The 72089-nt window shown below is 38.6% G+C and overlaps 1 protein-coding gene across 1 annotated transcript; it reads left to right on the top strand.

Annotated features, from left to right (window-relative positions):
- The first annotated feature begins 32564 nt into the window (after positions 1-32564).
- Positions 32565-48850, top strand: AREG (amphiregulin). The gene is made up of 6 exons (XM_003414217.3): positions 32565-32910; positions 33965-34201; positions 36979-37177; positions 37936-38091; positions 39996-40104; positions 41889-48850. Exons 1-5 carry the CDS (start codon positions 32844-32846, stop codon positions 40084-40086), a joined length of 750 nt encoding a protein of 249 aa, XP_003414265.1. The 5' UTR covers positions 32565-32843; the 3' UTR covers positions 40087-40104; positions 41889-48850.
- The last annotated feature ends 23239 nt before the right edge of the window (positions 48851-72089 follow it).

The raw sequence follows: 72089 nt of genomic DNA, 5'->3' as shown, positions 1-72089 counted from the left end.
TTGCCGGTGTTGATTCTTTCCTTGTAGGTAGTCCCAGATGTTCCTTGGCTCTTTGGTTTATAGATAATTCTCACATGGAGTCTATTTTCATGTGTATGTGTGTCTGTGTCTGCATCTGGGCCTGCGCTACCTTTATGTAACTCAGAAGTGATTAGGTTTAGGATCCACCTTCTACTGGTAAAACTTCAACTGACTGATTGGCTACATTACATTAGACCACATTATAGAGATCACTGTATCCCATTACATTAACCAACCAAAAACCAGTTGCCATTGAGTTAACTCTGACTCATGGCAACCCCATCTGAGTTAGATGTAAGGGAGTTACATTAGATTGCATTTGTAGGTCAAAGGTTTAGGATTCCAGCACATACTTTGGAGGAGACACAATTTGATCTACAACAGTATGCTTATTAGGATTATTTTAAAATCTTATCTGCACTAACACTCTAAATTCTATTTCACAGAATTTTTTTTTTTTTGCATCCCTAGTCATGAACACGGTCCCTGGTGGTGCAGTGGTTAAGCACTCAGCTGCTAACCAAAAGGTTGGCTCTTCAAACCCACCAGTTACTCTGTGGGAGAAAGATATGGCAGTCTGCTTCCATAAAGATTTACAACCTTGGGAGCCTATAGGGCAGTTTTACTCTGTCCTATAGGATCACTACAAGTCGGAATTAACTCAATGGCAGCAGATTTTTTGTCATGAGCACCATGCAATGTGGACTCCCAATCAATCCGTGTTGAACAAATGAACTGTTCAAAGCTAACCTTTGGTAAAGAGAGGTGTCAGAAACAGCTATTTACAAAATAAAGAGATCTACTGAAGTTTGCAGAAGGCTTAATGCCTTTTTAATAGTTTCGCCAATTCTATTGTCCACTTCTTATTGTTAATAACAACTCTTGCACAATCTGATTATCTGATTTAATCCCTTAAAACCCTCTTGAGGTCACTATTATTCTTATTCATATTTGAGGCTCCGTAGTAATGATGGGAACCAGAATTTGAGACCAGTTCTTTTACCTCCAAAGCCTCTGCCTTGATCTCTGCACAGCACTGCCTCTGCAATCCAGAGCCTCCCATGTGTCCCTTTTTTCTTCCTGAAACCTCGGACACTTCTTTCATACTTGGGGAGAGCTCTGAATTTACATTCATTGAAACTTAGTTCTTTGTTTATTTGCTTATTTACAGAATTTAATGAAAGTAAGCTAAAGCATCCTCCTTCATTATTAGATACTGTAACCAAGTATTGAATTACATAGCCCATACACAGTCTTTTGTCTTCAGGTTCTGGGTTTAGGGCCTTATAAATCAAATTAAAGGCTTACCTTATTTTTTCAATTAAAAACAAAAAACTAAAAAACTCCGCTGCCAAGTTGATTCTGACTCATAGCAACCCTACGGGACAGAGTAGAACTGCTCCACAGGGTTTCCAGGGAGCAGCTGGTGAATTCAAACAGCTGAACTTCTGGTTAGCAGATGAGCTCTTAACCACTATGCCATCATTTTCTCAATGGTATGGGCCAAAAAGTTTTAAACAAAAAATTATCTATTTATGTACATAATTTTATATACATGAAAGACACAGGTCATATTTTGATTTTGTCCACTTGTTTGTTTCATATGGGTACATAAAATACATACAATTTTATATATATTATAAATTTATAATTAAATACACGCACACTCATATATTTAGGTAATGTCTAATATGCAAGACTTGTATTTGGCAGCTACTTAGCATGCTAAATGCTGAGCTCAAACATGCCTTGGCATGTACAACTAAGTTTGTTCTCTCTGCCTTCTTTGTGGCATTCAGGCTGGTAAAGAAGGCTCTGGAGTCAATGAGAATGCCAGATCAGCTATAGAATTTACAGTATTATTTGCTCTGAATTAAAGTTCATTTGATCGCCTCTGGCATTCCAGATACTGACCTGAGTCCTACTAAATTGTCCTTTTTTATTGATTAACTCCATTGAAGTAAGTAAAAGGCAAAAATTCTCTATGCGTGAAAGTCCACTGAGTCTCTGAAGACAGGCATAAATGACGTGTGAGTCACCACTGTGAATGATTTCGTTGTGTATCACTGTGATTTTACCTTTAATCACTAATATTTTATTAACAAGGACAATTATACTCTTTTAAAACCATTGTAGAATTGCAATGCTCTGTGTACCTTTGGAACCCTGGTGGCGCAGTGGTTAAGAGGTACGGCTCCAAACCAAAAGGTCAGCAGTTTGAATCCACCAGCTGCTCCTTGGAAACCCTGTGGGGCTGTTCTACTGTCTATAGGGTCACTATGAGTCGGAATTGACTTGACAGCAATGGGTTTTTTTTTAATATACCTTTATGGTTTAAGTGTTTTACTGCTAACCAAAAGGTCGGCAGTTCAAATTCACCAACTGCTCCTTGGAAACCCTATGGGGCAGCTCTACTTTGCCCTATAGGGTCACTATGAGTCAGAATCGACTCAATGGCAACAGAGTTTTAGTTTTAGGAGTCCTGGCTGCTCAGTGGTTAAACATTCGGCAGCTAACCTCCAGCCTTTTAGATCCACCAGCTGCTCCTTGGAAACCCTATGGGGCAGTTCTACTCTGTCCTATAGGGTTGGTATGAGTCGGAATCTACTCGACAGCAATGCGTTTTTTTTTTTTTCTTTTTCTATGTACTTTTATGTTTATTTTAGATTAGACCCCAAATCTGATTATTTTTGCTTAGAATAAGTCAACATGCCAAGACAGGAGCTCAGAAACTTTATGACTAACAGAATTATCTATTTTGCTATACGATGTAGAAGAAAGACCAGGGTTTGATAGTACTTGAGAAGTTTACAATAATTGGCAAATCCCCAACATTTTATCAATCACATTTACAATAGTAATTGGTCTACTTGGTAGGCCATTTGCTTAAACATGAAAAGAGTGTGAGAAGTCACTTAGCATATTTTTTAGGTTTGTTAGATGACTATAAGTCAGTGCTTTTAGACTTAAATGTGCAATTGGGATCACATGGGGTTCTTGTTAAAATGCAGGTTGTGATTAAATAGGTTTGGACCTAGGATCCAGCCTTTCTATCAGTTTCCCAAATGATGCTCATACTATGGGCCTTTGTACCACTCCTTGCATGCCTTACACAGGGTAAGAGTTCAAGAAAGGCTGCATTAATTGTATTTTGAAACATTGATTCTATGTGTGTATTCTATGGCTTCGATCATTCTCTAGTTTATTGGAGAAGTGTATTGAGTGCCTCTTATGTTCCAGGCACTGTGGTAGGCATGGGACATCTATGGTATATAAAATACGTGCACAGTAATCTCCTATACGCTATAGCCATGAGAACCAGCTGAATACCAGTCTTGTTTCTGTCTCAGAGTCTTGTGGAGAAGACGAATATTAAAGAAACAAACATATACATAAATGCATAATTTTAAATCATACCTTGTGCAATGAAGAGCGCAATGAAAGAGACTAATGGATTTATGCTGGGGTGTGCAGAAGTGAGTTTCAACTTGAAAGGTGCACCTAAATGTTAGCTGGATGAACCAAAAAAGAAAAGAAAAAAAAACCCAGTGCCATCGAGTCGATTCTGACTCATAGCGACCCTATAGAACAGAGTAGAACTGCCCCATAGAGTTTCCAAGGAGCACCTGGCGGATTCAAACTGCCGACCCTTTGGTTAGCAGCTGTAGCATTTAAACACTATGCCACCAAGGTTTCCAGCTGGATGAAGACAGAGAGAAATGTGTTCCAGGCACAAGTGATGTCTTGGGTAGGGATCCTAAGACATGAAAGAGTTTGGCCCCTTCCTGAAACTTAAAGATGGTCAGTGTAGCTCAAATATAATGAAAGGGTAGAAGAGGGCAAGAAATGAAATTGGAGTTGAGTGATCATCTAATTTATTATTCAAACTGAGCACTTCTGAGACTAAAAGAATTCATTACTGATAATTATATTAAGACAGTAAGTATAAATGAAGATGTATAGTCACACTAGCACAGAGAGGTAGGCAGAGGCCAAATCATGCAGGAGGTTTTAGCTGTAATGAAGCTTTTTTCCCACATGGGAAGAACTCCTAATTGTTAAGAGAAACATTATTCAACTCTGTTACCTGTAGGGGTTCAATGATGAAATCAGTCTTTTCTAAATTTTATTTTCAAGCCTTTTTGGTTTGCATCAGAACAAGCAGTGTCAAAAGGACAGAATATCAATTTGAGGAAGACTCAGGTCATATTTTTATTTTGTCCATTTGTTTCATGTGGGTACCTCAGTTTTAATAACTGTGTATAAATTTGCATAGTGTTTCCTTTTGTTTAATTAAAGGGCATAAGCATTAAGTAAGGAATTCCTGTAAAGAATTTTGAGATCTTTGGAATAACAGTTACATAAATTCAACGAATTTTTAATGTTGGGAATGTAAACATGATGAATAAGATATGATAAAGGACTTGAACAAATGTCAGGTATATATGCTAGAGGCCTGAGGTGCACAAGTATATATTCATGAAGACAATGGTCCTTCTACCATCTGTGTCCCTGGGAAATTAAAACATCTCACACAGATGATACAGAAAGAACTGGGATACCTTAGAGCAAAGAATTAAGATTGCCTTTTAGAATTATTTCAAGCACCTTCTTTTGCTACAACTAGCAGCCACTAACTTCTTTGCATCTCTCCTCTTCAGGAAGTGCATTCTCCCTTCCTTCCCAACCTGTCTATATAGAAGAGCATTATGCTGACAATTTACAAAGACCTTCTATTGCAGTGGTTCTACTTTCATCGTCTCCTCACCTTAGTGTGTCAGACTCTTCCCTAGAGCCAAGCCGGTTTCTGGCAATGATGTGGCTTCTTGGGGATCCCTGTCACTCTCTCGGGACACTAAGGGCTCTTCATGTACTCCAGGAGCCTGGTGTGTTCGTGTACTCCAGAAGCCTGGTGTGTGGGAGTGAGGGGGTTTAAAGACCCTACTGCTTCCTTTCTTTCCTCTTCACCAGCCCCTCGCTGCACGCCCTCTCATGCTAGTTGACTCATGCATTCTCCATAAACCATCATCTCCTCTGGAACTGGTCCATGTTTTCCCCACCTTCCCATTTCCTCTCATCTAGAGCTCTAAGACAGAGAAATGCTTTCCTAAAGAGATGAGTGATATCACATCCTTTTTCAAATTGTTTATCTTTTTCCTAACCCGTGCTACACCCAGCAAGTTTAATTCCCTTTATGCAAGAGATATCCTCATTAACATCTGCGATTGAATCATATTTATTTTAATGCACTAGGGCATCTTGCTACTAAAAACAGCTCTCTGAAGAAAGTGTTAAAATAAAGAAAATGAAGGATAATTTTTGACCACTACCACCCATTTATGTCTTTCATAAGTGATTTTTATTTATGCTATTTGCCAAAATAGGGTACACCTGCAGAAAACAAGGCTATCTCAAATAATAGACATCCTCATTTTAGCATGTAACAACTACGGACTGATATAGCCACTGGAAAAATTAAATGTGTTTTTTTTTTTTTTATATTATCTAGTTCTATGGGGCAGCATATCTTTAAAAAAATAAGAAGGATAACTAACGTGACAACTAACAACAACAATATAACTTTTTTGTATTCATTGCAAATGTGTGTGCACACACACACTACTGGACATATTTAAATACAGTGAGTAAAGACTATTCACCCTAAATTTAACCACCCACGGAGAAGTAAGATTAATTTTGGGTACCACTTAGGTCAAATTTCCCATAATGAGCTTCCATGTTTGCACACTGTGTTTCATTTCTACTTACAAAAGATAAAAGGAGAGAGAAGCCAACAGGGATAGGGACCTGACTACCAACAAGAAAGAAGAGCCGAGAGAGAAGCCAGGGTCCCTGTGCTGAGAACCTCCTAGACCCAGGGGAATATTGATACCAAGGCGCATGTAGGGCTCCAAGACCCACAGATGTTGAAAGGAGACAAGGACTTTCCCCCCAGAGCTCAAAGAGACAGAAAGCCTTCCCCTAGAGCTGAAGCCCTGAATTCAGACTTCTAGCCTCCTAAAATGTGAGAGAATTAACTCCTGTTTGTTAAAGCCATGACTTGTGGTATTTCTGTTATAGCAGCACTAGATAACTAAGACAGAATTATCTGTTGGAGGTGAGGATGAGAGAAAAACCGATTGTGGCTAATGGCATCAAAGTATTTCCAAGTGGGTGGTAGAAGATGGATATCAGAGCTGCCTTTCTAGAGAGTAAGGAAGGAAGTGGGAGGGTGAAAGCAGAGAGAGGGTATGTGAACAAAACTCCTCTATCTCTGTGCCTGTGGGCACTTCCTCCCATGTACGAAAACCAAAAAATAAAATTGAACAGGATTTGCTATATTAAATAAATCACCAAGTCTCTTTTGGGGATATGTAAATGTGATTCTTCTTGTGGATGTGAGGCAGTTAGAAATTGTAACTTGGATACTGAAACGATTTTAATTTACTCCACTCAATTGGTGCAGTAATTAAGAGCTCAGGCTGCTAACCGAAAGGTCAGCAGTTGGAATCCACCAGCCACTCCTTGGAAACCTTATGGAGCAGTTCTACCCTGTCCTATAGGGTTGCTATGAGTCGGAATCAAACTGACTGGACAGCAACGGGCCACTCAGTTAGAACAGGGTAGCTAGACATGTTTGTAAAACTATCTCCTTCATAAATTGCATAATTCTATTTGCCCATGAGTCCACCACATGCAAGTTGTTCTTGAGGATTCCTAGGGTAGGAAAATACGCTTTAAAATAATTCTGACCTCAGGGCCTTTGCACTTGTTATTCCCTCTGCCTTGAACATTGTCTCCCTAAATCGTTGTATGGTTGTCCCCTTGTCATTTATTCAAGCTCAAGTGCCAACTCAAAGAGGACTTTTCTGACTGTCAATGTATAGTAGTCATCATCACTCTAGCTCTAACTCATTTTATTTTCCTCATAATCTTATCACTATTTCAAATTATAGTTTTATTCATTCACTTAATCGTTCACTGTCTGTGTCCTTCCACCATAATGAGAGCAGGAGCCTAATCTGTGTACTTCACTGCTTATCTCCAATGTCTAGACAAGTACCTGACACATGATACCTGTTCAATAAATACTTACTGTAATAATAAATGAGCGAAACCAACAGGTGATATAAAGTATACTGATAAATAAAATAATTTTATTTGGGGAAAACAAAAAACCAAACCAGTTGTCATCAAGTCAATTCCAATTCGTAGCAACCCTATAGAAGAGAGTAAAACTGTCCCATAGGGTTTCCAAGGAGTGGCTGGTGGATTCAAACTGCTGACTTTTTGGTTAACAGCCGAGCTCTTAACCACTGTGCCACCAGGGCTCCAATTTTACCGAAAGCAATGAATAAACCTTAGATATTGCCACTATCTAGTTAGTCATTTGGAAGCTGAAGCAAACAGAAGCAGAAAATTCTGAGTGAGATGACATGCAGATTGGTCCTTCTATAAGCCAAAACTCAGAAGATGAGTAGGCTCTGAGGATTTTCTTTTATCTGCATACTCATTTTTCTTCCTCAACTGCTCTTAATTTATGCATGTAAAAACACATATGCACTGTGAAGTACACATATGCACTGTGAAGTACGTTATAAGCATAAAATGTTTTTGTTTTTATTGCCAAGAGTCATCTTACATTCACCTTGCTTCTTTGTTTAAGATGAGAACAATGGTTACACAGTTGAGAGCTGATGGTCATAAACTCTCCAAAGGCACTGCACATAGGAGGCAATCTCACTGCGTGTCTACAATAAATGAGGTGCAATTACAACCCTCAAAACAATCCTACAAAATACTTTGTCATTTTCACTTCTCAGATGAGAAAACTGAGATTAAAAGAATTAAATAGGATCGAGAAGAAGCAAGATGGTAGCATAAGTAACTGCATGCTTCTGTCTCCCCATGACAGTTGTAGAAAACACCAAGAACTCTGGAAATCAGTCTAAGAATTACACCACCTAAGTAAACACTGAATTAAGAAAAAGCCTACACTCATACGTGGTGATTTCTAGAGATCTGGTGCTCATCAACCACCTTTCCCTGAATGAAAAAGCCCTTGGTGAAACTTCATTGCCAATAACTTCAGGATATTTCTTGGAAAGGAAGGGAGACAGTGCAATAAAAGGAGGCAGTCTCAACTTCCATCTTCCTGAGGAGAGCTGAGATTTGAAGGTTCTGAAAAACAAAGGCTGAGACTTGCTGATGGCAAACAACCCTGAAGCTTAGAGAGTCCATTGAACTACTGCTGATACCTGATGAAAGTGAGAAAAATTGCAAAGAACATGGAACAAATAAAAGTGTATGCTCGATCTGAAGAAGCATTTTGGTTCAGTTTGCGCAGGACAGAACCAGATATGTCACGAGTCACATGATTCTAGTGCCGCTGTCGATTTCTTATGTCTTCGATCGACAGGAGAAAACTGAAATTGAGGTTATACCGGATTGGCCCAAAATGAAAAGGAAAATATGATTGTTATCATATAAAAATTTATAAAATGTACATTATTTCTTTGTGAAATTGTTCAACTCCCACATTCAGAGATAAGTACACAATTGATGTAACCATAGCACTACTTCTCCAAAAGCAAGTTTGTTTTGCAAGCCATAATAATATCAATTTCTTAAAAGAAAGTTAGTCCAAAGGGAGATGGAAGATAAAATACATTTATATAATGCTAAAAAACAAGCAAAAAATTTGAATAGTCTGCTCAAGGTCACAAAATTTATAATTAAATCTGCTTTTGATTCCAAAGGTAATGTTTCTGCTGTACCATAATGCCCCAGAAGGGTAATAAAAGGTGAAAAGAGAAGCCACCACTGTCCCAGATCCTTACCCCACAGCATGTACTGAACATGCTGGTTTGTGGCAATAGATAGAATACCTTGAAATAGGGAGGAAGATGTGGATTATCTACCTCTTCTGCCACCTCCTAAACATGCTTCTCTCCCTGAGATCATTTCCATCATAACCCTGACTTATTTTACCATCACTACTTTTTTTTTTTTTACTATGAAGAAGAAGAAGCAGGGGAAAGAAGATAAGAAAGAGGAGGAGAATGAGAAGAAAACAGAGAAGGAGGAAGAGGAGGAGAACAGAAGAAGGAGGAGCAGAAAGTTAATAACAAAAGAAGGTAGAGAGAAAACAAATATATTTCTGAGGTGCCATGACTCTTGTCTTTTTTTTTTTTTCTTTTTTGGTCTAGTCTACATTTTCATTGCTTAAAATGAAGCTAAACAGAGAGCCATCTTTTTTCCATTTATATCTTGCACCAAAATACGTGGCTCAACGTGAATATAGATTTTGTGTTTCTCTCCTACCATAGAAACTGCTCTTTTTTTCACACAATTATTGGCCATCATTTTGATCTTGCTGGTTCTTTTTATCTTTTCTGAACAACTGTGATGGTTAAGGTTGTGTGTCAACTGGGCGGGGCCATGATTCTCAGTGGTTTGGTAGTTATGATGTAGTTTGGCAGTTATATGATGATATAATTTGGCAGTTACGTAATAATGTAATCGTTCTCCATTTTGTGATCTGATGCAATCACATCCGTAATGTAATCTGATGTGGTCAGCCAATCAGTTGTAAGAGGAGTTTTACTCAGGGGCACAGCATGCATCCAATATACATGGCTCCAATATGTATGGATATATTTATATATGTATAATTAATACATGTAAAGCTCGCTGGTTTTTGCTCTGGATCCTATATCCGGCTCATCATCATCTGACCCCTATTTCTTGGGATTTGAGCCAGCAGCCTGCCGTCTTACCTGTCGAACTTGGATTCATCAGCCCGTGCAGCTACCTGAGTCAGGAGAAGCGTCCAGCCTGATGCCTGACCCATGGTCTTGGGACTTGCCAGCTTCAATCGTTCTCTCTCTCTCTCTCTCTCTCTCTCTCTACCCACTTCACTGGTTTTGCTTCTCTTGAGAACCTAGCCTAAGGAAACAACTTTCAACAATGAGTGTTTTTTGGCTATTACTATAACATTTGTCACAACAACAACAAAACTTTGCCATCAAGTCAATTCTGACTCACAGTGACCCTATCGATTTTTTCTCATTCATAGCAAACTTACAGCAACATCATAATAAATGGAGGAAATATTGAAGTTGTCAAGGATTTCATTTTACTTGGATTCACAATCAGTGCCCATGGAAGCAGCAGTCAAGAAATCAAATGACGTATTGCATTGAACAAATCTGCTGCAAAATATCTCTTTAAAGCGTTACAAAGCAACGATGTCACTTTGAGGACTAAGGTGCACCTGATCCAAGCCATAGTATTTTCAATTGTCTTGTATTCATGCGAAAGCTGGACAATGAATAAGGAAGACTGAAGAAGAATTGATGCTTTTGAATTATGGTGTTGGCAAAGAATACTGAATAAATCATGGACTGCCAGAAGAACAAACAAGCCTGTCTTGGAAGAAGTACCACCAGAGTGTTACTTAGAAATGAGAATGGCAAGACTTTGTCTTGTGTATTTTGGACATGCTGTCAGAAGGGACCACTGCCTGGAGAAGGACATCATGCTTAGTGAAGTGGAGGATCAGCAAAAAAGGGAAAGACCCTCAATGACATTGACTGGCACAGTGACTACAACAATGGGCTTAAACATGGCAAAGATTGTGAGAATGGTTCGGGACTGGGCAGTGCTTTGTTCTGTTGTACATAGGGTCACTATGAGTTGGAATTGACCTGATAGCACTAAACAACAATAGTGACCCTATAAGACAGGGTAGAGCTTCCCAATTCAGTTTCCAATGCTTTAATCTTTATGGAACCAGACTGCCATGTCTTTCTCCTGCTGACTGGCTGGTGGGTTTGAACCACTGACCTTCCAGTTAGCAGCTGAGCAATTAACCACTGTGCCACCAGGGCTCCTTATAATGTTTATAAGACATACTCATATCTTTAAGAAAAGCTAGGGAAAAGTTGGAGGGAATGATACGGGAGGGGAAAAGAAGGTGATATACTTAGTTTTTAATGGGAAAATCTGGGAAGGAGTAGATTGAGTGGCTGACCCTCCACTCCTTATGACTCAGCTCTCAAGAAATGAATAGGCAGAGCAAGATTAACAGTTACTTAAACTGGGCAGGGCCATCTAATGTAATGGTGGCCCTTTTGGTTAGAATCTAAGCTTCAAGTCCCAACTGAACCGACCAGCTCTTGGCACCCATATCTGCTCCGCCTAGTAGCCCCACCACTGTCCCAGGTTCTAGGACCAGTTGTGTTTCTGTTAAGGTTGAGGGGATTTAAAGTCTCCCTGGCTAACTGGTGGTGGTTCAATATCAAGCCATGTCTGTCTTTGGTCCTGCTTTGAATGGTGCCTCCTCTAGCCCTGCTGATTATGATAGCCGTATGCTAACCAAAGGGTCGGCAGTTCGAATCCGTCAGGCGCTCTTTGGAAACTCTATGGGGCAGTTGTACTCTGTCCTATAGGGTCACTATGAGTCGGAATCGACTCGACAGCAGTGGGTGTTTTGGTTGATGCTTATGTAATTGGATGCCATTGATTTTTATCTAGTTCATCTTACTTAGCCACTGAATTTGTGTCCTTTTAGTATTCTCTTTTCAGTACCCCCAATCCCAGTTTGATGAGTTTTGTCAGTTGTATACATTCGTGTAACCACTACCCAAAACCGGATATAAAATGTTTCCATCGCCTCAGAAAGTTCTGACGTCCCCTTCCCAATCAGTTGTATCTTTTTACTCTGCCCCTAGAGCAGTTGCTTTCTGATTTCCATCACTGTAAATTCATTGGACTTAATATAATGGAAACAACACAATATTTACACTTCTGTGTCTGGCTGATTTCACTTAATGCTTTTGGGATGTAGCCATGTTGTTACATATATCATTCTTCTTTTTTCTGAGCAGTACTCCACTATACAAATATACCACATTTTTTTTATTGTTGATGAACACTTGGATGGTTTTGAGTTTGGGGCTATTATGAATAAGTCTCCTATGAATAGTCTTTTATATTATCTTTGGTAAATATGGAGGAGTGGAATTGCTGTGTCATATATTAGATGTGTATTTAACTTTATCAGAAACTACCAGTTCTCCAAAGTAGTTGCACCATCTTATACTCCCACCAACAATGTGTAAGAAATCTAGTTGTTTACATCATTGCCAACATTTAGTATTGTCAGTCTTTTTAATTTAGTCATTCTCATGGGTGTGGAATGATATCTCATTGTGGTTTTAATTTTCATTTTCTTGATTATCGTTGGTATTGACAGCCTTTTCTCACACTTATTGTGTATTTGTATATTCTTTTGTGCAGTGCTGTTTCAAATCTTTGTCCATTACTGATTTTTTCATTTTTATACTGCCAATTTAAAAATTCTTTGTATATTTTAGATACAAATTCTTTGTCAGATATATGCACTGTAAATAGTCTGTGGCTTGTCTATTCATTTTCTCAATGGCGATGTGACTTTGGAGACACAGAAACTTTGAAGAAATCTAGAATATCATTTGTTTTTCTTTTGTGGTTAGTGCCTTTTTTGTCCTCTCCAGAAAATCTTTGCCGACCCCAAGGTCCTAAGAATATTTTCCTCTGTTTTCTTCTACTAGAGCACAATCCAATAGAACTTTCTTTGATGATGGACTTTTCTATTATGGCTACAAGGCCCAATATGGTATCCGCTAGCCACATATGGAGCCCTAGTGGCACAGTGGTTAAGAGCTCAGCTAACCAAAAGGCTGGTAGTTTGAAATATACCAGCTGTTCCTTGGAAACCCTGTGGGGTTGTTCTACTCTGTCCTATAGGGTTGCTATGACTAGGAATCTACTTAGTGGCAATGGGTTTTTTAGCCACATATTAAGCACATATTTAGCCACATATTAAGCACTTAAAATGTGGCTAGTATGACTGAGGAACTAAATTTTTAATTTAACTTAATTTAAATTTGAATAGGCACCCTCCTCCCCCCCCCACCCAAACACCCTTTCAACTCAGTAATGAGGTCACCTCTGAGGTTCACTCTTCAGCTAAAGATTGGACAGGCCCATGGAACAAAATAAGACTAAAGGGACACACCAGGCCTGGGACAGGGACTGGAAGGCAGAAGGGAACAGGAGGGCTAGTAATAAGGAACCCCGGTTTGAGAAGGGAGAGTGTTGACATGTCATGGGGTTGTTAACCAATGTCATAGAACAATGTGTGTACTATTTGATGAGAAACTAATCTGCTCTGTAAACCTTCATCTAAAGTACAATAAAAAAAATTTTTTTTTGAATAGGCACATGTTGCTAGTGGGTACTGGATAGAGCAATTCTGGAAGTTTTATGGTTCTGTGTTTTAATTTAGGTCTAGGATATATCTTGAATTATTTTTCATGTATGGTATGAGAAGAGTGTCACAGTTCATTTATTCCCATACGGATATTCAGTTGTTTCAGCAAGATTTGTTAAACAAGACTTGCCATGGATTGCCTTGTCACCTTGGTCAAAAATCAACTGATTGTATAAGTGTAGATGAAAAAGATTTTAAATGAATTATTTAAATATTTATTGAGAAAGTATTCATTTAGCACCTTATGTGCCAGGAAATGTGCTAAGCACTGGGGAAATGAAGAGTCCTCCATTTAAATTTTAGTCAAGATACTACTAACCCTGCTCACGCTTAGTTCACAGCATAGTTGGGAGAATATGCCATAGCTCATTGTTGTTGTTGGGTGCTGTTGAGTAGATTGAGACTCATAGCTTCATAGGGAATTGTAATACAGTGCAATATGGTGGGGAAAATACGGGTGGCTTGGGCATACGTGTAAAGGACATGAAATGTGGATTTGGGCGTAAAAGACATGGAAGGCTTCCTAGAGCAAAAAGTGCCTAACAGAATGCTGAGTACAAGGTAGTCAGTCAAGCAGAGGAAAAAAACTGTTCCAGGAAAAAAGATGATGAAAAGCATTTAAGGAAAAAAAAATATTTTTGAGAACCTACAATTAGCTAAACATAGTGCTTTGCATGTGCTTTTTTATTTATCTTCACAACAAACTACTGAGGCACAATGACAACCCCATTTTGCAGACAAGTAAACTGAGATAAGAAAAGATTAAGTAACTTCTCAAAGTCACAAACAAAATAAGTAGAAAAATCAAGATTTGAATCCAGCCTGTCTTAATTTAGGCTCTTCTTTACCACTCAGTAATGCTCACATTATTTTAGATAAATGTATTATTCTAGATAAATGTTTATGCTAAAGAGAAATAAATAGCGCGAGCCTTTCTAATCATTAGATCCTCCTAAGCAAGAATGAAGTTTTTTTTTCTTGACTAGTGATTATTAACAGCACTTTCACCAAAAGTTTAAGCTTCCTCTCTATTAATATCAAATAAGAGCTAGAAAACACCATAATTGTCACAGAATCTGTGCCCATCTGATGACAACTGACCCAAATTTTAAACCTGAGTTAAGTAAGTATAACACTTGTGGTCTGAATTTTATCTTTTCGCATTCCTTTTATTCACACTTGGAGAGTGTGATAAAAGTTCTGTTTTTAAGGGACTAAAGCTCTGGCACAAGGCTACATCTGAGGCCACAGTAGGAAAGAGAAAACATGAGGACATGAAGCTCCAAGTAATCAAGACTCAGTTGTAATAAACTAAGAATAGAGTGTAGCTCATTTCCAAGTAGTTGGTGTTAGCTCCAGAGTGCTGACAACAGGGAAAATAAACAGTCAACAAAATGATTATGACTCAGACATAGGACATGGTATGTTTATAGAAAGCAAAGTCTGGCTCTTTGTAAGCCACATAGTTCCTCCTTATGCTGAGTTCCTTTTGAAATCAATTAAAGCTTTGTGACGACATGCATGAAGAAACGTGTAGAAGAAAACAGTAAATGTAGTGGTAAGTGGTTTAAGTAACAGTGGCTTAAGTAAGATTTGGAGAAAAAAAATTATTACATCTAATTAGGAACTTATCTCCAGTGATTTCCTAGCATCATATAGGTGACAGCTGACTACACTGAAGCTAGAAAGTGATCTTTCTTTTATAATATTTCCCTTTTATTATACATACAGGTATTGTTTTATTAGTATTTTTAATTTTTATTTTTACATATAAGTTATAAATATTCTTTTGTTCACATAGAGTATTTGATAATAAAAAACAGAAAATAGGCATCATAACACATTTCCCACTTAAAGGTATATCAAGAACTTCTAATTCTGCCCTTCTGCATTTCACTGTCTTCATTATTAAGCTTTTCTAATCATTGCAATAAAATATCATTTAAAATCATTTACCACCAAAATACTTAAATTTACTTCCATCTGAAAGCATTAATAGTTCATATTAGGATAGAGTGCAGGTCTTCTACTTGATTTTAAAATAATATCTTAAATTCATAACCATATGCCTTAAAAAAAATCCCTAAAAACTTTCAAGGAGATAAATTAAAAGTTCCTTTAAAGGCATGAGAGTCACACTGATACTGAACTTCACAGCAGAGTGCCTAACAGTGAACATTAGGAGGCAATGCAGCAATGGCTATAACGTTCTGAGTGAAGCTATTTTGGAACTAGAATTGATACACAGTTAAACTATCAATCAAATGTGAGAGAAAATAAAGAGATGTTAAGATGTATAAGAACTCCAACAACTAACCGCTCACACACTCTATGTAAAAAGCTTATTTAAGGGGATACTTCTAGGCAAAGAAAAAAAGGGGAGAGGGAAAACGTGAAGTGGGATGACAACTGGTATAAGAAACAATAGATGAATATGACCCACAAAAAGTAAAGGAAACTACTCAGAAAGATACTTTGAGATGAACTGATAGACTAAGACACTTGGAAGATTTTGCCTTTGAGCAGCAAAGTGTAAATGACTTTTCCTTCTCTACAGGTTCAATATGCTGTTTGGTTCTACACCATCATAATGTTGCAAATACTATTTCTTAATTTTTTAATGTTTAAATCACAAAAGACACAAATTATAATTGACAATAGAATGTCAGAGTTATAAACTAGGATAATGTTAATGTAATAAAATAAACATTGAAGGAGATTTGGAAGTGAAAAAGTAAACAATTGAAAAGTGAATATGTGAAAAAAAGAATAAAATGCTCTAATTTCTATATTTTATTTGGAGGAAGTCAATATTTTCTACTTAAAATTGATAAATTCAAAAACCATGTTTTAAGTATATTGTTTAAAGTCATAAAGACAACTGAAAAAAGAAAAAACTTGCAAAAAATTGGGAACTGATCACAACAGCAAAAAGATGGAAACAAACTAGAAGCCCATCAACAGATTAATGGATAAACAAAGTACGGTACTTATACACAATGGAGTACTACGCAACAATAAAGAACAAGGATGAATCTGGGAAGCATCTCACAACATGGATGAATCTGGAGGGTATCAAGCTGAGTGAAATATGTCAATCACAAAAGGACAAATACTGTATGAGACCATTACTGCAAAAAGTCATAAAAAATTTTACACACAAAAAGAAACAATCTTTGATGGTTATGAGGGAGGAGAGGGTTGGGGATGGAAAAACACTAAATAGACAATAGATAAGTGGTAACCTTGGTGAAGGGTAAGACAGTACACAGTACAGGGGAAACCTGCACAACTTGTTCAAGGCAAGGTCATGGCAGCTTCACAGACACATCCAAACTTCCTGAGGGACCGAATTGCTGGGCTGAGGGCTGTGGTGACCACAGTCTTGGGAGCATCTAGCTCAATTGGTGTAACACGTTTTTAAAGAAAATGTTCTACATTCTACTTTGGTGAGTAGTGTCTGGGGTCTTAAAAGCCTGTGAGCGGCCATCTAAGATACTCCATTGGTCTCACCCCTTCGGGAACAAGAGAGAATGAAGAAAACTAAAGACATAAGGGAAAGATTAGTCCAGAGGGCTAATGGACTGCAACTACCACGGCCTCCACCAGACCAAATCCAGTACAACTAGATGGTACTCAGCTACCATTGACTGTTCTGGCAGGGATCATAATACAGGGCCCCAGAAAAAGGTGGAGAAAAATGTAAAACAAAATTCTAAGTCACAAAAAAAGACCAAACTTACTGGCCTGACAGACACTGAAGAAACCCTGAGAATATGGTCCCTGGACACCCTTTTATCTCAGTGAAGAAGCCACTCCTGAGGTTCACCTTTCATCCAAGAATTTGACAAGTCCGTAAAACGAAAAGAGACTAAAAGGGCACGCCAGCCAAGGGCCAAGGATTGGAAGGCAGGAGGGGACAGGAAAGCTGGTAATAGGGAACCCAAGGATGAGAAAGGAGAGTCTTGATATGTTTTGGGGTTGTTAACCAAGGTCATAAAACAATATGTGTGCTAACTGTTTAATGAGAAGCTAGTTCATTCTGTACGCCTTCATCCAAAGTACAATAAAAAAAAAAGAGGATGGAAGATAGTATTAGGTATTACATTTCTTTTCCTTCAAGTGGGAACCTAATGATGTCTAAAATTGGTAAGTCAAGAAATATAGCTACTGTTGTATTATTCAAAGTTGTAGTAACAACCAAGAGAAGCACCAAAAACAAATGGATACCAATGATTACATACGGGGAATATCACTAGGGCAAAGTGGAAGTAGGGACAAGAAACATTTATGAATTATTTTATATACATTTTTACTCTTGATTTTTTTTTTAAATCACATACAAAAATTATTTAGAAAATTTAACAGTGGAAATTAATAAAACTAATTATTTTAAATTCTGTGATTTAGTCAGCTATTCTTATTCGTTGACATTTCAGAAAAAATTTGAGGGGCTCAGTTCTATGAGAGGTTTTTGTTTTATATTTATACATATTTTTTATCTTGTACACAAAGCATTTTAAATTTGTTTTTTTCAAAATATACTTTGGCCATCCTGAGTATATCAGAAGCTAAAGAGAGAATGTCCTAAAAGACACATGGTTGCTGCAAGGTAACATGTTGAGGATTTAGAAGATGTCAGGGAGTCTTCCCTTCGAATTATACCCTCATTATCCCACTCCACCACTGAACTTCCTCGTGTTGAGCAGAAAGTAAGCCCACATTTGAAGATGACACACAATTACACTTTCATATGCAGGGTATGCAGTCACTGTTCCCAACAGCTTAGATAACCTTTTTATTCTATACTAAGATTGGTCTTTTTCACGTTGAAATGCTCAAGAACGTTCTTTTCAGCTTGTGTTGGGAATGCCATTCTTTGATTCCTTCTACAGAATTCAATGAAATAACATTAGAGGCTTCCAACAGCAGACTCCAAGTCCCTGAACTAAGTGCGATTTGCAAGCAGTACACATGTTGAGAACTCTTGAATTCATGAAGGGTGCTACATGTATTAAGGACTCCAGAATGACTCACGTTTAATAGCACTGCCACAGCAACAGGTCTTGGTAGGTAACAGTCTTGCTCAAAACATGAAGAAACAAAGCAAGATGATGTCATAGAGGTCCAAGTCCACCAGATGAACACCACTGCCTTCCTGGGCTTTGGCTTGCTGTCTGTTTACGTGGCTTGTGACAGAGAAAAGAGGTCAAAGAAGAGTATTTGTTGTTACAAGATGAGAAATCCAATACGTCTTAAGAGTCAGATCTATTTCATCATAACTTTGTAAGGCTGCTCTGCAAACAGAGATCCAGCCAGTCGATAAACAGAGAGCTGCTAGTAGCAAGTCCCCGGCTCCCAATTACTTCTTCAGCGTCTTGTGTCCGGTATCTTGCTACCACCCATTGCCATACCAGTTCTTCAAATGCTGTTTTGACCCCAGTTTTTCTTTTTTATTGTACTTTAGATGAAGGTATACAGAACAAGCTAGTTTCTCATTAAACAGTACACATATTGTTTTATGACATCGGTTAACAACCCCAAAACATGTCAACACTCTCCCTTCTCAACCCTGGATTCCCTATTACCAGCTTTTCTGCTCCCTCCTGCCTTCCAGTCCCTGCCCCAGAGCTGCTGTGCCCCGTTAGTCTTGTTTTGTTTTATGGAACTGTTGGATCTTCGGCTGAAGGGTGAACCTCAGGAGCAACTTCATTACTGAGCTGAAAGGATGTCCGGGGGCCATACTCTCAAGGTTTCTGCAGTCTCTGTCAGGCCAGCAAGTCTGGTCTTTCTTTTTCAGTTAGAATTTTGTTCTACATTTTTCTCCAGCTCTGTCCAGGACCGTCTATTCTGATCCCTGTCAGAGCAGTCAGTGGTGGTAGCCTTGCACCATCTAGTTGGACTAGACTCAGTCTGGTGGAGGCCGTGGTAGATGTGGTCCATTAGTCCTTTGGACAAATCTTTCCCTTGTATCTTTAGTTTTCTGCATTCTTCCTTGCTCCCTAAGGAGTGAGAAAGTGGAGTAGCTTAGATGGCTGCTCACAGGCTTTTAAAGCCCCAGGCGCTACTCACCAAAGTAGAATGTAGAACATTTTCTTTATAAGCTGTGTTATACCAATTGAGCTAAATGTTCCCCAAGACCATGGTCACCACAGCCATCAACCCAGGAATTCGGTCCCTCAGGGAGTTTGGATGTGTCTATGGAGCTTCCATGACCTTGCCTTGTATAAGTTGTGCAGGCTTCCCCTGTATTGTGTACTGTCTTACCCTTTACCAAAGTTACCACTTACCTATTGTCTATTTAGTGTTTTTCCATCCCCAACCCTCCCCTCCCTCATAACCACCAAAGATTGTTTCTTTTTGTGTGTAAAACTTTTCATGACTTTTTACAGTAATGATCTCATACAATATTTGTTCTTTTGTGATTGACTTATTTCACTCAGCATAATGTCCTCCAGATTCATCCATGTTACGAGATTTCTCACAGATTCGTTGTTGTTCTTTATCGTTGAGTAATACTCCATTGTGTGTATGTACCACAGTTTGATTATCCACTCAACTGTTGATAGGCATCTAGGTTGTCTCCATCTTTTTGCTACTGTGAACAATGCTGCAATGAACATGGGTGTGCATGTGTCTATTGGCGTGACAACACTTATTTCTCTGGAATACGTTCCTAGGAATGGGATTGCTGGATCATGTGGTATTTCTATTTCTAACTTTCTAAGTAAGCACCATATCGTTTTCCAAAATGGTTGTATCATTTTGCATTTCCACCAGCAGTGCATATGAATTCCGATCTCCTCTCAGCCTCTCCAACATTTGTTATTTCTCATTTTTTTGATTCGTGCCAGTAATGCCAGGGTGAGATGGTATCTCATTGTGGTTTTAATTTGCATTTCTCTAATGGCTAGTAATCAGGAGCATTTCCTCATGTGCTTTTCGGCTGCTTGAATGTCATCTTTCTTGAACTGTCTGTTCATTTCCTTTGCCCAGTATTTGTCTTTTTGTTGTAGAGATGTCAGATTTTCTTGCAGATTTTAGAGATTAGACCTCTGTCTGATTTGTAATAGCCAAACATTTTTTCCTAGTCTGTAGGTTCTCTTTTTACTCTTTTGTTTTTTTTTTTTTGATGAGCATAAGTGTTTAATTTTTAGAAGATCCAGTTATCTAGCTTATCTTCTGGAGTTTCTGTGTTGTTGGTTGTGGTTTGTATATTGTTAATGTTGTGTATTAGGGCTTCTATGAACTTCATAGTTTTGGACTTTATATTTAGGTCTTTGATCCATTTTGCGTTAGTTTTTGTATATGGTGTGAGGTATGGGTCCTGTTTCCTTGTTTTGCAGATGGGTATCCAGTTTTGCCAGCACAATTTATTTAAAAAAAACTGTCTTTTCCCCATCTGATGGACTTTGAGCCCTTGTCTAAGATCATGGATTTACATCTGGGTTCTCAATTCTGTTGTTTTGACCCAGTTTTGAGACCCTTTCTGAAAGCTGGTCCATTTCCCTTCTTGAGCAGCTCATTAAGTCCAATCTCCAACCATTCCCCTTAACAGGTTCTCACACTCCTGGGCCACTATGCATCTATCCTAATTACCCCAAGGCCAGGTATTCAGAAACTAGGGACAGCCCCTATGCCCCTTGAGCCTACAGAGTTATTCAAAATGCCCAATTCCCAGGAACTCTGAGAAACCTACCTGATTCCACCCTACTTGCCTTACATAAACCCTCTCCTACAATTCACTTGTTATTACCTTGCCCTTGGGTATAACCCCTGTGCCTCCCTGTTCTGGGATCTGTGATTATAGTAAACGTAGTTACTTTTTATGGCCTCCCTGACTGCGCTCTCCCTCCTTGTACCTGACTTACCACTCCATGAATTTGTTAGAGCACTCATTGCTAATGCCCCTGTTGTTCCATATGCATGTGAGTCAGCTTCAAATCATGGTGACCTTATGTATAACAGACAGAAATGTTGCCTGGTCCTGCACCATCTTCTACCTTACCAAAAAACAAAAAAACCAAACTCATTGCCATCAAGTTGATTCCAACTCATAGCAACCCTACAGGACAGAGTAGAATTGCCCCATAGGGTTTCCAAGGAGCACCTGATAGATTTGAACTGCCAACCTTTTGGTTAGCAGCCGTAGCTCTTAACCACTAAGCCACCAGGGTATCCTCTTCTACCTTAGCCTTCCTAAATCTCCCTTCTTATCGGCACATTTGTCTTTCAGCTTTGTAAAAACCGTCAACATCTTATAGGCCTCTGAGCCATTTTAACCTTTTATAGTTATTTTACATATATTTACTCTGCAGTATTAGTTATTATACATTTCAGAGGTCAATTTTACTAGCAGGTTCTTGGGAAAGAGATTGTAGGAAGGGGGAGAGGAAGCAGAGGTAACTTTTCAGTTTTTACACTATAATATTACAAGTATTTCAGTTTATTAAGCAATTTGTTTCCATTTTAAAAACACCTGCTGAGCACCTACTCCATGCCTAGTCATCATATGCAAGCATCTAAGCATAGTGATTAAATGCATGAACATTGGGCTAAAGAGACATGGGTTTAAATCCTACCTCTATTCAACAAATGTGTGACCTCCAGCAAATTATTCGAAACCTCATATTCCCTAATACATGGGGACGATAATACCTACCTTACAGGGTTTTATGAGTATCAAATCTACAAAATGCTTAGCACACAGTAAAACCTCAATAAATATTATCTAAATTACATGAGAACGTTTACAATTTAAGGGAACTTGTTTTCCAGTCAGAGGTACCTCTTATTATAATTGGAACATATACTCAAACTAATAGTTTCCGAATTAATAGCAAATTATGAGTGTGTTTTAATATTTTTTAATTAACAGGCTTTATTTTTTTAGAAGAGGCTTCGATTTGCAGGAAAAAATGAGCATTTAGTACAGAGAATTTCCATATACTTCTTCTCCCCTCCCTTGCCACAGTTTCCTCTATTATTAACATCTTGCATTAATTTGGTACATTTGTTACAATAGATGAACCACTACTGATACATTATTATTAACTAAATCCCACCAACAAGGACTTAGAGCATCTGTTGTTCCACATCCTTGCCAACTTTTGGTATTCTCAGGGTTTTGGATTTTAGCCATTCTAATAGGCATATAAGGGTATTTCATTGTTGTTTTAATTTGAAATTCTCTAGTGATGTACGATGTTGATCATCTTTTCATATGCTTATGTGTCATCTCTGTATTTTTTATGAAGAGTCTGTTCAGATATTTTTCCCTTTTTTAGAAAAATTGGTTTGTTTTTTGTTATTGAGTTTAAAGAGTTCTTTATACATTTTGTATGCAAGTCCTTAATCAGGTATGTGTTTTGCTGTATATATCGGAAAAGCTAAAGTATCAGTGGTTTAAACAAGATAGAAGTTTTTCTCTGTTCTGTAAAAGAAGCCTGGACACAGAGAGTACAGGGCTGGTGTGGCAGCTCCAAATCAGGGGTTAGGGCTCTTTCTTTCTTTTTAATTGTACTTTAGATGAAGGTATACAGAAAAACTAGCTTCTCATTAAACAGTTGGTACACATATTGTTTTATGACATTGGTTAACAATCCCAAAACATGTCAACACTCTCCCTTCTTGACCTTGGGTTCCCTATTACCAGCTTTCTTGTCCCCTCCTGCCTTCTAGTCCTTGTCCCTGGGCTGGTGTGCCCCTTTAGTCTCTTTTCGTTTTACGGACTTGTCAAAGGGGCCTGTCTAATCTTTGGATGCACGGTGAACTTCAGGAGTGACTTCACTACTAAGCTAAAAGAGTGTCCAGGGGCCATACTCTCGGGGTTTCTTCAGTGTCTGTCAGGCCAGTAAGTCTGGTCTTTTTTTGTGAACTAGAATTTTGTTCTACGTTTTTCTCCATCTCTGTCCGGGACCGTCTATCGTAATCCCTGTCAACGCAGTCAGTGGTGATAGCAGGGCACCTTCTAGTTGGACTGGACTCAAGTCTGGCAGAAGCTGTGGCAGTTGTGGTCCACTAGTCCTTTGAACTAATCTTTCCTTTGTATCTTTAATTTTTGTGTTAGGGCTCTTTCTCTTTTATCAACTTAGCACATGTCTTTTGGACCCAGGGTCAATTCTGGGTCCACTATAAGTTCTGGAGATATTGCCAAGTGTCCATATTCCAGGGAACTGGAGTGAGTAAAGGGAGAAGGACAATAGGAGTATGTCTCCCACCGTCATTAGTTCCCTTCAAGAAGCCTTCCAGGAAATCTCACACATCATTATTGCTTACAACTCACTGGACCTCACTGGCAGAATTTAGTCACATGACCAGCCTTAGCTTCAAGGAGGACTGGGGAATGTTATCTTTTAGCTGGGCACACTGCCAGCCTGAATAAAATCAGGCTTTTCTTACTAAGGATAGAGCCGAGAATACATATTACCAAACCAACCAAACCCACTGCCGTTGAGTCGATTCCGACTTATAGCGACCCTATCGGACAGAGTAGAACTGCCCCGTAGAGTTTCCAAGGAGCGCCTCGTGGGTTTGAACTGCAACCTCTTGGTTAAGAGCCGTAGCACTTAACCACTACGCCGCCAGGGTTTCCGAGAATAGATATCGGGTAGAGTTTATGGCATAATTATTGATATGTAATTAATATTGGAAGGTCCCTGGTGGTGCAACTCGTGTGCACTGAGTACTAACCCAAAGGTTGGCACTTCCAACCCACCCAGCAACACCACAGAATAGAGTACTGGTGATGTGCCTTGTAAAGATTATAGCCAAGAAAACCCTGTGGGGCAGTTCTACTTTTTTAACACATGGGGTCTCCATGAATCCGAAGCGGCTTGACAGTAACAAATTTGTTTTTTTGTTTTGGAATTAGTATTTCAAAAAATAGCTCTCATTTTTATTTTGGTGTCAATCGAACTAGTTTATGGTGAAAAAGAAATTTCACTATCGAACAATGTATTCATAGCCAAAGGGTGTGATTTTGTATCAAATTATGGTATGGTGACATCATAAAAAAAAAAAAAAATACACTAGGGAAATATCACACAGCTGCAAAAAAGGTAAGAAGGTGAGACAGGAATCTTCTGTATAGAGTTTAAGATATTTTAAAAATGTAATATTCTGAAACTGTCATGTCTTTCTAGTCAGAAATGCATGTTTTTCAAAACAAAACCTTAATGACAGGGCTTACTCTTGTTACCTTCATCATTCTGAAAAAGTTTTGAATTTTTACACTTATCTACAAAGTTATGGAATCAGCTATAACAGTATTCACTTATTTATCTCATTCTACAAATAAGAATTGGAAAAATTTTAATTGGAACATCTACTGCTTCCTCCACCGATCTCAATATCAATAATAACAAAAAACTTAAGATATTTGGAGTAATTCTGTAAGGCCAGAGCCTGTTCTAAGTATTTTACATGTATTATCAGAGTTGAACTTCACTAGAACCTTATGATTTAGATATTGTTATTATTATCTTTGGACACATATTAGGAAATACAGATAATGAATTTCTCACCCCCCCAAAAATTGTTAACATTTTTGTATATATTCTGTAGAATTTTTTTGATTCGTGTATATCTACCTACCTGTATAGATATAGGAAACCCTGGTGGTGCAGTGGTTAAGAGTCTGGCTGCTAACCAAAAGGTTGGAAGTTCGAACCCACCAGGTGCTCTTTGGAAACAGTTCTACTCTGTCTTATCGCGTTGCTATGAGTTGGGATCGACTCGATGGCAATGAGTTTGGTTTTTTGGATACAAAAAAAAAAAAAAAAATTATTTTATTTTTTTATTTTTTATATGCACACAAATATTTGTAAATATATTACTAAAAGAACTTCATTTTTACATAACAAGTACCCTAAATTTCCTTAATGTCAATAAATATACATCTGTTTAACTTTCACTTTTTTACTCTTAAAAATACCTGATTTTTTATACCCTAAAGAAATGAGCCTTCACACGAACATGTATATGCACACCCATGTTCATTGCAACGCCGTTTACAATAGCAAAAAGATGGAAGCAACCAAGGTGTCCATCAATGCATGAATGGACAAATAAATTACGGTACATTCACACAACGGAATACTGCACAATGATTGAGAACAACGATGAATCTGTGAAACATTTTATAACATGGAGGAATCTGGAAGGCATTATGCTGAGTGAAATTAGTCAGCTGCAAAAGGACAAATACTGTATGAGACCACTATTATAAGAGATCTAGATAAAGTTTAAACACAAAAGAAAATATTCTTTGATGGTTACAGGGGTGGGGAGGTAGTGAGAGGGATATTCACTAACTAGATAGTAGGCAAGGATTTTTTTTTTTTTTTGGTCAAGGGAAGGGCAACACATAATGCAGGAATAGTCAGTACAACTGGACTAAACTGAAAGCAAAGAAGTTTCCTGAACAAAACCAAAAGCTTTGAAGGCCAGAGTAGCAGGGACGGGAGTCTGGGAACCATGGTTTCAGGGGACGTCTAGGTCAACTGGCATAACAAAATGTATTAAGAAAACTTTCTGCATTCCACTTTCATGAGAGGCGTCTGGGATCTTAAACTTTAGCAAGAGGCCATCTATGATGCATAAATTGGGCTTAACCTACCTGGAGCAAAGGAGAATGAAGAACACCAGTGACACAAGGTAAATATGAGCCCAAGAGACAGAAAGGGCCACATAAACCAGAGCCTCCATCAGTCTGAGACTAGAAGAACTAGATGGTGCCCAGCTACCACCGATTACTGCCCTGACAGAAAACACAACAGAGAATCCCTAATGGAGCAGGAGGACAGTGGGATACCGATCTTAAATTCTCAAAGAAAGACCAGGGTCTGACTGAGACCAGAGGGACCCTGATGGTTACGGTCCCCAGACTCTTTGCTGGCCCAAGATTGGAACCATTTCTGAAGCCAACTCTACAGACAGGGATTAACCTGGACTATAAGATAGACAATGATGCTGGTCAGGAGTGAACTTTGTGGCTCAAGTGGACACATGAGACTATGTGGGTGATTCCTGTCTGGTGGCTAGATGAGAAGGAAGAGGGGGACTGGAGCTGGCTGAATGGACACGGGGAATACAGGGTAGGGTGGAGGAATGTGCTGCCTCATTAAGTAGAGAGCAGCTGGGAGTGCATGGTGGGGTGTGTATGGCTTTTTGTATGAGGGACTGACTTGATTTGTGAACTTTCACCTAAAGCACAAAAAATAATTAAAAAAAAATGATTTTAAAAAATGTAGATCTGCTCTTATACTAACCTTTTCTCTTTCCTCATGTGCGTGTGTTGTGTGCACGTATATGTTCCCGCTGAAAAAGTCCATGAATGTAAAAATAAAAATACACTTTAATTTTTCTCAGGAAAATCTCATTCAAAATTTATTTTGTGCAGATAGTGCTTGATAATCCCAGGGTTATCCAGCAATTTGTTGTTGAAATATTTTTTAGTGAAATACTTGATATCTTGAGAAGTGACCAAAAATAATTATTTTTGAAATTTTTCAGGAAGGAAAGAAATCTAGGAATGAAATTACTTACAACATCTATTTTCAGTAAGAAAAACATTTGGATTGATGTAAATCCTGGTTTAAGACAAAATTACTGATTTAAGGAAGAATGCTAGAAACATACTTGATGGTCGTAATAACATTTATAAGTATATTTCAAATTTATCCTACCAATTCTAAATATGTCTACATTTTTTCATATTAATACATAACTTTTCTTATTCTGACTCATAACTCCAGAACACACATTCAGAAAGCTTTGGGCAGTATGACACACAAGGGGCAGCTTCTTTGTGATTTAACCTGTCTCTGTTTAAAAAAAAAAAAAAATTTTTTTCTTTTTTTTTTCTGTTTAGGACAGAATGCTAAGAATGGTTTATACAACAAATTAGTAAATTCTTCAGTTATGAAATCACAAAACTTTTAATATCATTGAACTTTGAAACAAGTCTATTGTATTCATAGGAAAATTCAGCAAAATCAACAGGCAGTATACCTTTGTTTTACTAAAAAAAAAAAAAAAAGCCTGAGCATTTAAAATATTTCAGCTCATAGCAGGAATTCATCAACAATGGATTAACAAATAGGATTATGTAATTCTTAGAGGTATGACTATGTTGTCAATCCTTAAGTAACAGAAGGGCAAACTGAAGAACTTGGTGACTATGAAAATACTGGTCATTGTATAATATTTGGGAGGGAGGTAAGTACTCTACCACTGAACCACATTGCCCCCTTTAAGGTTCTCAAAACAAGAACATGATGCCTATTCAAAGCTTTATCCTCAGTGCCTAGAATAGTACCTTGTTCTCAAAACATAGTTGATGAATAAATGAAATACTCTGAGGAGTCTCTCTTTAGTATAAATTTATTTAATTGTATATTACATTTTCTTAGTTTCTATTGAAACAAATCATCACTTGCCTCCAGGCCTACCTGCCAGTCCTTGTTCTGCAAAAGCCAGGATGCTGAGGCTATAAAGAGCAAGTAATTTGACTTTACTAGAATGTAAAGTACTTCATTCTTTATTATGTAAAACATTCATAGGAAGAGTAGGAGTAAGTGTCATTCCAGGTCTCCCCACTCCCCAATACACTTACTTTCTATTTCTGTTATTCTCTCACTAATTTGGCTGTCTTCCTTAGTTTAACCTAACTGATTACATACAGCAATGAAGTTCGGTTAAGGGTCTCTTTTTGAAGGAACTAGAAGCTATAAAAAAAAAGAAGCTATATATCATATTAATTAAAACAAAACAAAACAATACATTGCCCTTGAATCAATTCTGACTCATATCGACCCCACAGGGAGTAGAACTGCCCCATGGGGTTTCCAAGGGGCAGCTCGTGGATTTGGACTGCCAACCCTTTGGTTAGCAGCTGAGCTCCTAACCACTGCATCACCAGGGTTCCATATATTCTGTAGCATAGATAAATTTCAAGGTGAAAGTAGATAATTATAGACATCTAAATGGTGCTAATGTATTTATCAATAACATATATTAAAAACAAAACAAAACAAACCCATTGCTGTTGAGTAGATTCTGACTCATAGCTACCCTATAGTACAGAGGAGAACTACCCATAGGGTTTCTAAGGAGCTCCTGGTAGATTCAAACTGCCGACCTTTTGGTTAGCAGCTATAGCTCTTAGCCACTACATCACCAGAGTTTCCATTAATAATACAGAAAATGTTATTTATACATTGAAGAATTTCTTAATTTTGGCTTGGGGGTTTTTGTGTTGACTCATAAAAATGACCATGGTATAATCCTCATTCAGATCCTGGTACTATTTGTAAAAATTCAAGGAAATTTTTTTTTTTTAATGGACCACAACTACCACAGCCTCCACCAGACTGAGTTCAGCACAACTAGATGTGCCTGGCTACAACCACGGACTGCTCTGACAGGAATCACAGCAGAGGATCCTGAACAGAGCTGGATAAAAATGTAGAACAAAACCTTAACTCACACACACACACACAAAAGACCAGACTTCCTGACCTGACAGAGACTAGAGAAACCCCAAGAATATAGCCCTTGGACACCCTTTCAAGTCAGTACTGAAGTCACTCCCGAGGTTCACCTTTAAGCCCAATAAAATAAACAATAACACCTGTAGCTCCACCATATATACAAGACTAAATGGGCACAGCAGCCCAGGGCCCAGGACGAGAAGGCAGGAGGGGACAGGAAACCATTCGGAAACAGGGTCAAGAAGGGGAGAGCTTTGACACATCACGGGGCTGGCAACAAATGTCACAAAACAATATTGTATTAATTGTTTAATGAAAAGCTAATTTGCTCTGTGAACTGTCACCTAAAGCACTTAAAAAAAAAGATTTAAAAACCAGGATCAATTTTGTGAACAATTACATAATTGTGCATGTGGTTCTATAGCACACATTTTAGCAGAATCAAAGGGCGTTTCTTTTCACTCTACATTCAATGGCACTGGGTTGTACTGGGTCTACACATAAATTATGACCAGGATTCAGAGAGTCGGCACCAAAATGAATGGTAGGTTAGGAGCATTTGCCCTAGGGCTGCCCTAACCTCATAGGTCGGTGAGGAAACCATCAATTCATTGGGACAAAGAAGGGTGGCCACTCGAATTTCTTGAATTCGTCTTTCACTCAGCCTAGTATGCAGAATGCAAAGACTCTCACATTTACACGGGGTTGGTTTCCTACCTGTGCACAGATTTCAGAATGGCATGACACATCAAGGGTACTAAATTGTGATGCAATTATGATGATGCCTGGTGTCACTCTATGATGCACCATAAAATGCTCAGAATGGTTAGTCTTAATTGGAAGTAGGTACAAAGTTCATGGCTTGAAAATATTGAAGAGGTTCACTTCACTTGTTCTGTGAGAAGCTCTGTTTATGAGAGTTACTTCATTCTCCGACGTGATTAACGCAGTGTAGCTATCATAATGTCAAAGTTAATAATAAGAGTTAACATTTATTATTTGCCATATTTTTTAGGAGTGGTGCCACTTGTTTACTTGTTTTTATGTATCTTATCTCATTTGATCTGCCCAACAGCAGATAAGCACCTTTATTTTTATTTTCAGATGAGGAATCTGAGCCTTTCAAATACTAAGTAACTTAGTAGGTGGTGGAATTTGCATATGAAAACACAGGTTGGTTTGAATGTAAAGCTCATTCCGCTCATTCCAAGCATTAAGCTACTTTGCCTCCCTGATGCTACGCTAAGCACCACATCAACATAAATCACCTCGCTCCACATTTCCAACCGAAAAAAGACTAGGCAGTTTCCAATTTTAAAGATCCTGCTTTTACTTCTAACAGAAAGTGAAACGTTCTCGATGACAGATGAGCACAACTTTCATTCACCTCAATAAAAAGAAAGAAGAAAGAAAAACTGGAAGAAGACAGCTAGGACAAAAACCTACAGAACAAAGGTGCAACAGTGCCTGAAGTTCACATGAAATCTTCATCACTATTTTTTGAAATTTGCCAGCAGGTCTCTGAATCTTTCTGAATCACAATCGCCTCATCCACCAAAAAGATGACAATGCAGGACCCTACATGGGAATGGGCGTTGTCACCTTTCCAGCCTTACTTTCCACACCCTACTGTAAGGCATTTCCCGGGCCTCCCTTCCTTCCAGAAAGCCTTCCATGATACTCACAGGCAAAATTAAACTGTGCCTCCCTTTCCCATGGCGCTATGAACCTTTCTTATCCTCTGACATCTCGGAATACTTATCTATGTATCTGGCCCGCACCACACTATGAGTTCTTGGAGAGTAGGGACCTGGTCGTATTCATAGTTTGATCTCCCTCCTTGCTGCCCCCTGGAGCCCTGGTGGTGCAGTGATTAAGAGCTCTGCTGCTAATCAAAAGGTTCAGCCGTTGAAATCCACCACCTTGGAAACTCTATGGGCAGATCTACTGTGTCCTGTAGGGTCACCATGAGTCGGAATCGACTTAACAGCAATGGGTTTGGTTTTTTACTGCCCCCACCCCTTAATAAAGCAAAACTGGTGGCTTACACAAAATGTGCCAACAAATGTCAAATAGGAGAGAAGGCATGATTCCTAACTCTGTTTATTCCATCCTACTAAATACATGGTATTTTTTAGCCTACTCACTGTAATATTCCATTAAAAAATAACCCCCCCCCATAAAAAACCCACTGCCGTCGAGTCAATTCCGACTCATAGCGACCCTATAGGACAGAGTAGAACTGCCCCATAGAGTTTCCAAGGAGCACCTGGTGGATTTGAACTGCCAACCTTTGGGTTAGCAGCCGTAGCACTTAACCACTACACCACAAATAAGCTTAAAAAAAAGTTTCCTGGAAATAAGACAGATGCACTGGGGCCCACATTCCTAAAAATTGTTTTACTGAAACCATCAGGGAAGAGACAAGTATCTCCAGCTACAAGAGAGAACAATGCTTTTTTCTCTAAGTCAAGAAAAATCCAGTTCTGAAGTTGTCATATAAAATTTAGTCAAGCAGCTCACTCCTTCTCCTTCATTTTATCTACTTGTGGTGATTAAATACCTTCCTGGGTTCTAAATGGCCCCTAAAAGCTGGTCTCTTTATCTTGGGATTTGAGAGACACACTGCCCAATAATCTCACACACCACCCAAATGCCAATATGCTACCGTTAGGGACTCTTTTCCTTAGGTTGTTGGAAACTTTGGTGGCGTAGTCGGTAAGACTTACGGCTGCTAATCAAAAGGTCAGCAGTTCGAATTCACCAGGCACTCCTTGGAAACCCTATGGGGAACTTCTACTCTGTCCTATAGGGTCATTATGAGTGGGAATCCACTGAACAGTGATGGGCTTGTTTTTTTTTTTTTTTTTTCTTGGTTCTTTAGGTTAAGCGTTGATCTCTTCAGAGACTCTCTTCTCAAATGTCAGTTTAGCCCTAAATTCCTTTATCACCGTGTTAAGTGTACAGGTTTTAGGGTCAGATGAACTTGAATTCAAATCCAACTGGCTTCTGAAGCTGTGTAAAATTCTTTTCTTGACTTTTTAAAGATGTTATTTCTCCTGTAAAGTGAGAACAATGATACCAATTTTGCAAGATCATTGAGTGAGATTGTTTTTTTTTTAGTGTAGATAGAATTTTTAGTGCGGTTCAACAACAGTAAGCGGTCAATAAAGATTAATTTATCTTTGATGAGGGCCCTGGGCCACACAAAGTAATGGGAAGGAGGTGGTTTGAACTTCTGGCCACTTGACAAGAGTGGGAAAGGACCAGTGAATGAGATACAGGCCCATCATAAAAAAAGTATCTTCTCAATTCAGGCTCACCCTCTAGTCGTTTAATGCACTTCACTTACCCTTGTTAATGACATCCACGCCATCGTTACTAAGCTCTTGACCTTGAAGTACTTTTACATCTTAATATGGAACTTTTTCTTAAGTCTGGCTAATATTAAGTTCAATCAAAGTATATACAGATGGAGTTTGAAACTTTGGGGCTTTTGACTGTCAGATACTGGCTCCCAAACTCCACTCCGGCCCTCGAATATGGAGTAGACAGTTTGCACGCATCCAGCTAGGGATTTAGTTTTCATTTCCTCCCAATGGCTCTCCACTCAAGAGGAACGGAAGCGGGGCCTTTGCCATCCGTGTGTGGTTTTGGGGTAGTAACCTCTTCTGGGCGGCCGCCTGTCCCCACCCACGGCCGCGACTGTGACGTCAGGCCCAGCCTCCCTCCCCGCCCGGGCTTTGCCCGAGGCTGCTATAAAGGCCAGGTGAGGGCCGCGCCTGTGGAATGTTCGCACACCTTGGCGTCTGCGCCCCAGTCGGAGCCCGGAGATTCCGCGGTGAACTGAAGGCGCACATCCACTGCCCGAAGCCCCGGCGAGCCTTCCAGCACATCTCACACTCCCCGACTCCTCTCCCTCTTTCTCCTTCTCCTCTTTCTCTTCCTCGTCCTCGTAGCTCGCATCCGAGTTGCCCCAGGGACCGAGACGGCGCCGCTCCAAGGGACCAATGAGAACCTCGCTGCGGCTGCTGCCGGCGCCGGTGGCGCTCTTGCTATTAGTGATCCTCGGCTCAGGTGAGGACCTCCTGGCTCTGAACTGCCGGGCGCTTCGCTCACGGCAGGTGAAAGCTGTCACCTCTTGACTCTTGCTCCTACTTCAAGGAACACCCTTTGGCGCCCCGGACTCTATCCTGTGGAAAGAGATGCCGTCCCTCGCTCCCTCTGGTTACTCCCTTGGAGGAAGGGAGATGCCTTAGACGTTCCAGGGCAGGACGAGGGCGCCTGAGAGAATCCGTTTTTTAGTCCAGCTGAGGGAGCCCTTAGAGGTCCTGTGATCCAACTCCTTCGTTTTACAGAAACGCGGCATCAGAGAGGTGAAGTGGAGCGGAGGAGTGAGGTGCTGGACCCAGAGTGCCACCTCCTACCTAAATTCTCCATCTCCTCTGTCAGTGATTTTAATTTTACCTTCCATAGAAGGTCTCACAGTGTCCCAGAGGGAAGTTAGAAGCACCACTCTGAGGCTGTTTTCCTGAAAGCTAAAAGATAAAGCAGAGGCTTTGTCTGGGCCCCAAATCTTACTTAATAACCAGTTTCTTCTCTATGTAATAATAACAATAATGAAACAATAATAACCATTTTTTATCAGCTATGATTTATATTACTTTTACATCTCATATACATAATCTTTTTAAAATGTGAGGATGTATTACGAAAATTTGATATTTATATCCAGAACCTGTCTGTTAAAATGGGACAGAATAACATTCTAGCAAAGACAAATGCATTTGGGATGTGAAGTGATAGGAATATTTAGCCGTTATTTGCTAAGTAAATACATTAGATGAATTTGCTTATTTGGGAGTTTTTTTTTTTCTTTTGATGTGGAAATTAATTTAGACTATCTGTGGAAAAGAAAACTTTGATAAAAGACACTCTGTAATTGAAACAGCTGAGTTTCTTGTTTGCAAAATGGGAAGTTGCTTTCATAAGTGACTCAGTCACAAACAATAGGACATATGCAATAACTGCTTTGATATCAGAAGATAAACATTTCTTCTAAGCACAGTTGACTGGTGAGAAAGACGCCCTGCTTTACTTTTTCTTTTTTATCCCTCATTCCTTCTCCCAGGGCATTATGTTGCTGGATCAGAACACAAAGGCACCTACTCTGGGAAAGGGGAACAATTTTCTGAGGACCACAGTGCCAGTGGGCTTGAGGTGATGGTGACTTCAAGAAGTGAGATGTCCTCAGTGAGTGCAATGCCTTCTGGTGGCGAACTGTCCTCAGAGACTGACTATGACTATTCAGAAGAGTATGACGATGAACCACAAATATCCGGCTATATAGTAGATGATTCAGTCAAAGGTGAGTAAAGGGTAAGTGAAAATGTAACCTTTGAGATGTGGGTTTGTATCTGCAAAACTGCATCAAAAGAAAAGCCACTCCCTGGATTTTCTAGTGGCTTTCTTGTGTATACATCTATTATAGCTCCACTGGGTAAGCCATAAACTGAGACGGAAAGAGCTATATGTGGACACATCCTGTATATCTGGAGCTCTACCAAATGTTTCATGTTTGTTAAATCTAATCTTCACAACAACTTGTTGGAGTAGAAGTTGTCCTCATTTGACAGATAAGGACACTGAAGCTTAAAGAAGATTGTGTTTTGCCTGAGGTCCCGTAGCTAGCAAGCAGCAGAGCTGGAGTTAGAACTCCGATCTGTTTGATTCCAGATACTGTGCTCTTTCCCACATGACCCTGCTCCTGAGCCATATACGCATCGATCACTCCTGTATACTTTAGCTTTTCTGTCTACTCCCCAAATAACTGCATTTTAACACAAATAAGGAAACAGAGTAAAGTAATGGGGCAGGAGAAAATGGACTTTAGCCATTAAATAGTAGGTATTGAGAAACTGGTGATGATGACGATGACAGTAATAATAAAATTAACCTTCTGGACAGATTAGGAAAGAACATATATGCATGGATTTTATGTTGCTAAAATCACAGTGTAACCCCCAATACCATGTTAGTTATGTAATAGTGGCCCATGTTGTTTCCCCCTTTTGCTGTTAACAGATATTTTAAATAGCATTTGCTTAAAATGAGGGTAGTAAGGTAAGAGATAAATATTGTCCATTACCCTCGTATTACTTTGGAGTTTGAGGGCATAAAAGGTCTTCAATCAATCCGATCTAAATAGCCTAGGAACACCCACTATGGAGACAGGGAATGAAAGTTTAAGCCCTCCTTGTGGCTTCTTCTTTCCTGACTCTGGCCTCCTTGACTCCCCTCACTGTATCAGGATCCCAGCCCTGGTGAAGGGAGAGCAGATGGTACCACACGGGTAGTGACTGGGCTAAGTGTCAGGTGGGAAAAGCTTTGATGAAACCTCTACCTCACTCCCTTCCTCCATGTAATCTTGTGCTTTCATGTGAGGTGGGGAAGAGTCCCAATGATAATTCTTATTTTTAGAGGAGTGATAACTGAGCTCCAAGATATCTGGAAATTGTCCCCTTAAAAATGCTTCATGTTGTTAACAGTTAAACAGGCCAAATAAATGTAAGTAGTGAAAATGGCTACTGCTCCAAACTGCAATGCCTTGTTGAAATGGAGTGAAAATGTTGGTTCCCCTCTTTTGAAAAGCTGTTAAATTAATGTCCATGGAGTTAATGTCTATCACAACACTTTAGCCTTATTTATCTCTGTCTGTAATTTCGAGGCTATCTGATAAAGCGCAATTATGTTCATTTAAAATGCCTTTTTTTTTTTTTTTCCTATATTAGAGGACTTATTTTAACTTGTGGGGCTTGTTTATCATTAGAAGAATGTTTCAGTACAAACATCACGTAGCCACCCATTAAACTCTGCTCCTATTTTTACCTTGGTGAATGCTATTATAAAAACAAGCTAAAAGATTCATAATATTTATTTGTCATTTCCTTAATTGGATGGGTTCTATCTTTGATTTCCTTGTTAATCTTTACTATGTTCTAATGCTTTCTATGTAATGGGTGCTGGATGACAGTTATGACTGATGGTATTTTCTCTCTTCATTGGGTTCTGTTTGCTAAATATTTCCTTGAATAAGCCTATTCTGGGATTAGCATAACAAAATGTACAACTCTCAGATGGAAATTCCTCCTTCTCTGTCTTTATGTGGGTGAACTATACCTTGTGTAACTATAAGACTGGCCAAAAGTTTCTGTGGATCTGATGAGTTAAAATGAATTTCTGAAACATCAAGTACAAATATTTCTGGATTCCTGTTTTCAAATAGACTGACTACAGAAATGAACCCCTGGAAGATATCAGTTAATTATCATCTATTGTAATCTGGGAGTTGGAGAAAGTTGGCTAACTCTAATGTGTAAGTCTCAGTTCCCCAGACTCTCTTAGAGTAACCAATACCAGCCATTAAGCCTATGACAACTTTATGTGTATCAGAATAGAACTATGCTCCATAGGTTTTTCAAGGGCTGATTTTTCAGAAGTAGATCACAAAGTCTTTCTTCTCAGGTGCCTCTGGGTAGACTTGAACCACCAACCTTTCAGTTAGCAGCCCAGTGTGTTAACCATCTGAACTACCCAAGAGCCCCCTGCTGTGTAGCACCCAACTGTGATAGTGAGGACAAAGCTGATGCACTAAATAAAATAAAATAAATAAATGCCCCCAAGTCCCATTTCAATCAATGACATTGATCTTTTCTTAGAGAAAGCATAGCATAGTGGAAAATTAACAGGCTTTGGTATCCCAACACTGCCATTTTCTAGCTACTTGTCCTAGGGCAAATTACTTCACTGAACTTGTTTCCTCATCTATATCACGTGGATAATGATACATAAAACTTCGATTTGAATTTAATTACATTAATGCTCATTGCCAAGAACTTGTTATGTATTACAATTCTAAAAACCACTCTAGGGTAGTAAAATACCAAAAAGCTTCAGACATTTAAATGTCACACAATACTGATGTTCTCTTTCACCATTTATTGTGTACCTGTTGTGTTAAATAATGAGACAAAGATGGCCTTTATTCTCATGAGCTCTCACTGTGTGTGGCTTCTTTTCCTCCTGTTTCCAAAATGATACTCAAGGTGAAGACCATTGCTAATAAATTTTATTTTGTCTTTTTAGTTGAACAGGTAGTTAAACCCCCCCATAACAAAACAGAAAGTGAACAGACTTCAAGCAAACCTAAAAGAAAGAAAAAGGCTGGCAAAAACGGAAAAAATCGAAAAAACAAAAAGAAAACTCCATGTGATGCAGAATTCCAAAATTTCTGCATTCATGGAGAATGCAAATACATAGAGCACCTGAAAGCAATATCATGCAAGTAAGTTTTCCTAAATTATACAAAATTTTCCATTTCTAACGCCATGTCTGAAATTCTTAACTGCAGAAAACTGTTTTCCCATCGTATAAAATAAGAATCAGCAAACTTTTTGTATAGGACCAGGTAGTAAATGTTTTAGGCTTCACAGGCCAAGATTGTTTACTATCTTTATAACCAACTGAAATGTAACCATTTAAAATGAAAAATTCATTCGTAGCTTATAGGCTATTAAAAATAAAAACAAAAACAAAAACTGGCAAATGGCCAGGTGTGAACTGTGGCCTATAGTTTGGTTGCCCCTGGTAAACTATGTATGAAGTTTTTTATTTCAAAAAAAACAATACTAGGTATGAAACTCTTTTATAAAGTTACCTAAAGGTACTTTTTACATAATCTTTCATGTTGTGCTCACATCCAACCCCCCCCAAGAGCTGCTAGCACATTAAATGATAGAGGAGTTTATTCACTGTATAACAAGTCACTGGACTCATCAGGTAGTCATAAAAAAAAAGCACAAAGAGTTAAAAGGTGTGTCTTGCTGGAATATCACACCCACACTAATCTCAACTTACTCTTACACTAATAGATCTTTGGCTAGAATGCATTCCATGTCTCATGATTTTGTAATGAAAATATAGGGCATGACTTTTTTTTTTTTAAATGTTAGGATTAAATGGCTATTTATAACTTGGAAAGTAAACCTAAAATAAATGGAATGTTTCTAGTGATTATAATTTTTAAATGTGGGTTGTTTGCAGGTGTCATCAGGATTACTTTGGTGAGCGATGTGGGGAAAAGACTATGAAGACTCAAAGAATGGTTGACAATGACTTATCAAAAATCGCTTTAGCAGCCATAGTTGCCTTTGTCTCTGCCGTGAGCCTCACAGCTGTTGTTGTGGTCATTACAAACCAGTAAGTATGGAAATATTTTTTTAAATTCCTGGTCAGATAATGCCAGGTTAACTTTTTTTCAGTATTTCTGTCACAGTCTGCTATCATATTTAAGATGAATTATTCTATTGGTGGCACATGGTCTTTGGTTTATATCTTTACGCTTTATTGACAAAGATCACAAAATATGGTCAAAATTTAAAATAATATTTTGACCTCTGTTGGAACTTAGTATGTAAAGTCCTTTTTCAGAAGATGTAGAAATTTTTTTTTTGACTTTAAGTGAATGTTTTGTTTCATTTCATATTTCTACTGATGGCTACTTCTGAATCTCAGAAAGTGTTGGCAGCTTCTGTGAATATATTAAGCTTAAGCAAGCCTCCTAGTGACGGAAGCTAATTAAGACTTGGTTCATAATAGATTGTCAGAGATAACTACTTTGGTACTAAAAATTACAAAGAACTTCAAACCAACAGCCAGAAGTTATGCCTCCTGTTCGCATTAGAATGCAAAACCCTAAATCAGGAATTTCATAGCATGGTGCCAATTTGCTTAGAGCTCACACCTATTGTGTTATTGTCAAATACAATACTATGGGAACTCAATTCTTAAAAAAAAAATTTCTCCCACATGGCATGGTGTGGGAACAGGAACAATTCTGTTCCTGTTCTACTCCAGGATGTCTTCCTGTGCTTACAATAACAGATCACATTTTTCACTTCATGACCAATGAGTGTTGGAACCAGACTCTTCCAGGTAGTAGACACTGATGGGTAGCTGAGAATGGCATTGTCTGTCAAATAGAAGTCACTGAATAAGGGAAGCTGGGGGAGGGTATGAATGTCTCCATGATGACTCATGTGCTACTAGAGCTTGGGAAAAGCAATGGCCTCATTATTCTAATTTTAGGTCTTAGTAAATTGCTGTAACAACTGGATTGTGTACATAATCTACCACTCTTGCCGTTGTTCAGGAAGTGGGGTTATTCTTCTGCCATTGTTTACTGTTAATTCACGTGCAGATCATACAATGATAAAATGATGCATACAAAAAAACTTTTATCATGTACATAAAGTTTGTTATTTGGTATACATTTGTTTTGTACACTCTAGAACTTAGTCTGGTCTTTTAGTGCTTCAAGGCATATAAGCAAATGTGTTTAGGAAAGATACCCTCAGACAAACCATAGTTATTTGATATAAACAGGTGAAAGAAAAAAATTACCAGCTAAGGAAAATGTTTTGCAATAATTATTATTAAAAGTTATAATTATTTGAGTTGAAATTTTTAATACTACTTTGGAAAAGCATGGAAAAATGTCACGGTGGCATTGGTAAAACCGTGTTCTCCTTGTATTTGAAATACATAACAAACACTAAGCTGAAACCACAATTGCTGTTCTTTCATAACGGTGGTGAGTTTCCCTCCCAGAGGTCACAACAAAGGAAAAAGTATCTATGATTTACATGATAGTATCTGACAGATGGATTAAATAAAGACTAACTAGAATTAGAATTACTTGTACAATCCTGAGAAACTTATAAACCATTGTGTTTTTTAATAGAAAGTGACAATAAGTAAAACTATAAGGAAATGTTTATTACATTTAGAAATAAATAAAAGCCAACTTGTTTTGTAAGACTGTTTAAAGATGAAATCTAACCGTCTAAGTTAGTTTGTGGAAGCATGAACTCTTCCTATGATAAACTATACCATCTGCTTCTTCTTCCAGCTATACATGACAACTGTACTAATTTCTATACAAAAAAAATTTTTTTTTGATGTGTTCAATGCCTTTTGAAAGTTTGTTTCTCAAGACATATGTATTTAAATCTTACTCCTTTGGAAATATTAAAGTCAACTTAAACATCTCCTTAAAAACATGATAATGTCTTTATAACTAAGTAACGCTTTTTTCTTTAAAGGCTTCGAAAACGATACTTCAGAGAATATGAAGGAGAATCAGAAGAAACAAAGAAACTTCGACAAGAAAATAATGCACATACCATTGTATAACTGAGTATAACATCACAGGTTAGCTTTTAAAAAAGATATCTTTAGATCATATCCTATAATTTTGGACAAGATAAACACCTGTTATCAAGAGAAATGAAGACAGTAGATGTTCTTAATTATGAATGCACTATGAATAATGGTTATAGTAAAGTGCTACTTTTTTAGCATGAGATAGAGTTCATGACAAAGAATGGACTATGTGCTCAATCAAGAATATAAGAGATTTAAAGATGAAGAGGAAACAAATCTTGTATTCAAGGAGCTAAGTGTCTAGTAGATGGAAAAATAAGACACAAAGGGCCAGAATACTAGGGGAGATGACATAAATGTCATAAGAATGAAACCAATGGATTATGAAGAGTTTCTAATGGAGGAGAGAAGGAATCCAGAAAGTGAGCAGGAAAGGATGTGTAAACAGGGTGGCACTTGAAGTGGGCCTTCAAGGACTGATGAGATTAGAACCTGGAATTATGATGAAAGATGAAAGTTAATACTGTTAGAGAGAATTGATTGTTTTAAGAATTGGTATAAATGGCCTAGTTGGAATGGGTATTAGGGGAGATAAGATTGTAAAGAGAGGTTGAGCTCACACTGGTGGGCAGCCAGAGTCAGGGAGATAGCACTTAAATGTGAGGAAGTGGAGACAGCAGGTTGATAGCCTTTCAAAGAGAAGGAGCAGAAAGAGATGGGGGTACAAATTTGAAATATAGCAAGGCAAGAATATATTTGCTTATTTATTTGTTTGCTAAGACGGGAAGCTAAGGATGTTGTAGCTAGAAGGCAAGAAGGTAAGGAGAAGGGTTTTTCATTGAATGGAAAAGTGAAGAGCTAATGAAGAAAACAACTCCCAGAGGAACAGGGAGCTCAGGAGATCAAGGACACACTTCAAGTTGGTCATAAAAAAGAACTTGATTTCCTCGGACAGGCAGGAAAGAAGATGCCACATCCTTAAATCATTGTTTTTCCAAAGTTACTGAGTGTAAGAAATACTCGTGATGCTTGTTAATTACACATACATACTTCTATGCCCAAACCTAAATCAACTGAATCACGGTTTTTATTTTTAATGGACAATCCAGCTCTTTCTGCTGTATGTGGTCTTGCAGCCAGGTTTGGAGAACCACTACCTTCAGCACTGGTTAAGTGCAGATCTTATGTCCTGAGCCTATTAAAGAACTAGCTCGGTAATTTTAAATGGATAATTATCCATGCCAATATACTCTGTATTTATTACATCAAAATTTATTAATTAACTGGCTTAATGTGCTGAAGCTAAGACCACTGGAATGATAAGGGTAGATTTTTGGTGACTTAGTGTAATTGAGACTTTTCAAAGTATGTCCCAGAATGATTTTAGGAAAAAGAATATGCTGTGCTGGCCTGTAGTGGCTGCCTATTATCTGGTAGCTACTATTATTATGCCCTGGGTACTAATTATCCTAAATTAAAGTGCATTATAAATACTCTGAGACACTTAATCTTTGTTTTTAATTATGTCCACTGCATGAGTTTGGGTAGGAAAGTTCTCTCTCGTGACTATTGTTGCTTTTTTTATTAAGCAGAATTTGATCAATGGGTTTGAGCATACACAGCCTTCTACCTAAGTAGGCATATAACCAACGTAGGTATGAAAGAGGCATTCAAAGTGATAGTTTGTCCCTGAAAAGCTCTTAACATTTTCTGTAAGAACTCGTAGAAAAAAAAAATGGCAGAAATTTTGAGCCCTGATTATTATTTGAAATTCTCGTAAAGTGAGGTTGGAATTAAGTGTGTTACTAACACTGTATTTTATTTTCTAACAGGAGGTCATATTGGAGTCACTACCAAGTCAGAACCACGAACAGAGTTGGTTCCTCTTTTCAGTGGATCATGAGAAAATGGAACGTTTTTGTTCTGATGGCTTTCAACTTTCAATTGTCACTTTTTATGCTAAGTCTTATTTCTGTACATAAAGATGCATGGAGAGAAAAAGTATTTTTTCAAGTTGTAAATAATTTATTTAATATTTAATGGAAGTGTATTTATTTTACAGTGCATTAAACTTTTTTAATCAAACACAGTTTGAGAGTTTGAATATTAGTTTTGGGATTGCAAAACTCTAGAGTGTTTCTCCTAAAACTTGGCACATCATAGAAAAAGGATTTCCTCCTTTTTTTTTTTTCACTGCCTTCATGTTGATTTTGAAAATTGATTCCTTTTCTTACAAAGTACTGTTGATGGGAAGATTAGAAGCTAAAGTCATTTAAAAAAACAGGTGTGGTGGTGCCGATTCTGACTCGTGGTGATCCCTCGTGGGCCTGAGTAGAACTGTGCTGCATAGGATTTTCAGGGGCTCATTTTTCAGAAGTAAATTGCCAGGACTTTCTTCTGAGGCACCTCTGGATAGACTCAAACCTCCAACCTTTTAGTTTGCAGCTGAGGACATTAACCATTTGGGCCACCCAGTCATGATCAACTCGACAGCAACAGGTTTGGTTTTTGGTTTAGGGACTCCAGAGTCACTTAGTTTTCCCACAAAAACTAATATCCCAAACCAGTGGCTCTTATTCCACGTAGAACTTATACCAAAAAAACCCAAAACGAAATTCGTTGCCATTGAGTTAATTCCGATTCATAGTGACCCTCTAAGACAGAGTAGAACTGCCCCATAGGGTTTCCAAGCTGTGAGCTTTAGAGAACCGACTGCCACATCTTTCTCCCATGGAGCAGCTGGTGGGTTTGAAACACCGACCTTTCAGTTAGCAGCCGAGTGCTTAACCACTGTGCCATCAGGGCTCCTAGAACTTATTCCAAGTTCTGTTAATTATGAAGCCATCTAAAAGCAAGGTGTCTCTGTACCAGGACACTCAGATATTAGAAAATAAACCTATTACCCATCCCCATAATCACCACAGACAAGAAGACAAAAATAAGTTTGAATATTTAAAATCAACATTTCAAGAGAAGCAGGAAGCATTTAGATTTAAAGCTGCTTTCCCTAATATGACATTGAATGTATGTGGCACCTAAAACCCACTCCTCCCTTCCTCCCCTTGCTAATATTTTCTTACAGTATTTTAACAAATATGTGTATATTTGAGGTGGGCATGTTTTCAAGAACATTGATGTTATATTGGGTAACTCACAGCCTGGTTTCAGGCTAATGTACTAAGTTGCCTGTATACAAAAATAAATAAATAAAACAACCTTATTAATGTGTAAGCATAATGTGACTAATAACCTCATAGAACTTTAGATTGAAAGGTGCCTTAAGCATGAACACTTGCAACTTTCTCTGGTGCACCATTCACCAATTTCTTGTCCAGTGATTATCTAACTCCATGATTCCCAATTCCTTGGAAACCCTGGTGGTGTAGTGATCAAGAGTTTGGCTGCTAACCAAAAGGTCGGCAGTTTGAATTTACCAGGCACTCCTTGGAAAACCTACGGAGCTGTTCTACTCTATCCTATAGGTTGCTGTGAGTTGGAATCGACTTCACAGCAATGGGTTTGTTTTTTTAGGGTGGTTCCTTGGCATACTTTTTTGTTTTAAAGATCCCTAGATGTAGCCAGCACTGAGGACCACTAATTCACCTCCTCTTGAACACCTTTACACATTTTCCTCAATCTCATACACCAAACAGTTATTGTAGCTAACTCAAGAATCCCATTGCCATCGAGTCAATTCCAACTCATAGTTATACTATAGGACAGAGTAGAACTGCCCCATAGGGTTTCCAAGGCAGTAAATCTTTATGGACACAGACTGCTGCCACATCTTTCTCACATGGAGCAGCTGGTGGGTTTGTACCACTGACCTTTTGGTTAGCAGCCCAGGACTTACCCACTGCACCACCAGGGCTCCTAATTCAAATGTAGAGCCACGAATACAAGACAGAAAAGTCCCTACTTCAAGGCACTCCCCACCTAGTTAGGGGAGGGGGTGGATATGTTTTGTCAATGCATGCAGTAAATAACTATGAGATGTGGGCCAGGGAGGCACTGAGACCTGCCTGAATGAGCCAGGGAAGACTTCTTGGAAAGATGCTACCTGAAATTATCCTTGAAAGATAAACAGGAGCAATGTGGTGAAGAGCATTACAGGCTTAAGAAAAATTATAAAGTCATCAAGTGATATGACCTGAAAGATGAAAAAAAAACAGTTCATATTATTAAAACAGAAATTAAGTCAGCAGAGGTTGTAAAGGAAGCCGGAGAGGTGAGGACAGGGCTACATAATACCTTTACCTTATTCTGAGGAGTCATTCAGGCAGGTATAGACACTTAATCAGATTTGCTTTCCAAATAGGTCATGTGTGGGGGAGGGACTTGAGCCAAAGGTCAAAGGCGAGAAGATTGGTTAGAAGGCAGTGGAAATATTCCAGGCAAAAAAATGGAGAGTACTCAAAGCTGGGACGTTAAAGCTGGGAAGAAGTTCAACATGGATCTGAAGTTTTTTTTTTTTGTTTTTTTTCAACTATATATAGATAAAAGCAAACAAACAGGAAAACAAGATGATTTATTGGATGAGGGTAATGACATAGAGAAGACGAGAAATCCAGAATGACCCTCAAGTTCCTGGCTTAAGTGGCTGATTGGCTGGATGACATAATTTTTAAAAATGGAATCCCTTGAACTGGTTTTTGTTGAGTATTCTAGAAAAAAAATACGGCTATTCATTTATCCTGGACTCAAGAATGACTCTTCCTTATTTTGAAAAGTCATCCTTTCTAATCTGTAACGGATCTATGAGGAAATAAGTACCAGCCCAACCAGTTAGTCAGTTGAGTCAAGCTAGCCATTGCCTCACATCTGAGATTGAGGATGTGAAAGGAAAAAGACCAGGCCTACAAGTATAATAATGAATTCAGTTTTGAATCTGTTGAGTTTGAGGTGTCAAGAGAAATCCAGTAAGCAGTTAGATATGAAGTCTGAAGTTCAGGGAGGGGAAGAATCGTAGATTGGGATTTATCAAAATATATCAGGTAATTCAAGCAACAAAAAATGTCCAAGATTACCAAAGAAGACTCTACGGAGTCAGAAGAAAATATATATGTATTGACAAATCTTTCCACCATTTGTTAAACACTCAGAGGTGGACCCAGGCCATTATAGCCACTGTGAAGATTGTAGGCACTTGTCTGCTAGCCCATGAACTTTTTTAGCCTTTAAAACAAAATGGGCACAGGGAACCCAGGGTGGAAAGGGGGGCATGTTGTCACATTGTAGGGATTGCAACCGATGTCACAAAACATTATGTATATAAATTTTTGGATAAGAAATTAACTTGAGCTGTAAACTTTCACCTAAACACAATTAAAAAATATATAAAATTTGTTTAGTCATTACGGTGAAATAGGACAAAAAAAAAGATACCACCTTCATCATCATCATTCAATTTTGTTGAGCACTCAGACATCCCAGGCACTGTTCTAAACGCAGGAGTCCCTGAGTTGTATAAATGGTTAACATGCTTAGCAGCTAAACCAAAGGCTAGAGGTTTGCATTCAGCCAGAGGCGCATTGGAAGAAAGGCCTGGCAATTCTGAAAAATCAGCCATTAGAAACCTTATGGATAGGAAACTTAAGGGGCAGTGAGTTTATGTTAATGGGAGAAGAACAACTCAGAAAAGGAGGTTATGGATGGTTGCACTACTTGAAGAACGTAATCAATGTCATTGAATTGTGCGTGTAGAAACTGTTTGAATTGATGTGTGTTCTACTGTGTATATTCTTATCAACAACAACAAAAAATTAAAATGAAAAGAGAAGAATAACCAATGAAGCACAGTTCTACTCTGACACACACGGTTGCAATGAGTCAGAATTGTCTCAGTGGCAACTAGTGGTGGTGGTTCTAAGTGCACTAATAATGCAGCTCATTTAATCCTCATGACCTGCTTTGGAGGCAGATGCATTTTACAGATGGTTAAACAGAAGCTCAAAGCAGTGAAGTAACTCGTCCGCGATCACACAGGTAGTATACGGTAGGGTCAGTTTGTCTTGCACCAGAGCTGGCCTGCCTGCACTCCTCTCTATTCTACTTCTCCTAGAGTCAATGTACCTGTTTTGGGTTTAGATAGTTCTGTCTGCATACCAATTTTGCATAGCTTTAAACTGCCACTCATTTATAAAATATTTAAATAGCTGGCTTATATCTTCAAGATCCAGATAAGATGGCACATTTTTATCTCCCCGTGCTACCTTCACAAAATTTCCCAATCTGTACCCTACCTCATCATCCCCTAAAATATGACTGATCTCTTTTATTTACATTGTTCACACACTGAATGATAAACAGAGACCAGGACATATCAGCCAAATAAATCTTAAAGATACATAATTAAATTTGGATGCTGCTGTTTAACCAAAATAGTGACTCCACTTTCCAAAAAGGCTATTGTTTAATTAATTAGATAGCATCTATACACGTGTTTTTTGCTTAAGAGAAAGGGAATTTAGGAAGTACAGGTTGGTATAAGTTTGCAGTATCAGCATTCCTTCTTGGAGGCAAATATCACTAATTTCAGGATTTGATAAATACCATCTAGGTACCCATTTTCTGTCATTCATGGTCTCAGAAGTTAAAAGTCTAGGGCTAAATTTAACCAGGATTACCATCTGAGGATTACCATCTAAAAAAAGAACATGTGCCAACAACAGAGGTTGTCAGTACTCCCTGGGTATCTGTGATATGTGGTATCACAGCCAGGTCCTTAAGAACTTCTCACCTTGTGAATTTTTCTCAGGGAACAACTGACATTTTCCCTATTTGCTTTAGTTGCAGTCTTAAAATTTGGTGCTTCCTCTGCCCATGAAAATCTACTTTGTAACTTAGAATCATGAAATTCTGTCCAGCTTTCTTTCAGCTTAACTCTCTGTTCCTCCAGGATGCCTTCTTCAGTTCCTCTTCTTCCTTCCATGCTAGTTAACATTCCCTTATCATATGGCCTCATGAAAACAAACAGAAAACCAGTTGTCATTGAGTTGCTTCTGACTCGTGTGAGCCCGTGTACTTCAGAGTAGAATTACCCCCCCATAGGGTTTTCATGGTTGTAATCTATCCATCAGAAGCAGATCACTAGGCCTTTCTTTTGAGGCATCTGTGGGTAGGCTTGAACTACTAATCTTTAGGTTAGTAGCCCAGAGCTTAACTGTTTGTACCACCCAGAATAGCACTTATTAATATTTCAATTAAATAATTATTTTTGTAAGTATTTATTTAATATATTCCTCTACTGCTGGATTATAAATTTTCCAGGACAGGGACTGAGTCTATTTCATTGTTCAATAAGCACTTGTTGATTGAAAAATGAATTATTAGAGATCAGCCCATGTCATTTCATAACTACCATCATTGAAGAATATATTTTGCACTTGGAGACTGTATGAATTTGGAAAACTGTATGGTTTTGAAATACTCAATAAGTTCTTTATTCAATAGCAAAAACCCTTTTATGGGTTACGGAGTGACAATAATAACTTTCCAAATGGACCTAATAATACATATTTCTTTAGATGTGTATAAAAATTATATACAATTTTCAGTCAGTTTTCATGGGCTTCTGCTGCTCCATGCAAGAGAAATTTTTTAAGTCTAAAATGGTCTCTGATATTCTTCCTTTTTTCCCCCTTGCATTTATTTAACCAGTATTTTTTCAATGCTAACCTTGTGAAGAACATTGTGCCAGGTAAGTTCTAAGGTAGAAGGTAACATCTGCTTCCCAAGAGCTATAAAATAAGAAAGGTGGTTCTATATTAGAAGTGCTAGCCAGAGCATTAACACAAGAAAAAGAAATAAAAGGTACCCAGATTGGAAAAGAAGTAAAATTATTTTTACAGATGACATCATTCTATACATAGAAAATCCTAAAAAAATCACCAGAAATCTTCTAGTGCTAATAGAGAAATTTAGCAAAGTTGCAGGGTACAAGGTCAATAAACAAAAACTGGTTGGGTTTCTATACATTAGCAATGAGAAATGTGAAATGGAAATTAGGGAAAGGATTCCATTTATAATGGCAGCTAAGAGAATAAATACCTAGGAATAATTTAACTAGGGACATGAAAGACTTATACAATGAAAATTATAAAACTCTCTGAAAGAGTTTAAAGAAGGTTTAAATACATGGAAAGATACACTGTTCATGGAGAATATTTAATATTGTTAATATGTCAATACTACTCAAAGTGATCTAGAGTCAATGCAATCCTGATCTAAATTATCCTCAACTTTATGCAGAATAGTAAGAAGCCACAAATAGATGAAGCAAAACTGAAAGAGAGAACAAAGTAGGAGGACTCACACTTCCTGATTTCTAATTATATAGCTACAGTAATCAAAACTGCTGATGCTGGTGTACTAAAAGAAACAACACCAATGGAATAGAATCGAGAGCACATAAAACCCACACATCTATGGTCAACTGATTTTTGTCAAGAGTATTAAGCTCATTAAATGGGGGAAAGAAGAACCTCTTCAATAATAGTGTTGGAAAAAATTGAATTCCCACATGCAGAAAAACAAGCAGGATCCATGTCTTACACCATGCACAAAACCCCCTTCAAAGTGGATTAAGGATTGAAATATGAAACCTAAAACCATAAAATTCTTAGGAGAAAATACATTGCCATGGCTGTCAGAAATAGATTTAACAACAGGTTACCTGATACAATAACAAAAGCACAAGCAGCAAATGATAAAATAAATTAACGTGACTTCATAAGAATTACTTTTGTTCATCAAAAGGCTTCACAAAAAAAAAAAAAAAAAGGAAAGAAAAGAAGCTACAGATTGGGAGAATATCTTCAAAAACCATATACCTGAAAGAATCTAATTGCCAAAAAACATATAAAACTTTGACAACTTAACAACAAAGAGACAAATAATCCAATCAAAATAGGGGGAAGGACTTGGATAGGCATTTCACCACAAATGATATTCAAATGTCCATGAAACACATGAAAAAATGCTCAACTTCACTATCCATCAGACAAATGCAAATCAAGACAACAATGAGATACTATTTTGTTCCCAGTAGAAGTGAAAGCCAGTGAAAATCTTACGATACCAGCAGAATATTGTCTGGTACAGTGCTGGAGGATGAGCCCCTCATGTTGGAAAGTACTCAAAATACGACTGGGGAAGAGCTACTTCCTCTAAGTAGAGTCAACCATAATGACACAGTTGGAGTCAAGCTTTCAGGACCTTCATTTGCTGATATGGCACCACTCAAAATGAGAAGATACAGCTACAAACATCCATTAATAATGAGAACATGGAATGTATGAAGTGTGAATCTAGAAAAATTAGAAGTTGTTAAAAATGAAATGGAACACATAAACGTCGATATCTTAGGTATGAGTGAACTGTACTGGCAATTTTGAATTGGACAATCATATGATCTGCTATGCCAGGAATGAAAAATTGCAGAGGAATGGTGTTGAATTCATTGTCGAAAAGAATATTTCAAGATCTATCCTGAAGCACAACACTGTTATTGATAGGATAATATCCACACACCTACGAGGAAGACCAGTTAATATGACTATTATTCAAATATACCCACCAACCACTAAGGCCAAAGATGAAGAAATTTAATGTTTTTACTAACTTCTGCAGCCTGAAATGGATCAAACATGTAATCAAGATGCATTGATATTTACTGGTGTTATGTTTAAGTGCAACAGCTGGAAACCAAAGGGTCGGCAGTTCGAATCCACCAAGCTCTCCTTGGAAACTCTGTGGGGCATTTCTACTCTGTCCTATAGGGTCGCTATGAGTCGGAATCGACTTGACGGCAGTGGGTTTGGGTTTTGGGTTTGGTGTTTGGAATGTGAAAGTTGGAAACAAAGAAGAATCAGTAGTTGGAAAATATGGCCTTGGTGATAGAAACAATGCTGGAGGTTGCATGATAGAATTTTGCAAGACCAATGACTTATTCATTGCAAATACCATTTTCAATGACGTAAACAGCAACCGAACATGTGGACCTCACCAGATGGAATACACAGAAATACAATTGACTACATCTGTGGATAAAAAAAAAAAGATGGAGAAGCTCAGGCCGAGAGAGTCCAGAAATCAATTGCTCATAGGCAAGTTCAGGTTGAAGCTGAAGAAAATCAAAACAAGTTTGTGAAAACCAAAGTACAACCTTGAATATATTCCACCTGAATATAGAGACCCTCTCAAGAATAGATTTGATGCTCTGAGCACAAATGACTGAAGACCAGAAGAGTTGTAGGATGACATTAAGAGCATCATATGTGAAGAAAGCAGAAGTTCATTAAAAAGACAGGAAAAAAAAAAAAAAACTGAAATGGATGTCAGAAGAGACTCTGAAACTTTCTCTTGAATGTAGAGTAGCTAAAGCAAATAAATGGAAGAAATGATGAAGACAGCTGAACAGAAGGTTTCAAAAGACACCTTGAGAAGACAAAGTCTTATAGTGAAACGTGCAAAATCCTGGAGTTAGAAAACCAAAATGGAAGAGCGTACCCTGCATTTCTTAAGCTTAAAGAAGTGAAGAAATAATTTAAACCTCTAGTTGCAATAAAATTCTATGGCGAAAATATTGAACAATGCAGGAAGCATCAAAAGAAGATGGAAGGAATACAGAGTCACTGTACCAAAGAAGAACTGGTCGACATTCAGCCATTTCAGGAGGTAGCATATGATCAAGAATTGATGGTACTGAAGGAAGAAGCACAAGCTGTACTGAAGGCATTGGCAAAAAACAAGGATCTGGGAACTGACTGAATACCAACTGAGATGTTTCAACAAAGGAGTGCAGCGGTGGAGATGCTCACTCATCTATGCCAAGAAATTTGGAAGACAGGTACCTGGTCAACTGACTAGAAGAGATCCATATTTGTCCTACTCCAAAGAAAAGCGATCCAACAGAATGTGGAAATTATAGAACAATATCATTAATATCACATGCAAATAAAATTTTTCTGATGATAGTTCAAAAACAGTTGCAGCAGTATATCGACAAGGACTTCCAGAAATTTAAGTCGAACTCAGAAGAGGACTTGGAACCAGGGATACCATTGCTGATGTCAGATGGATCTTGGCTGAAAGCAAAGCAAACCAGAAAGGTGTTTACCTGTGTTTTATTTACTATGCAAAGGCATTCTATTGTGTGGATCGTAACCAATTATTGATAACATTGCAAAGAATAGGAATTCCAGAACACTTAATTGTGCTCGTAAGGAACCTGTACATAGACCAAGATGCAGTTGTTCCAACATAACAAGGTGATAAGATATTTTATGTTTTAAAATCAGGAAAGGTGTGCTTCAGGGTTGTTTCCTTTCGTCATACTTATTCAGTCTGTATGCTGGGCAAATAATCGAAGAGCCTGGACTATATGAAGAAGAATGTGATTTCAGGATTGGAAGAAGACTCATTAACAACCTGCAACATGCAGATGACACAATCTTACTTGCTGAAACCAAGAGGAACTGATGCATTTACTGATGAAGAACAAAGACTACAGCCTTCAGTATGGATTACAGCAAAACATAAAGGAAACAACAATCCTCACAACTGGACCAATGAGCAAAGTTATGAAAAATGGAGAAAAGATCGAAGTCATCAAGAATTTCATTTTATTTAGATCCACAAACAATGCCCACGCAAGCAGCAGTTAAGAAATCAAATGTCATATTGCATTGGTCAAATCTGCTGCAAAAGACCTCTTTTTAGTGATAAAAAGCAAAGATATCACCTTAAGGACTAAGGTACGTCTAACCCAGGCCATGGAATTTATCACCACTTATCTATGTGAAAACTGGACAATGAATAAGGAAGACTGAAGAAGAATTGTTGGCTTTGAATTACGGTATTGTGGAAGAATACTGAATATACCATAGACTGTCGGAAGAATGAACAAATCTGTCTTGGAAGAAGTATAGCCAGAATCCTCCTTAGAAACAAGGATTTCAAGACTTTATCTCACGTACTTTGGACAAATTATCAGGATGGATCAGTACCTGGAGAGTGACATCAAGCTTGGTAAAAGGAATAGTCAGTGAAAAAGAGGAAGACCCTCAACGAGATGGATTGACACAGTGGCTGCAATACTGAAACATAGTAACAATTGTGAGGATGGTTCAGGCCTGGGCAGTGTTTCCTTCTGCTGTACTTATGTTTGCTACGAGTTGGAACCAACCCGATAGCATCTCACAACAGGCGGTACTAAGATTTAAAAAAAAAAAAAAGACAATAAATTTTGGTGAGAATGTAGGAAAATTAGAACCCTTATCCTTTGCCGGTGAGAATGCAAAACGGTACAGCTATTGTGGAAAATAGAGTGGAGTTTCCTCAAAAAACTAAAAATAGAACTACCATTTGACCCAGCTATTCCACTGCTAGGAATATACCCAAGGGACTTGAAAGCAGTGACAGGAACAGATATATGTACACCAACGTTCATTGCAAAAGTATTCACAATAGCCAAAAGTTGGAAGGGACCTAAATTCTCATCAATGGATGAATGAATCAACAAAATGTGATACTTTCATACAATGGAATACTACTCAGCCAGAAAGACGAATGAAGTCCTGATACATGCTACAATATGGGTGGAGCTTGAATACATTCTGCTGAGTGAAATAAATCTATCATAAAAGGACAAATATTGTATGCCCTCACTCATATAAAAAGACAATAACGGGCAAATGTATAGAGACCAAGAGTGATAGAGAGGGAGCAAGGGGGATGTTATTGCTTACGGAGCACTGAGTTTGTGTTCACAGTGATGGAAAAATGGCACTGACTGTGGGTAAGTCTTGCCAATTAAAGTAATGGATGTCAATAAGGTGTACACTTGAAAAATGGTGAATAGGTAAATGAGGTGTGGTATATTTACAACAACAACAAAGAGCAGCTGCTGAGGCTGCTTATGTACAACCAAATAATTCATGGGATTTGGTTCCTTTGTTTGGAGGTTTAGGTCATCCCAGGTAATTGGCCTACTATCATATCTGGTGCATCTTTTCTACCTCCTACCTCCTTGTGTAATGCCTGGAAGTGGCCATTCAAGGTACAACAATTGATCTCTATTTGCTTAGAATAACAAAGGAAGAAAGACAGTCAGGAATAGGAGGAGAATATGGAATGTGTAGTTAATTGCCTGTTTGAACAACTGCCTGCTTTGCCATGAGACCAGAAAAACTGGATGGTGTTCAGCTACCCTTGCTGAATGTTTTGATCAAAACTTCTATAAAAGATTCCTGATCAAAAGAGGGAAAATGCAGCACAGAATTTCAAGTTCTCTGGAAGCCAGCATTTCTGGAGCCATTGAGGCTGGATGAACCCCCCAAACTATTGCCCTGACATAATCTTTAAGCCTTAAACCAAAAATGTCCCCTGAAGTCTTATTTAGACCAAACAATAGTTAGCTTAATTAGTAAACAATGTCTGCCTTGAGCATTTAAGAACTATCTATGTAGGATCAAATTGACAACTGCAACTTGGAAGGTTAGATAGTAAGCATAGGGGGCAGTGAGTTTTTGGTAATAAGGAAGGAAAAATTCGGTAAAGCAGGGTGTTAATTGTTGCATGAATTGTACATGTAACAATTGTTGAATTGGTGTATGTTCATCTGTGTGTATTTTCAACAACAAAATAAAAAAAATTATTTTTAAAAAAGAGAAAGAACTGTGGATGCAAGAGGAAAACCACAAGCCCCAAAGTAGAACAGACTAGGTAGCATTATTGTTAGTAGGTTAACTGTGATAAAGAGAAAACAACCAATTCTTAACCTAGGAAAATTGTCCATTTCTCCTCTATTTCCCTTTTATTTTTATCTGTATTCCTAATGACAAGCATAATGGCTTCATATAATTGATACTCAATATATATGTCAGGTTTTCATGTCCCTACAAGCAGATGCTGGAGGCTAGGGTTTGATTGGAACCTAGAAGAGTGGGGCATCAGGATTGGAGGTAGACTCATTAACAACCTGTGTTATGCAGATGACACAACCTTGCTTGCTGAAAGTGAAGAGGACTTGCAGCACTCACTAATGAAGATCAAAGACCACAGCCTTCAGTATGGATTGCACCTCAACATAAAGGAAACAAAAATCCTCACAACTGGACAAATTAGCAACATCATGATAAATGGAAAAAAGATTGAAGTTGTCAAGGAATTTCATTTTACTTGGATCCACAATCAACAGCCATGGAAGCAGCAGTCAAGAAATCAAAAGACTCATTGCATTGGGTAAATCTGCTGCAAAGGACCTCTTTAAAGTGTTCAAACGCAAAGAAGTCACCTTGAAGACTAATGTGCGCCAGACCCAAGCAGTGGTGTTTTTAATCACCTCATATGCATGTGAAAGCTGGACAATGAATAAGGAAGACTGAAGAAGAATTGAAGCCTTTGAATTGTGGTGTTGGCGAAGAATATTGAGTATACCACGGACTGCCAAAAGAACGAACAAATCTGTCTTGGAAGAAGTACAACCAGAATGCTCCTTAGAAGCAAGGATGGCGAGACTGCGTCTTACATACTTTGGACACATTGTTAGGTGGGATCAGTTCCTGGAGAAGGACATCATGCTTGGCAGAGTACAGGGTCAGCAGAAAAGAGGAAGACCCTTAATGAGGTGGATTGACACAGTGGCTGCAACAATGAGCTCAAGCATAACAACGATTGTAAGGATGGCTCAGGACCTGGAAGTGTTTCATCTTGTTGTGCTTAGGGTCTCGATGAGTCGGAACCAACTCGACGTCACCTAACAACAACAACAACAACAACAACAATACTGATTGGACCTAGTAATGAAGAAGTGCTAGTGACTCTGGACTTATTGGTAAAACATTTGCATGCTAGAAGGTGAGAAATTAATCCCACAAAAATTAAGGCACTTTCCACCTACGTGAAATTTCTAGGGGTCCAGTGGTGTGGCGCATGTGAAGATATTACTTCTAAAGTGAAGCATAAGTTACTGTTTCTGTCCCTCCCACAACTGAAAAGTAGGCACAACACCTAGTAGAATGTCTTAGTCATTTAGTGCTGCTATAACAGTCAGTCAGCTATGGCTGCTATGAGTCAGAATCGACTCGACGGCAGTGGGTTTGGTTTTTATAACAAAAATACCACAAGTGGCTGGCTTTAACTAAGAGGAGCTTATTTCCTCACAGTAAAGTAAGCTAAAAGTCCAAATTCAGAGTGTCAGCTACAGAGGAAGTCTTTCTCTCTCTGTTGGCCTTTTCATCAATGTTCCCCTGGATTAGGAGCTTCTGCATGGGAACCCGGGTCCAAAGAATGCGCTCTTCTCCCGGCACTGCTTTCTTGGTGGTGTGAGTTTTCCCCTCTCTGCTTACTTCCCTTTCCTTTTTGTCTTGTGAAAGTTAAAAGGTGGTGCAGGCCACACCTCAGGGAAACTCCCTTTACATTGGATCAGGGATGGGACCTGGGTAAGGGTGTTACAATTCCACCCTGATCCTCTTGAACATAAAATTACAATAACCAAATGGAGGACAACCACACAATACTGGAAATCATGGCCTAACCAAGTTGACACATATTTTGGGGGGATGCAATTCAGTCCATGACCTGATCCTTTTTGGATTTTGGAGGCAATATGTCCCTTGTTTTGGTGTGCTACTCTGGCCTACTTATCAAGCGACTCGAATAGCTGCTAGTTTTGAATGGGGCCCAGAACAAGAGAAGGCTCTGCAACAGGTTCAGGCTGCCATGCAAGCAACTCTCCCACTTGGGCCGCATGATCCAGCTGATGCAATGGTGCTTGAAGTGTCAGTGGCGGATAGAGACGCTGTTTGGAATCTTTGGCAGGCCCCTATTGGTGAATCACAGCTTAGACCCTTAGGATTTTGGAGCAAAGCCCTGCCATCCTCTGCAAATAACTACCCTTCTTTTGAGAAACAGCTTTTGGCTTCTTACTGAGCCTTAGTAGAGACTGAACATTTAATCTTGGGCCACCAAGGCACCTTGCAACTTGAGCTTCCCGTCATGAACTGGGTGTTCTCTGACCCACAGAGTCATAAAGTCAGACATGCACCACAGCACTCCATCATTAAATGGAAGTAGTATATATGAGATTGGGCCGAAGCAGGACGTGAAGGCACAAGTAAATTGCATGAGGGTGTGGCTCAAACATCCATGATCTCCAATCTTGTACATCACCTTCCATTTCCCAATCTGTACCTATGGCCTCATAATCAGTTGACTGAAGAGAAAACTGATGCCTGGTTTACAGACAGTTCTGCACAATATGCAGGCACCACTCAAAAGTGGACAGCGACAGCACTATAGTCCCTTTTTGGGACCTCACTGAAGGACAGCGGTGAAGGGAAATCCTCCCAACAGGCAGAACTTCCAGCAGTGCACCTGGTTGTTCACTTTGCTTGCAAGGATAAATGGTCAGATGTGCTATTGTATCTGATTCATGGGCTGTGGCCAATGGTTTGGCTGGATGGTCAGGGACTTAGAAGGAACATGACTGGAAAATTAGAGACAAGGAGGTATGGGGAAAAGGTATGTACAGGCTGTATCACATTATTTTTGAAAATCTTAAGATAGCAAATCTTCATGCTTTTATACATATTAGATTTTTGGAGCAGCCCAAATCATCAAAAAGCAAACCTGGTGAATAAAATTGCCTTTGAAGCTGAGCAGTATGATTGCCATTTTTGTTGTTATTGTTGTAGGCAAAAAAATTTCTGAGTGTAGGAACACTGATAAGGTGAGGAGATCAATAAAATGGACCACAATTAAGTTTTTTGTGCAACTCACAAAATCTCTCAGGTAGTTTATACTTTTTACTTCATAAGACTAAGTGACTATTAGCTATTATGGACTAAATTCTGCATAAACAAAAGCATCATGGAAATATAAAACATTGTTATTTGGCTGTGCTAACTTTTGTGTCCTGGAATGTCAGGATCTTTTACAGTAGAATTTACTTATTTTTTCCTACTCGGAGTGAAAATATTGCTTCCAGTCACAATGAAGTAATTAGTATTGGGACTGACCTTCTTGGTGTGAACAACTAGAAAACAAAACAAAAACGAAAGAACTCTTTTCAGACTTTAGACAGCAGATAGCTCAAGAATGTGATCTTTGAGGAAAGGGAAATGAACGAGGTGAACCCTACTATGTCTCTGCTTTTCTGCCTTGAGGCACTTTGTGTATCCTAGCTTTGGGAGAAGGTCTCACTGAGTTGAAGAGACAGAGACGAGAGCACAGGGTGACTGAGGAAACCGAGTACTGTAGAGATGAAATCTGTGCAGAGAAAGGGGTCCATAAATTTGCACAGGAGCCTCCTTGAGCCTTTGCTTGAATATCAACCTATGCATAGTTAAGGTGAAATTCCACAAGGCTGGACAAAGGATAGCTGCTGGACATTTCTGAGTGAAAATATTTCCAGAGCTCCAACAGTGCTGGGAGATGTTCAAGTTCATACCATCCACTATGGAGAGACCTTGTTAAACTCTGAGAGCATTCAGTAGAGACCTCAGGGGAGTCATTTATTTTATTAAAATAAAAATCATATTAAGCCAACAATAGAAATTGGTTAAAGTTTTTTTAATACACAATTTGCAAATCAGGGTAAAATTTTGACTAGAGAGTCAAAAATGTTCCAAATATGAGAAGAACTTCCAAAATTCTTATACCACATCTTGTTGGCACTGCCATGGAAGTTGGGGGGGTGGTGTGCAGAACAGTGTTTATGGAATAACTATTTACCCTAAAGTGCAGCTTCTGGTCAGACCCTGGAGTTCCTGTTTCTCGAAACTGACTAAACCAAAAGCCAGATGAAACCCATTGCCGTTGAAGCGAATCCAACTCACAGCGACCATATAGGATAGAGTAGAACTGCCTCATAGAGTTTGCACAGAGCAGCTGGTGGATTCCAACTGAAGACCTTTTGGTTAGCAGCTGAACGCTTAACCACTGTGACACCAGGGCTCCCAAAATTGATTAGACAGATAATTCTCCAAAAGAGCCTAATACCTAAGGCAAAAAGGTTTCCACAAGCTACTTATTAGGCTATTGTTTGAATTAAAGGTGACTTCAGGAAACCAGTTTCTTCAAGGGTCAAGGTTCAAAAGAACACCTAAGGGCAAATGATCTTGGTGGGTCACCCCAACTCCTCGGATCCACCAATCTGAATTCCAGAAGAATTAGAACAGTTTCTCAATGCCTTGCTGTTGTTGTGTGCTGTTGAGTCTATTTCATCTCCTAACAACCCTATGGGACAGAGCAGAACTGCTCCATAGAGTTTTCTAGGCTGTGATCTTTACGGGAGCAGAGTGCCAGTCTTTTCTCCCATTGAGCGGCTGGTGGGTTTGAACCATCAATCTTTGGGTTAGGAACTGAGCACTCTGGTAAATGAAAAAAACCAAACTTTTTGCCATTGAGTTGATTCTGACTCACGGCAACCCCTTGTGTTACAGAGTAGGACTGTTCCCTAAGGTTTTCTTGGCTGTAATATTTATGGAATCAGATCCCTAGGCCTTTCTTCCATGGTGCTGTTGGGTGAGTGGGGTTGAACTACCAACCTTTTCAGTTAGCAATTGAGAGCAAACCATTTGCACCACTCAGGAACATTCATGCATTAGTAAAACAAACCAAATTCACTGCCATGGAGTTGATTCCAACTTATAGCAACCCTATAGGACAGAGTAGAACTGCTCCATAAGGTTTCCAAGGAGTGACTGGTGGATTCAAACTGCTGACATTTTAGTTAGCAGCCGAACTCTTAACCACTGCCCACCAGGGCTCCCCATGATGCAGCAGAAAGGCTAAATTAACACCGGATTAGCACTAGATTAGACGCTGCTTTGTTGTGTTAGATGCTATTGAGTGAGAGAGTAGAACTTCCCCATAGAATTTTATAGGGTGTAATCTTTATGGGAGCATATCGCCAGGTCTTTATCCTGCAGAGCAGCTGGGTGGGTTCAAATCTCTATTCTTTTGGTTAGCAGTCAAGTGCTTAAGCGTTGTGCAAAAGGGGCTCCTTTAAAGGCTACCTTAGAGCTACCCAAACAAGTCACAGAAGCATCAAGCTGATGTGATGTAACTTTACTGCATACAGAAAAAAAAGTAGTGCCTGGGGTCTTAAAAGCTTGCAAAGAGCCATTTAAAACACAACATTTGGTCTCTATTTGCCTGGAGCAACAAAGGAAGAAAGAGAGTCAGGAATTAGAGGGGAAACGGAATGCTTGGCTAATTGCCTCCTTTGCCCTGAGACCAGAACTGGAAGATGCCTGGCTCCTGTTACTGAACATTTTGATAAATTTTTCTATAGAAAAATCCTGATCAAAAAGGAGAAAAATGCAGATTGGAATTTAAAATCCTTATGGAATTCAGACTTTCCAGACATATAGAGATTAATGATCCCTCGAAACTATTGCCCTGGGATAATCTTTAAACCTTAAACCAAAACTATCCCCTGAAGTCTTCTTTAAGTTAATTAGAGGAATGTCTGCCTTGAGCATTGTGCTCTTTTAAAGAACTATCTATTGCTGTTATTGCTGGGTGCCCTTAAGTCGATCCCACTATATGGGATCAAATAGACAACAGCATCTTGAAAAGTTAGAAAGGAAGCTTAGCCGGCTGTGAGTTTGTGTTAATGGGGGAAAAACAATTCAGAAAAGAGGGTGAGAATGTTTGCACAACTTGAAGAACTAGTCAATGTCACTGAGTTGTAAATGTAGAAATGATTGAATTGATGTATGTTTTGCTGTGTACATTTTCAACAACAAAAATAATCGAAAAAATCTTAAAAGAAAGACAGCTAAATCCACACACTCAATGTTCTACATCAATAAAAACTTATAGAACATCCAAAGACACAGGAACCCAGGAGAAAAATCAATAAAAACAATTTCATGTCAATAAAAACAGACTTGAAATGACAGAGATAATAATAAACAAATTCCTTTAAATAATTATAAATATGCTCAAAGATTTAAAGTAAAATATGAATATAATCATTCCTCCTAGAATTGATGACTATTTTCCTTAAAACAACATTATTTTCCTCAATTCCATTTTGTTCTGAGGTAATGTTTGACATTCAAATGACATAATGTTTGCTCAAGGTAAAAATTATGCTTTCTAAATTTCTGTTTATTATTCACATCCTGACTTTTTCTTCTAATCAAATTTTCTTTCCTAACAAGCCTAAAAAGTCAACTACAGTTAACTTTTTGCTGTCTTGTCACAACTACCAGTCCATTTGAATAGTTGGTATCTTTGATAATTTCAGCATTTTTTATTGGGCTATCAAGTGCCTGGACAGTAAGGTATAAGTGGACGTGGACAGGCATTTATGACCGTGGCTATCGGGTCACTTACGTACACATAATAACTCCCCAAAGCTCCTGTTCTGGGTGATCCTTTCTTTTGAGGAGTTTTATTTACATGCTTGGCTCTACTCAAAGCTAGTAAGAAGGCTCTCCTTTCAGTAATAAACATTTCTTCTGGATATGAGGACAGGCTTGTCCTTCTAATTCTGTCTGCTCTTATACAAAGCTTTCAGGTTACTCGTGAAGCACAGTGGGGCTGCATGCTGAAGCGTAGCTCAAGATGCCCCTGCTGTAGTCACACTTCCTGTGCGCCACAAATACTGGAGAAAAACAGTCTTCATGTGTTTGTTCTTTACTCTGACCTCAAGTAAAGTGGTAATAGATACATTCCATGCTCCCTTAACACAATTCTTTAAAAATAAATCGTGTAGCAACCCTGTACAAATGCCATATCGCACTTAGTTTAACAAAGACATAGGGAGTATCTACTGTATGCCCGATACCCTAATAATAAAAAATAAAAAAAAAAATTTTTTTTTTTTTTAAAATACACAAAAGCACCTAAGTTTAGTTTTCCATTTTATAAAGACAGACCAGAACTTTCATACGTTTAGTTTTAACCTGCACTTTTATGCATTATAAACTGATATCTTTAAGTTTCTTTTAATAAATCTGAATTGAATATCACTTATACATCAATTGACAAACATTTCAAATCGTTGTTTTGCGGAGGTAACTGTCAGCCAAGAATTCAGTTTGGTGTTTACTGTCCCCTTTGTTAGTAGTCCTGGTGGTGCAGTGGTTAAGAGCTACAGCTACTAACCAAAAGGTCGGCAGTTCAAATCCACCAGTTGCTTCTTGGAAGCCCTATGGGGCAGTTCTACTCTGTCCCAAGGGTCACTATCAGTCTGAATCAACTCCATGGCGACAGGTTTTTTTTTTTTGTTGTTGTTAGTTTGGCAGTTTTTATTTCTACCAGTTTTTAACATGTATTATTGTGGTGGTTTTCAAACTGTGTTCTGTAAAAGTGGAGGTGCTGGAATTCTCTTCTGATTGAAGACGGCAGCAATTTTATAATTGCCATTTCACTCCCCACTTCAATCAGGCATCTCTGCTTCCATTTTTTATGCTGAACTGGGTTTCCAAGAAGGGATTCATTTAGAGAAAATCTTCCACAAAATAAAATAAAATTCACTATTTAATAGCATTTAATAATTTTTTATTATATCTCATAAAAATGAATGAAAAATAGAAAGATCAAAGTGCTAATAACTTACTAGAACTGAGTCAAAGATGTACATACACTACTAGACTGTCAACATGATACATTCTTAATTTTGATCAGACCCTTACTGTGTTCAACAGGCATGTTGCCTTCATTTAGGGAAGGAGAGAACAAAATTATCAAGTATCATCAAAACTACTTAAAAGAAAAGGCATAATTATGGGTTTTGAGATAAGTTTTCACTTTCTGGGAACAAAGCCTTTGCCATGTGACATAGGAGTCCCTGTGTGTTTTTGACATCTTCAAATTCAGGATGTATTTTTCCTTAAAGCAAAAGTAGGGAATGCCTATACCAGGTAATAGAAAAATGAATCAAAATTGTCCTTACTGAATGAAGGCTTATCCTCTTCTCAGTTGGGAAAAATAATTTCTCTTTTCTATAAACGATGCCCTGGAGGAGGGCCATGACACCCTCCTTGTGAGTTCATCCAGCTTTGATCTTTGTAGGAATTACTGATAACAAGAGGACGAGCATTGCTCTACTGGGAAGAATAGCTGTGGGAGAGAGTTGAGGGGAGAAGCTTTCCTAATTGACAAGTCCAGACATCTAGCAAGACATTCCAGAGAAATGTACTCTTTGAACTTGTTCTGGGAGAACGCAGATGATAAATTAGATTACCCTTTCATAACAAGAAAAGTTCTTCAGAGTAGAACTGCAGTACCTGGTGAAGCTTCCTATTGGAAAGCAGAGATAGCCTGTGGCATTGGGGCACACCCAGGTGCTCTGGCAACTAGTTTCAAAGCTAAAGGAGTAAACACAAGCAAACAAACAGAAATGGGTCTGGGACAAAGGAATTAGAGAGAGAGGGAGGAGTGAGATAGAAATGAGGGATGAGTTGAGGAGAAAATCTGATCCACAGAAAACAGGCTTGTTTAGAGAAACCACTTGATTTCCAATCCCTTTTGTAGATTCATTGACTTTCTTCTTCTTGTTGTTATGTGCCTGGGAATTGGCTTCAACTTATAGAAACCAAGAAACGGAAAAGAACACTGCCCCGTCCGGCACCATTCTCACAATCTTTGCTACTATGCTTGAGCCTGGTGTTGCAGCCACTGTGTCAGTCCATCTCACTGATGGTCTTCCTCTTTCACGCTGACATTACTCTGTCAATCCATCTCATTGATGGTCTTCCTCTTTTTTGGTGACCCTCTACGTTACCAAGCATGAAGTCCTTCTCCAGGGACTAGTAACTCCTGATAACATGTCCAAAGTATGTGAGATGAAGCCTTATCATCCTCCCTTCTAAGGGGCATTCTGGCTTACTTCTTCCAAGACGGGTTTATTCATTCTTCTGTCAGTTCATGGAGTATTCAATATTCTTTGCCAACACCATAATTCAAAGGAGTTGATTCTTCTTAGGTCTTCCTTATTCATTCATTGCCCAGCTTCCACATGCATATGAGGTGATAGAAAATAGGATGGTTTGGGTCAGGTGCACCTTAGTCTTCAAAGTGACATCTTTGCTTTTCAACACTTTAAATAGGTCTTTTGCAGCAGATTTGTCCAATGTACTACGTCATTTGATTTCTTGACTGCTGCTTCCATGGCTGTTGATTGTGGATCCAAGTAAAATGAAATCCTTGACAATTTCCATCTTTTTTTCATTTATCATGATGTTGCTTATTGGTCCCTTTGTGAAGATTTTTGTTTTCTTTATGTTGAGGCATAATCCATACTGAAGGCTGTAGTCTTTGATCTTCATCAACAACAATCAATATTTTAGAGAACTATCTGCAAGCTAATATTATTAGGCAAATCACAAATCACTGTTAGGCAGTGAATCATGAAAATAATCAAGAAAGTTTTCCTTCAGCTGCACACCCACTGGGACCTTGTGCATATGCCCAAGCTGTATTGGTGGTTCATTGATAGAACTCCCACCTCCCATGCAGTATATCGGGTTTGATTCCTGGCCAATGCATGTCAAGCACAGCCACCACTTGTTTGTCATTGGAGGCCTGCAGGTTGCTATGATGCTGAACAGGTTTCAGCGAAGCTTCCAGACTGAGATGGACTAAGAAGAAAAGCCTGGCAATCTACTTCCAAATATCAGCCAATGAAAACCCTGTGGATCAAAACAGTTCAATCTATAACTGATCATGGGCATAGTGCAGGACCTGGTAGCATTTTGTTTCTTTGTGCATGGAGTCTCCATGAGTCAGGGATGTTCCTGAGGGCATCTAACAACAACTAGTATCTTATTTAACACTCAGTCATAGCAATGATATGGAAATTGATGAGCTGTAGGAGGAAATGCATTCCTAAAGCTGGGGTGGGGGGTGAGAAGGAGCTAGAGAGAGAAAGATCCTATGATCTTTATAGTTTTGTATATGTAATTAAGTTAAATCTGGGCAACTTGTCAGCTCAGGTTGATCTCTTTATTTTGCCAACTAAAATGTTCTGCAATTTTCCTTAAGTTGTTGACAGATTGCTAAAATAGGGCAAAATGCCCTCATCTAACCCGCCTCAGCTTGTGATTTTGCCCTTGGCCTTGCCAGAGGAAGGCGTGGCTTTGGGAGAGTGCACCAAGTTCACAGTCTTGAAGCCACAGAGCACAAGACATCAAAGGGGCTGTGCTCCTGTGCACGGGTGCAGTAAGCAGGGCCTGGCACTGGTCCCAGGAGGCGCGCCACCCGTAAACATGATGAGGCTCAGGAGGCTGCAAAAGGAGGGTGTTAGAGAGGGAAAAAAGTAGGTCTGGGACTCTGAAAGCTTTAGTTTCTTTATCTGGGCAATTTATATGTATTTGCGCAGCGAGAGTCACTCTTACCCAAGAGCCATCCAACTCCAGTGATAATTGCTGTGGTCCAGTCATCATTTAATTGTAGAAGAACATATTGTCTTGGCTTGGTGATTTTTTTTTTTTTGTGAATTGGTGACGTGTTTGCTGCAATAAAGTTGGTTTAAATATAATAACTTTTTGAACTTAAACATAACAGCAAGAGAAAAAGGAAAAAATTAAGATAGTTTTTTTTTTTTCTCTAAACAAAACAAAACTAAACAGGAACCCTGTTTGTCATCCATTTTATGATGGGTCATACCAGGACCATATAGACAAAAGCCTACTCTGAAGGTTTATCCTAAGTCCTTTAGAGTCATAGAAGTTAATTTTATAAGAATATGAAATAGTCCCAAGCCCCAAATGAAGTCGTGTTTACATTAATACTCATCAGGGGAAATTACATAATTTGTGGGGTCCAGTGCAAAACAAAAATGAGGGACTCCTTGTTCAAAAAACAGAAAAAAATTGCAATTAAAGCAATTAACATATTTAGCTTTTTCATGTATTCTACCATCTTTTTTTGTATTTGTCACTATGTTTTAAAATTTGCTATTTGATGTTCTTTTAAGTAAAGAAAAATTAAAATTTTAAATTATTAGCATGGATTTTAACATTCATCTTTATATTGTACAATATTGTGCAATTAATATGAATATAAGAGCACTTCACTAATATGCAGAATCACCAATATTACATAACTCTTTTTTTGTAGCTCATACTTGCACATGTGTTTCGTTTTTACCAGGACATTGGAAATGCTCCATAAAACTAACAACCACTTTTTGTTTCACTTCTTGATATGTACACATTCTACCAATATTTTCTACCTTTGGCTTACTTATGAGTAAGGAAGGGCTGAAAGGCGACGAACTAGGGGCTGTCTTTCCCACTGAGTTTATGCCATCATTTTCAGTGCAAATAGTTGGCTAACGCAGGGAACTGACACAAGTAAAAAAGGATGGCACATTGTGCTGGGTGCCCTGGGGCTCAAAGGGCTCTCACATATCAGCAGTCTAGTTACAATTTAGACTTTTTAAGTTACAATTTAAAACAAACAAATGAAACTCACAAGAGTTCAACTTAAAGAAATACTTTGGTAGTCAATGTATCACAAGACACTGTGGTATGTCAGGTAAGCAGTACTGAGGACTGAAGAATTTCAGAGGAGTGAAAATGGGGAGCTGGAAAGGTCAACCTCATTAATAACATTGCCCTCAACAAATTTTCAACAAGAAATAATGTTAGTTTCCTAAGTGAGACAAAAATTTGAATATTGGTCGCGATATGGAAAAGTAAAGAGGGAAAGAATTGTCAAGAGTAAGGGTAAGGTGATGAAAAATTAGAATTGATAGTCCTGGGCAAGAGAGTCAAAGACGATTGCTAAAACATTTCACTTTTATTAATATAGCCACTGTTATTATTAATAACAAAGTGCTAAGAGCTACTATTTGGTGATTCCCTACTCCATGCTAAGAACAGTAACCATCCCTTTAACATTCATTAATTAACATCCTTAACCTTCATGTCAAGGCATGTGTGTGTGAGTTAGAAAAAAGGTACTGTTAATTAGTATCTTTTCACAGAAGAAGAAATTATGTTAAATAACTTGCCCGTGGCATCACAACTTGTAAATGGAGGAGTGAGAGCCTTTGGACACAAATAACTTGAGCATTTTGAGAAGGAAAATGACAAGATAGAATTTGGTTAGGCTAAATCTGCCAATACTTGAGGCGGGGTTCTCTGGAGGTAGCCATTCAATCAAGGCAATATTGAAATAATCTGTATGTGAAATTTTAAAAGCATGAACTAAGGAGGGACAGTGGAAATTAAAAAAAAAAAATGATAAAAAAGAGAAATATGCAAGAAACAATGCAAAAGAAAAAATCAGCAGTTTAGAGTGCTACTTGCATCATGAGCCGAGAGATCGGGACAAAGATTGTTAGTTTACACCAGAAGTTGCAAAATCATGATCCACATGCTGAATTCAGTTTTGTTTGGGATATTGGGGGCGGAATTACTTGCCAACATTTAAAAAGCAAAAGACTTTATGTGAAAATAAATTTATTTGTTTTAAATGTTAAGATTTGGCAACATTGGGCCCCCATTTAATCATAGTAATCATCAGCCCAAGCCTCTACTTAGTTGTTCTTATTCTGTCCACTTCGCAGGGTCCCACTGTGCACAATTTGTTTCTTGTTATTATCTATCTGGCCTTTACGGGCAATTGAACTTTTTAATATCTGTTTACGCATATCTTATTGAGCAAATACTCTGAGAAGCTGGACTATGTGAAGAATACAACATTGAATTGGAGGAAGACTCGTTAACAGCCTGTGATATGCAGATGACATTACCTTGCCTGTTGAAAGCAAAGAGGCCTTGAAACACTTATTGGTGAAGATCAAAGACTATAGCCTTCAATATGGATTATACTACAACATCAAGAAAACAAAAATCCTCACAACTGGACCAATAAGCAACATCATGATAAACAGAGAGAAGATTGAAGTTGCCGAGGATTTCATTGTACTTGAATCCACAATCAACGCCCATGGAAACAACAGTCAAGAAATAAAACATCAGACTGCATTGAGCAAATCTGTTGCAAAAGACTCCTTTAAAGTGTTGAAAAGCAAAGATGTCACTTTGAGGACTAAGGTGCACCTGAACCAAGCCACGGTATTTTCCATTTCCTCATATGCATGCAAAAGCTGGACAATGAATAAGGGATATGGAAAAAGAATTGACTCCTTTGAATTACAGTGTTGGTGAAGAATATTGAATATACCATGGACTGCCAGAAGAATGAACAAATCTGTCTTGGAAGAAGTACAGCCAGAATGCTCCTTAGAAGGGAGCATGGTGAAACTTTGTCTTACACACTTTGGACATGTTATCAGGAGGCACCAGTGCCTGGAGAAGGACATTATGCTTGGTAAAGTAGAGGGTCAGTGAAAAAGAGGAAAAGCATCCATGGGATGGATTGACACAGTGGCTGCAACAATAGGTTCAAACATAGCAACGACTGTGAGGATGATGGAGAACCGGGCACTGTTTTGTTCTGTTGTACGTAATGTTGCTATGAGTTGGAACCAACTTGATGGCACCCCACAACAACATAGAAAAGATTATATTAGATATGTGAAAATGCTTTGTGAATTATAAAGCCATATGTAAATACATGTATGGCATTATTAAATTGGAGTTGGGCTCAGCTGCTAACGAAAAGGTTGGCTGTTTGAATCCAGCAGCCATTCCTTGGAGACCCTAAGGTGCAGATCTACTCTGTGCTACAGAGTCATTATGAGTTGGAATTGATTCGATGGCAGTAGGTTTGGTTTGTTTTTTTGTTTTTTAATAAAGTATATTAATCCAATGCTGACACACTTTGTGAATGAAAGGACTATTGGAGTAAGGAATTTATCTTGAAGCATCAGCATTTCCTGTTAGTCTTACATTTGTTCATCAATTTATTGATTTAACAAATATTTATTAAATCCTGTGCAAGGTACTGAAATAGTCAACATTCCAATCAACATTTTTAATTGACTGCTTATAATCTTCTAGGCACTAAAGTCACAGTGGTGAATGAGATAGATGAAGTCCCTACACCCAAAAACCTTACAGACTAGCTTAGAAGAAATGAAATAGAAATAAATAAGGAAGAAGGAACGAAGAGAGCCACAACTTCTCCCCAAATGATAAGATAATGTCAGAATGTCAAAAAATAAGAAATATGACATAAAAAAAAGATAATGTGAGAAAAAAACAGGTCGTATAAAGAAAATCGAACAGTATAAAATGTCAACATATTCATATAACAGAATGCGCCATCTTTATCTTTATTATGTTTGAGTCCATTGTTGTAGCCACTGTATGTTTTGAGTGTCTTTCAACCTAGGGGGCTCATCTTCCAGCACTACATCAGACAATAGTCTGTTGTAATCCATAAGGTTTTCATTGGCCAATTTTTGGAAATAGATCTCCATGACTTTATTCCTAGTCTGTATTAGTCTAGACGCTCCACTGAAACCTGTTCACCATCTGTGACCCTGCTGGTATTTGAATAACTGGTAGTATAACTTCCAGCATCATAGCAACATGCAAACCACCACAGTATAACTGACAGACGGATAGTGTGGATGTAAAATAGAGTGATATATTTGAGAGTGACTGGGGAGTGACACATTTACATAAGGGTAATCAGAGTTATCTGAAGAGATGATAGTTGAGATGAAACTTGATTGATGAGAAGGCAGCCATGGTGGTTGGTACTGTTGGTCCAACAGGTCCAAATTATGGAATAAGCTTGTTTGAGAAACAGAATCGTTTGACTGGAGGTTGGTGAGAGAGAGGGAGAGCTGTATACATTGAGGTTGGAGAGTTGGGCAAGAGCCAGGTCAGGTCATGCAAAGCTAAAAGATCAGGTTTCTCTGCCAAGTACTTCATAATCTAGTGGAGGAGTCAGACACATAAACAAATGTTTATACTACTGCATGATAAATGCTATGATAGCACACTACAGAGGCGATAAGAGGGCACAGAAGATTATCTATACCTCTTGGAACCTGGCCAGAGTATGAACCCTTTCTCTATCCTGACTGCCATAACATCCCCTCCCGCCCCCACTGTGTCCTCTTTCAGTATGTTGCCAATGCGGTAACTATCCCTGAATAATCTGAATACCCCTCTGAACTGGCAAGCAAAGAATTGGGCTTGTTGCCTACAAATCACTCTGAGCCCTTGGGAAGAGAGGAACTCGGTAAACAAGGATTATCTCACTGCTTTATAAGATCAAAGCACTTTACAAACATTAACTAACTGAGCATATCGTGTTTCATGTTGCTAGTGTTGTAATGAGTTTCTGTTTAAGCACTTTACTTCTTTCTAAACTGTCTGCTCTTTGAAGGTATGACTTCTACATTGACTTCAGTTGATAGGAAGCCTGTATATACATTCGCCACACCTAGAGAACTTTATTTCAGCTTGAGGAGGAGGAAGGTAAGGATGGCACTTGACAGAACATTAGACTCCTTGTCCCATAGCCCGTTTGAGAACCTTTGAGCTAGGAAAAAACCAAACCAAACCCCCTGCTGTCGAGTCAATTCCAACTCAGAGCGGCCCTATAGGACAGAGTAGAACTGCCCCATAGAGTTTGAGCTGGAGGTCTCTGTTAATGAAACCAGAATTGTAGGATCTAAACCTATGTAGGACTGGCACTGTTTGCCATGGTCTCTAAACTCAGGTGACAACCTTAATTTGGCCAACTATCTCACAAATATATTTTCTCATAAGGGAAACTAGGAAAGAGCACGAATAGATTCATACTTCAGAATCACTTGTTGGCTAGTAGAAAATGCAGGTTCCTGGTATTCTCCATAAAGCTATTTAATCAGAAGTCTAGGGATCCATATTTAAATAGGACTTCCTGGGTGATGCAGTCAGTACTCTTAGTTGCTATCCTAAAGGTTGGTGGTTTGAGTCTAACTAGAAGCTCCTGGGAAGAAAGACCTGGTGATCTGCTTCCAAAGAAAATCAGCCATTGAAAACCTTATGGAGCACAGTTCTACTCTGGTGCACTTGGGGTTGCCATGAGTTAGAATTGACTCTATGGCTACCAGTTGGTTGGTTACATTCTAATAAGCCTCTTAGTTGCTTCTTATGTACATGCAGTTGAGAACCACTGCAGTAAAAAATTAACTCAAAGCTCAGGTTGAGTCAATTCCATTCAGTACATATTTATTAAGCACCTTCCAAGTGTGAGCACTAAGCCAGATGTTGCTGAGGAAACAAAAATGTCAGATCCAGTTCCAGTTCAAAAAATAAATATTCCAGTAGGAGGGAAAAAGTGAATAAGAAGACAGGTGACTTTAATATAAGACAGCATGATAAAGGCAAACCCCCTCTGCCCCCCCAAAAAACAAAAACAAAAACCCAAACCTGTTGCCATCAAGTTGATTCCACTTTCCAAGGAGCAGCTCGTAGATTCAAATTGCCGACTTTTTGGTTAGCTCTTACCCACTGTGCCACTGGGTCTCCATGATAAAGACAGGCAGAGCATAATGACGGTTCAGAGTAGGGAGGATGGAACCCAGTTGGGGTCCATGGTATGAAAGGCATAACCTTTCAGTTGGGCTTTGAAGGATCGCAAAGATTTCAGCTGATGCAGCCTAATGATCAGAAGCCTAGACTTTGGAGTAAGAAAGCCCAGGATTCTGGTCCTTGCTTTGCTATCTCACTGTGTGATTTTAGATAAGTCACCTAGCATCTCTGTTTTAGTTTATTCATCTGTAAAATTAAGTGGCTGGCAAGATGATTGGAGGTCACTTCAACTCAAAAACTGTATTACTCTGGTTATTTTTTGCCTCAGTGATCCAGGTGTAGGTATTAAGACTTTTAAGACTGACTGGATAAAGACTGTGATACATGGAAGGTTGTTGGCAGTGGGAGCAGCGCGCCAGGTGTTAGAGGTGTGTTGAGGCTAGAACCCCTTAGGCCATGCTCACAGACAGGTTTGGTGAGAAGTAGAAGTGCTGCTGATGTAGAGTTGTTTTAAAGTTGGTTTACTTATTGTTTGTTTTAAGGTTGTTTACTTCTTTTTTGAGTACTCTCAATTCAGAAAAACAGAGTTTGTTTTCTGTTGCTGCCTCATGATTTGTTCTCCTAGAAATAAACAGATTACTTCACAGGAGATGTCAGTTAAACCTTTGTGACCAATGTTGAACTAAGAGGAATAAAAAGCTGTACAGGAAATGTTCTCTGTGGAATCTCTGTGCTGGGTATGTGTGGATGCCAAGGGAGACAGGGCCCCAGTATACAAAGGATGAGTGTGCTGTGGATTCAGTACAGCAATTTTTTTCTCTCCCACTTCATTTACTACCCAGATCAGGGTGGTAAATTTTTCTTCCTTCTGTAATTCTAGGGGTGGGGGCTTTGTAGGTCATGGTGGGATGATATGTAAAATAAAACTGTTGCGGTTGTTGTTAGCTGCTGTCAAATTAGTACCCGACTCGGGGTAACCCTATGCACGATGGAACTAAATGCTGCCAGGTCTATGCCATCTCCATGAATGGTTGCAGATTGGATTGTTGTGATCCATACGTTTTTTGTTGGCTGGTTTCCAGAAGTAGATTACGAGACCTTTCTTACTAGTCTGTCAGTCTGGAAACTCTACTGAAACCTGTTCAGCAACACAGCAACATTCAGGCTTCCACCGACAGACGGGTAGCGGCTGCGCAGAAGGTGCATTGGCCAGGAGTAGAATATTGGCCAGGAATCAAACCAGAATCTCCAACATGGAAGGTGAGAATTCTACTACTGAAACTCCAGTTTCCCCACCGGTTATTCCTAAGGGTCCTGTTATAAGACTGAGTGTCCCAGTTCTACTATTACTTTCACTCATTCTTTCCTTCATTCATTCTACAAATATTGAACACAAATGTAAGTTGAAGGGACCATATTAGAAGTTTTGAAGCACACAAAGGTAAAAGCTGATCTTTAACCTCAAGTAGCTTAGAATCTAATGTTGAAGATAAAATACACACAAGTGTTCTCTATGAAGGAATCTGCCATGAGTGGTAGGCTCAGAATGATGGAAGCATTCTAGGCAGGAGCTAAAAGTAAAATTAGGATTATGGATTCTTCAGATGCTACTTCTAAGCC

This window comes from Loxodonta africana, chromosome 5, assembly GCF_030014295.1.
Source record: "Loxodonta africana isolate mLoxAfr1 chromosome 5, mLoxAfr1.hap2, whole genome shotgun sequence".
Lineage (NCBI taxonomy): Eukaryota > Metazoa > Chordata > Mammalia > Proboscidea > Elephantidae > Loxodonta > Loxodonta africana.
This window is presented reverse-complemented; position numbering and strand designations above follow the sequence as displayed.

What these genes read in the sequence shown, in the direction of transcription:
- AREG (XM_003414217.3), top strand. Translation starts at nt 32,844, where the DNA reads ATGAGAACCTCGCTGCGGCTGCTGCCGGCGCCGGTGGCGCTCTTGCTA. An exon ending in AGTAGATGATTCAGTCAAAG is followed by an intron (nt 34,202 to 36,978) that starts GTGAGTAAAGGG and finishes TTGTCTTTTTAG; the next exon opens with TTGAACAGGTAGTTAAACCC. An exon ending in GTTGTGGTCATTACAAACCA is followed by an intron (nt 38,092 to 39,995) that starts GTAAGTATGGAA and finishes TTTTCTTTAAAG; the next exon opens with GCTTCGAAAACGATACTTCA.